Source organism: Argiope bruennichi, chromosome 3 (genome assembly GCF_947563725.1).
Source record: "Argiope bruennichi chromosome 3, qqArgBrue1.1, whole genome shotgun sequence".
In the NCBI taxonomy this organism is placed as follows: domain Eukaryota; kingdom Metazoa; phylum Arthropoda; class Arachnida; order Araneae; family Araneidae; genus Argiope; species Argiope bruennichi.
Genome location: NC_079153.1, coordinates 93,882,508 through 93,942,835, shown reverse-complemented (window position 1 = coordinate 93,942,835; position 60,328 = coordinate 93,882,508). Strand labels below are relative to the sequence as shown.

Below are 60,328 nucleotides of genomic sequence, written 5' to 3'. Positions count from 1 at the left end.
TTTTAACAGTAGTTAATGAATCTGAATGCTTGTGATACCAGAATTTAAAAGGCTGTTTTTTCCCCCCTTCTCAAAATTAGAAATTTTCACATATCAGTTGAAAGAGTCCAATCTTAATATAGTTTGGATTTAGCTCACCATTACTCAAAATTTTGTAAGATATGAAGTGAACTAGTTTCTCAAGTTAGTGCATGAAATGTTTTTGAATTATTATACTTGATCTTAAGCTAATTTTTCAAAAGAGAAAGAAAATGTAGGGTAGAAAACAGAATGGATCAGTTTTTATAAATACTAATGACGTTCAAGGGATTTTTTCATGTTCATCCGAAGTATTCTATCCATAGAATAAGTAGTATTTGTGCAATGAATGTACTATTAAAAATTAGTACCCCATTTAATTTTAGTTTAGATATTTCATTAAAGATCGAAAAACGTAAAATATAAACTGATCAGTTGTAAACGTAATTTTTTTTTCTTGACTCGTGAAAAGTTCCTCAATATTATTTCTGTTTTAGTATGTTCTTACAAAAGCTTATTAATGAAAAGAAAGAAAAATTTTATTTGTAATATTTTATATGCTAATGTTTACAAAAACATTATTATGGTAAAATTAAGTTCTTTAAAATATTATAGTCATAAAATTGTCAGCTATAATATATATCCATCCATACATATATAAGTGTAGTGAAATATCAAAAGCTATATCATATATATGTATATATAAAAGGGGGAAATTTCTTAATCTGTTAACACCATGTCTACTGAAACAGGTATATTTCTAGAATTATTAAAAATACATCTAAAAAATTGACCACACAGAATTTACATTTATGTTGATTAACTGCTGTTATCATTATTGTGAAAGTAGATATAATGTAGAGTTCAATTAGTCCTATGGCATTTTAACACTTAAGTGTCACAAGAAGTTATCAAATGCAAAATATATTATTTTTTAAGAGCCATCAAATTAGATATTTCAAACAAAATTTTATTAAAATAAAAATCACCAAGAAATTTAAAAAAATTTTAATATTAAAACACAAACAAGAGCAAAATTAAGTAGGAAAATGGTGCTTTTAGATAAATTTTATAACAATGTCTATGTGTGAATAAAAAAAAATAATGCATAAAACAAATCAACAGAACAAACAGTTCAGTAAATTAATCGCTTCAATTTATAAAAAAGAAATTAAAGGAACCAGTAGATATAAAAATAAATGCCAAACATAGTGGAAACAAAAAGATATAAAAAATGTAGTAAAAGCAACTTATGTATATTTAAGTATTTTATCACAGTACACTATAAAATAATCTCAACAAAAACCACTTCTAATAATAAAAGACAAATGTGGCAAAATAATAAGCTCGAAAAATTTATGTATACTTTTTGCAGTAATGCTATATATGTACAATATTTATTTCTATAAACATTAGAATTATACAAGACAGCTATATATATATGTATATATATTATCTTAGGAATGTATTCAACAGTGAATTAGGAATAAAGATTTAAACATATACATTATGAAAACAGTCCGCTAGTTCATGTTCACAATATACAAATAATTTAACAATTTTCACACACAAATATTTATAAGAATTAAGTAATCAAGCTTTACAATTGAAGTAACAATTACTTATTTTATACAAAGCCAAAACTTCATATTTACAGCTACTTCAATATGTATATTCACATGGGTAGCACCAAGTTTTTACAGCTACAACAACAGCATCTTATAACACAAAGCATTGTCTTTTTCAAAACAGCTAAAAGGAGAATACATTTGTGGCCATTTGTAAAAATTACATAAAGAAGCCTTCCAACAATTATGGTTTAAAAAAAATTACATACATTAACACATAACTCTATATTTTACATTCACTGATACATTTTTTCAGATACTCTACATTAAGTACAAAAAAAAAATCTTAAAAATGAAAAGTAGGAATTGCTTTTAATACTGAAAAAATAAAGGTATTAAAATAACCTTTAAAAAATTTACAACTAAATGAATTATTTACAGAATTTTAAATCAAAATGAATCAAATTTTAGAAAAATATACAGTTATCAAGCAAATAAAAGTAAGAAAAGCAGTATTTTTAATACATTAGTGAGAAAGTAGTGTATAAAAAATAAATTTTAATACCATTATCGTTACATATTTAAAACTAATCATTCACTAGGATCAAAACCATATTTTTCCTACATACATAGAAGACGAATTTAACTTCATCATGTAGCAAATAAAACATAAGGAAATTTCATGGCTTAAGCATAATATGTATACCCTCTGCATTTAAAAAGATGAAAAAAATTCAGCAGTTGAAATTAGCAGTAAAAGATAATTATTAAATTTCTTTAATAAATAGCAAAAATAAAAATAAAAATAATTAAAAAATTAAAAATAATGTATGTAGTTTAATTTTAAACAGAATTCAATATGACATTTCAAGAATCATTAAAATAAAAAATTGTACATGCAAATAATTCATTAGATAGGAATGAAAAAGATCAACAGAAAGAGAAATGCACATATAGATAAACAGAAAATTAAATATACACTAGCTACAATATAATGTGACCTAGATTACTAGACAACAATAACACAAATATAGTAACACTGAGCATGAAAATGTCATGCCTTAAACCTCAATGCATGCTAAATTTACAAAATTACTTTCAAAACTCACTTGGCTTTCAGAAGTACATCACCAAGTCTTGTTTTAAAAAGAAAAATCTGCACAGTCAAAAAATAATAATAATTTGACAGTTAATTGAATATAGATTTTCTTTTTCATTTCATATTCACATACAAATTCTTCAAACAAATTCAGAAATTTTTTTTATAAAATATAATTTTAATCCTTTCTACTTCTCATTATTATTTTCTATTTGTGATCCTTAAATATTTTTTCAAGGAATGTCTTAATTTAATCATCATTGTTAATATAAAAAAATGAAACAATAACAAACAAAAAAAAAAGAAAGAAAGAAAAATGATGGAGCATTTATATTTTAGAATGATAATGTATTACACCAGTCATTATTCATTCAGGAAACCATGTTTTTTTAAAACAATGATAATTAAAACTATTTGATAAGTTAATATTAAAGCCATCAATATTATACTATAATGCCCAGTACTTCATTCTAGAGATGAGAATAAATTTCTGCTATGAAACAGAACATTTCCAATATGGTAAAAGGCAACTTGGGACCTATATACCATTATATCATACGAATGAATTTCATAGTCCAAAAATTTATCAATATGAATGAGAGTTAGAAAAATTGTGGAACATCCGAAAGCCTTGTTATAGTTTGTACAAAATAAAAGCTCTTTAAACAAAGCTGTCCACTAACTGAAAACTTGAAAAGCCAATGATACATTGGCAAAAATATTTTTAAGAAAAGTTAACAAATGTGTTTCAAACACGAATAACTGAATGCAATAATATCAAAGACTGATCTTGAAACTGTTGAAAAAAAATGGCAACAAAATATTGCAGAGGGGGAAAAAAAGATGAAAAATGGAATGTTTTCATTTTAAATGATACTAAGAATGTTATAATATTGACAAAATATTAGTTAAAAACATCAACAATGTCTACTAAATAAAAGTGTTTTAAAAAAAGAATTTTTAAGTATAGAAAATAAATAACAAGATTTGATTTGCTCAAAGATTAGTTCACAGTTGCAAAATACTTCAGTGTAAAAATTCTAAAGCACTTAAAAAATTTTCCCTCAAAGATTTATATAAAATAAACCGCACAAATAAAATTATGCTTAATTTTGAGCAGCATTTGAGCAATCATTTCTTTCCCCACATGCACTTCAGATGCATATCATGTAGCACCAATACAAGAATAAAACAAAGCAAGCATCCCGATTTAAAAAACCAAACACATAAAATTACAAAAACTGTAAAAAAATGTAATCAATTTTAAAAAATATTAAAATTTATAAACAATGGAAAACAGATGATTCGTATACACCAAATTCACATTAAACATGGTTCAATAACATAGGTAAGTTCAGAAGGATTTAAAAGAATCGTACTGTTAAGTATAAAAGAAAACAAAATTCAAACAATAACTATTTGAGCAATTTCAAAAATTAACAACATAAGTAAAAGCTGCACAGGACACATTAAACCTGAGTCCACTGTTCTGATGGAGATTCTTTTGAATCAGCAGGAGACTGAAGAGTGAAATTTTGGTGCTTGTCTTTATCTTTCGGTTTTGAAGCTGTAAAATTATGAATAAAAAATTTTAATATTTTAAAGCATTTTTAAAATTTGTCAACTTTTAACTTTGGAAAACAGACAAGCACTAAAAATAATTAACCTACACAATACCAGTTCTTTATGCTAATTAATAACAAAATATATAAGATAAACAGTCATGTATATCTTAATTTACAGCACATAAAAATTTATTTTTAATAAAAAATAATAACACTAAATCAAACACATTAACATCAGCAATTACAATGTTCTTTAAAATTGGAAAAAAAAAAGAATAAAGTAAATCTTTTAAATAAATATATGAGAAAATAATTTACCTTTGGGGTTATTTCCGCTTTCAGCTATATTAACATTACTTGGCTGTGCATCTTTTACGTTGAACTAATAAAAAAGCACTCTTATTAACAAATGAATTTCATTTTTGTTTAGAAGCTCAACATTATATCATACAAAAAAATTTATGAAAATAATATTTCTAATATTAAATTTTAATAAATCTCAATTTACAATGGCAATGATTATAAAAAATTGATTCAAATATAAATAAACTGTCCTATTTATAAAACGTAAATGTAAGATTCAATCACATTTATATACCTTTGTCAATGACGTTAGCCTTCCAAATGCCTTTGACAAAGTTTCACCAAAACTTGTAGGTTCTTTATTATGTGAACAACCTTTTTTATGATGAAGCTCTAAAAATAACAAACATTTCATTAGTTATGTTAAAATACTTCAAAAGATTATACTATATATAAATGCTTTACAAAAAATTAATATTAAGATACTGCTGATTTTTAAAATATCTGAAACAGCATTTATTTTTAATAAAAGTGAAAAAATAAATCCTTGCACTGCCTATCTTTAATCTAAAATAAAGAAAGAAAGTAATGCATAAAAATGGTTGTGAGTAATGTTTAAATACAATATTTCAAAATTCAGTGTCAGAAATCCAAACAATGGAGTAGTGGGTTGAAAATGCTCAATTTGTACATTTTCATTTTAAAAATACAAGAATACATGTTGTATTATTATATTTCATATAAATCATAATAACATTTACAATTACGTTGACTGGCATTATTTTATGTTAATAATTTACCTTTTGTATTTTCAGAAGATCTACCAGCTGCTGCTTCAGCATAACGCTCATTTTTTGTACCAGACATCTGAAATAAAAAATAAATCTGTATATAATATAAAATTTCAAACAATATCAATAATGTGCATAAATAAAATTACTTGCTATAAAAATTTGTAAATCATATACACAGTATAAATAAAAATGTAAGCATTTATTAAAAATATTTTAATGACCTTCACTTTCAAAATTTACAAACTCAACGGAATGATTTGTTATATGTAAAACACAAAATTCCCAAATGAGAAATTTGCAGGTGAAATTCAAACTAATACAGTTTATCTTTATATATATAATTAAGTTATAGTTTGAAAATAATAGCATGATCATGTATTAAAAACTGACATTTTTATGTAAGTCATTTTATTTTATAAAAATAAAATAAAAAAATTTGTAGAACCATTATCTGGCCAAATATAGTCCAGTTTTCAGACCACCATCTTAAAATGGAGATATACATAATTTAATAAAAGGCAAAATTCTAAAACACAGTTCCCTACCCTTTTTCTTTCCACTTTTAGCTAATTACAAAATTAGCTATTTATAACAACATTGGTAAGTTCAACTAATAAGCAGATTTTAATCAAATATATATATATATAAAAAAAAGGAAAATGAAACATTCTACAAACATACTTTGTTCAATGGCTCTGGAGATGATATGGACCCTTCAGAAATGTTCTTTTCAGAATATCCTGTTAAATTTAAATAATTAATATTCAGAAAACAATAAGAATAGCTAATATTAGCATAAAGATATAGAAAAATAAGATGGGTGAATAATTAAACAATTAAAAATAATCAATATTCTTAACTTCTTTTTTTCCCATTTGTAATTATAATAATATTTTTTAAATGTAGACCAAAAACTTTATTTACTTTCAAATTAAACATGAAAATATGAAAATTAGAATTAGTATTTGTAACAGAGCAATATTTTTTTTAAATTTATATCACATAATTTGATAGCTATAAATGATTTTGAAAAAATTAATAAAAATATACAAAAGAGCAAGAATTCATACCATCATCAGATGCAACACTGATTTCTAAGTTATCCAGTTCCACCATACTCCGTCTTGCATGAATTTGCTCTCTCAAACGAGCAGATGGAGCAGGACGAATATCCATATCATCATGGGAACGTCTTTGCTCCCAGGAAACATGTTGTTTGTGCTTTCTTTGAAGGGTGTCAAAATACACTCTTTTAGGAGAAGAAACATTTCCTACATTTTCATCAGTATTTTGATAATCTGTCTTTCCTGGCAAATGAGCACTTTTACTTCTACTGTGTTTGGGTGGAGCTTGCATAACTCCATAAACATTTGCATCTGACTGGGAATATTGCAGATCCTGTATAGAATTTGGCATTGTACTTTGATGATGAGTCTGATAATCACTTCTGGCATGTGGGTTGGACATGGCTCGCAGATAATCAATTTGTGCATCATACACATTCTCATAATCTGCAAATGTATTTCTGTGCTTTACAGTCCCATAAATATCATGTTGCTGCTGTTGTGTGTGTCTTGGTTGTTCTTTAACAGTACTGTATATATTAGTATTTACACGAGTTACAGGCTGAACATTACGATAGGCAACAGATTCTGGATAAAACTGTTTACCATACGGTCTTGGATGAGAGTACAGATTATCATAATTTGTAAATGGATACGACCTAGACATATGTACTTCATTTACAGGCTGAGGAACATAAGCATATTGATGATGAGGATTTACATTAGAATGATCAGGTATTCGCCCATCTGCATATCTATACTCAACATTTGGACCACTTCTTGGTGATGTCACATATTGGTTGGAATGCTTAGGAGATGCAACAGTAACAATATAGCGACCACCATCTCTGTTAACACTTTGTTCTGTTTTATAGGCTTCAGAAGAAGGTGGACCTCTTTCTTGGTCATAATGAAAAGTTCTCGGAGGCTTGGGTGGACCTGGAGGGAAACAACCTTGCTGCCCACTGGAATGTCGATACGAAGAATTCTGATCAAAATGTGGTGATTTACCAAGTTCTTGCAAAGATTTATTTGGATCTGGGCCTTTCTGTCCAGCATCTGGCCCAGATGGCAAAATTTGAGGCCCAGATGTGGACCGTTGCAAACCGTATAAAGGTTCATTATCAGAAGAGGATTTGGAATTCTCTTGATTATACTTTGAGTCTTTAGGAAATATTTTTGAATTCATTCTGTCATAATTTTCTGGTTTGGACTTTTCATAAGCAGCAGGTAATTTTTGATAAACTGGCATATTGGCTTTCGCTGAGTACAGTGTTTCATATATATTACTACCAGGATGAGAGCTAGCAAGTCTTTCTCTTTCCCTTGTTAATGCCTTATGTTTTTCAGACTCATACCTGGCATCAGAAGCAGTTTGTCTATTCACTGGAAAATACCTGGGGTCTGATCGATCAACTGCAGTACTTGTACTTGTATTAGAAGTTGCTGTTGCTACATTTAAATTGGGAGGAGAACTAACAAGAGAAAAGTTAGCAGCTTGCAGTGTTTTAGTATTCACTTGTTTACTTTGTCCTGATTGACTAGAGGAAATTGTGTTGCTATTTGATGCAGTATCAATGGTAGAAGAGGTTGCAGTAGTGGATGGTGATATGGGAGATTTGGAGGCGGTTTTCGATAAATGACTTCGCTTCGACTTGGGAGGTGGACTATGCAGAAGCAAATTTTTAGAATTTGTAGGATCAGATTCATTCTTTACATTATCACTTTTAGATTCAGCAGTCTTCGAATTTTGTTTTGTTGAATTGTCAGTCCGGTTAACATTTATTTTTTCTTGTGGAGTAAGATCACGAGACTCTTGAGATTGTAAAATTTTAACAGGTTGCGAGGTATTGCGAAAAACAAAATGCTTTTCAGTACTTAAAGACATTTCATCAACATAAGATTTCCTGGAAGTTAAATCAATAATTGCTCCACGAGGATGATTCTTTAATTTATCTTCAATTTGTCGTATATTTTTTTGAGCAAGAGAATTAACATTCATATATGTAGATTCATAGGCAAAGGGAAGTTTATCATCTGAAGCAGTTTTGCCAGAAGAATAAGAAAATTTTGGATAAGTTTGATCAGTAAGACTTGATTTTGGTTTCAGTGCCTGTTTGTTCATTTCAAGATTTCGAGCACTACCTTGCTCTGGATCTGAAAAAGACTGATTTTTATGTAATACTTTCTTTTCAATTTCTTGGGAATGTCTTCGATATTCTCTAATAGATTCTTCAGAATTACTATCTTGGCTATTAGAAAACAGACTTTTTGACATTAGTGTGCTTTTATGCAATGTTTCAGTTTGATGCCGGCTTTTGTTAAAATCAACATCCTTTGGAGATGGGTTATTGTTTTTATTGATAACTTCAAAATATGCTTGGTTATTTTTACCCATATTAATTTGGAATCTTGGCACAGTATTCTCAGGAACACCTTTATCAGTAAGTTCAGATTGTGAAGGAGGTATAGGAAGCTTTTTCTTTACAGGAAGTTCTGGGGCTTTTTCTTTCTTTTGGTCAGATTTTCTTAATGTTCTAGAAGCATTTTCACCTCCATCAAAATTATGATAAGATTCAGAATTGAAGGATGTAGATTCATTTGGAATGCTATTACTGCTACCAGTTTGAAATCCATTATTTCTGTTAGTGTCAAAAGAGCTACCAGTTTTTTCAGGTAACCTTTGTTTATTTTCTATTACATCTGGACTATAACCTAATCTTAAATTTTCACTAGATTTTTCATGTATCGAGGAATTATTAGAAATCTGTACAGCACTAGATTTATTTCGTTCAAAATAAATTTTGCGTTCTGCAACATCTCTATTAACTAAATTTTCATCTCTACTTGTACTATATGAAGATTCAGTACTTTGATTGGAATTAGTGGGTTGATCAGAAACAGTAAAAGCACGACTAGATTGACTAACATAATGGCTGTGGCTACGAAAAAGTGTTCTCCTTTGTCTATTAGAGTCTGAAGATTCAACATTACCTTGAGAAGATTTTTCAAAAAGAGCTTTTAATTTTGCAATACTTGGTCTTCGTATAACTGTTGCTTTTCCAACAAGTTTCCCAGCTCGCATATCTTCAGGCGAACTAGTTTTGGGAGATTCTTCTTCTTTTTGATCATCAGTTTTCGAATCTGAAACATAAGGAATTTTTTCTTTTTGATTCAGTGTTTGTTCTAAAGTTGTGCTGTCAACATACTGGAATGCCTTTTGCTCAGATGAAAAATTTTCAGGGCACTTTTTTGATACAGGGGATTTAAAATTGTGACTTTCATTTATATTTTCTTTCCCTGCAGCTTTTATATCACTAGTTTGCTCAGCTGCCTTATTCCAACCAGATATAAGCCTTTTTACACTTTCTTCTCTGCACAACTTTTGAAGAGTTCTAGAATTTTTAGTATATGATAAATCGTCACTATCCGCATCCTTATTACTCTGCTCCATTCTATCACTTTCTAATTGACTTAATTTATACGCTTCAGAAGATATTTTTGCATCAACAGAGCTATTGTCCTTTCTCATTTCACTATGAGGTGTTTTCTTGGTATGGGATAAAAATTCCAAATACGATTCTTTTTTAGAAGCCAAGTGACAGGAATCTTTATCTTCATATGAACTTTCATGGTGAGATTTCAAAGATTGTTTCTTCATTTCAGCTGTAAAAGAAATCGAAGGAATTTTTTTAAAAATAAAGAAACAATCATAATAATGTATGGCTTACTACTATTTCAATTTTAAATGTATTGAGGATTTAAAAGAAACAGTCAAGTATATTCCACTCCAAACAAAATATGCAACATTAAAATTTAAAACATAACTGAATTAAACATGTATTAAAACTTTATCCCCCCTACCAGCTAATGAAAAAATGAGGGAAGTAATGTACCATTTCTCAAATATTAGCTAGAAGAAGCTATATACAAACTTAATATGAAAATGAGAATAAAGAGATACTGATACATACTGCTTTTATTTTTGCCAACTCATTTTCATTTTTAAATAGGTAACTTAAATGAATACATCAAACAATTAAAATATATATATATTTTAAAGAATTAAAAAACTTTTGCAGCAATGTTGTATCAAACATTTTGCTAATAAATTAATGCTTATTTATTTTAATTATATAAAAATATATATTACCTGGCTTTTCTTCTAATAAAGTAAAGCTATTATCTAATATAGTATAGCTATCATCATCATCATCATCCAGTGGAGGATTCATTATATCTTCATAAATATCTTCTTCCTAGAAAATAAAGATTTCATTATATAATATTTTGAACATTGTAGGATTATAAATAAAATATCAGATATGTAAAGAAGAACCTTCCACAACTTTTATTCTAGAACATAAAGGAACACATACATGCAAAATCAATGACAGAAAAATATTTTAAAACTACAATAAACTAAATTAACAGACAAGATATTTATCTTCTTGCACTAACCAAATAATAAAATTATTAATATATTTTTTTAATTTTTAATATACTACTGATGAAAGTTAAATGCACAGAAAACTTTTAAAAAAATCTAAACACTTAAAAAGAGTACAGAAAGTTTTCATTTCTTAAAACAGCATTTGAAGCAAATACCAGTGCTTATTTATCTTATCATTCAAAGCTAAATAAGAAAACAATATTGGAATTAGCTTATCTTTTTAATCCACTGATAAACACTGCTTTATTTTTAGAAGCAATTTAACAACAAAACTACCTTAAAACAATTCAATAAATCAAAATAAATTCTGAAATTTTGTCCAGAATTCATTATTAAAAAAGACAAAGTAAAAAGGAATTGCAATATACACATAATAATAGTACAATCAAGCAATGAAAGTTTTTTTTTAATTACTGTCTATGGTATTTGTACCATTATTAGAACTTTAAATTATTTTTGATAATACAATTTTTATGCTAAATATTTAAATGAATAATTAAAATAAATGCAAAATTATATCTCTTTTTATACTTATCATTCAGATAAATATAAATTTTTTTTCCTCACTTGAGCACATTGTTTGGTCATTTCAAAAATGTGATAAAACATATGTAATGTTTAGTTCTTAAAAAAGGAATATATATCCAACAAAATAATAAATTTCTTATTGCTTATCAATGCCTGGATCAAGGCCATATTATATCTTTGCAATTTTTTTTCCAAAATTTCCACTTATACCTACTATTAATTAAAAATAAAAATAGAATATTGAATGAAACTTGACCTTGTCCTAAACATAAAATCCAACATATCAAAATTGTCTAGAGTAAAACAGGTTTGATATTTTGGTTAATCCTCATCAAAAATAAGCCTTAATATTTACTATTTCAACTTCTACTATTTATTAGAATATATTATTCAATTATTTACACATATAAGTGCATAATATAAATTCTAATTTTTTTCTTTGATTATATACATTCCATCCTGCAAGTATTAATTTTTAATCTGAAAAATTTTTCATGGTATATATTTGATTTTTAAATGTAGGACACAAAATCTGAAAGGTTAGCGAACCCTTGATCTAAATTATATTCAATAATAAATTCAGCAAAAACAGTACTTACTTTGTGCAATTCTTTTAATATTAAGGGCTCTCCATCTTCATCTAAATTCTCATAAGTATGACTATCTATAACTCTTAGCTGTTGCTCAAATAATGATGATACTGCTTTGTGAACCAAAACATACTGTTCCTAAGGGCAAACAAAATGTTTAAGCAAACATAATGCTTAAATAAGTTCATGAAAGCAGAATTTTACTCTAAGAGGAAAAATTATATTTAAATGTCATTACAAACCAAATATAAAAAAATAAAAAGACAGCATACTCAAAACATTACTTATACATGATTTTGAATAAAATAAACAAATAAAAAAACATTAACTTTTCAAATAGGGAAAAACATATAGAAAGAGATAATAGGAGAAAATATATAGAAAGAGATAATAGGAACAAGTGACTTTTAAGAAATTCCTACAGATAAAACTTCAACAAGCATATAGCAAATATTTTAAAGTTATTTTCTGTAATAATCATTACAACAATAACTTTTTCATACTAAGAAAAATTGATTAACTTGATCTTAACTTTCAAGAACATGTCCAAAACCCTGTGAAGTCTAAGTTTTCTCATAGGCATCAATGTTGCTTTCTGGTCCCAGATTCTTTTTCTTCCTGAATCTATACTTGAACCTGTCATATCACTGCACGATTCTTACTGATTTTTTTTTTTTTGGTAGCATGTTCAGATGGATTAAAGAATGGCAAGATAGTAAGATAGAGGCATTAAGAAAAGTTAAAAATTAATAATAATTTTCTCTTACAAATGGATAATCAGGCCTCTTTAAAAAATTTATTTCATGGTCAAATTTTGAAAATGTATATTTAAAGACAGAAGGAAAATTAAATCATACAGATGTTTCTAGTATATTGATCATCTTATATGTGTTTTACACAGAACTCTGGAATTTCTTTTATATCGGATGATATAATAGCATACCCAATACATTATCAATTTCTAATAACTTAAAAACAATTTTTTTCTTATGTAAATAGGTCTACAATAAAGAAATATTTAAGTTGAAGAAAAAAAGGTTTTTAATGAAAAACTTACAAAAATGATTGTTAAAAACTAGCATTTATTTTCAAAGAACATTCTTCAAAATACTACATTCAAAATGATTTATTCTTCCTAATATAAATCAACTTCAACAAAAACATTTTTTAATATCATAAAAGCAATCACTATTTGTAAATTAATTAAAAATTTAAAATAAACACTGAATGCATACATACCTTTGTTTGTACCATTGCAATTCTTTGTCGCCGCATATCAGCAATGACATTAAAAAGGTTGAAGTTTTTAGTCAATTTCTAAAAGAAGCAGAAAACTATTATAATTTCTTATATTATTATTATAATACAAATATTAAATAGACATATTTTTAAAGTATTAACAAGTATAAATAGAATGATTTAGGGAGAAATCCATAGGTCCTTTGATTTAACAAAAGAAACTGAAATACTAGAATAAAGTAATTAATGAATACAGAATAAAGAAAAATTCTCTTAAGAAAATGAAGTCAGTTTTATGATTTTGAACAAAGAAGGAAAAAGAAATCTAGAATGACTCTACGTATATAAGTATAGAGCAAACATATATAACTATAGCAAACTATAGAGTTTTATGATCAAATTCAATGATCATGCTGTGTATGAGAAATTGCTACAAAAATTAAGCACCTTATTATATGCATGCAAATGTAATCTTGCAAGTTTTCTATGGGATGTTTTCTTTTTTTATAATAATACTTTGTTTTTATTGAAATTTATTAAAATTTCTTTTACATGCATATTTTTAAATTTCAATATTTATTTCTACTACACATCAATTTTAGTATTCATTTCTGCAATACTGAAGGAGCACAATATCTTTAAATGTAAAACAAATTATATCTTTCGAATTTTGACAAAAACATAAAAATTATCATAAAATGAAAAACTACTAATACCAAAAAATTAAGACAACTTTTATGAGATTAAAAATAAAAATCTGAGATTTTTTTACATTTCTTACATTTTAACATTTCTTTCTTTTACATTTTAACATTTCTTAAAATTAACAAATTAAAAATTAATTTGGATGGAAACATTATTTTTGAAAATGTCAACATTGTTGTAGAAGCACAGCACGGCCAATTTTGTATTTGATTTTTAGATATGCAGCATACAAGTAAGATTTAACATAGATGAGATGCAAAATATAAATTTCCTTCAGAGATAACTCACCATATCATCTACAACATTCTATTTGTAGCCTTGTAAAGCTAAGGTTTAAAACATTCTAGAATGGCTATCATCATAAGATTGGCAAAATTGCCATGAAATTGCCAATAGAATAATGCCACATTCTAGATGAATTTTGTTGATTTTTTAATAAGAAAGAATAGCAGCATTTCCAAATGGTTAGACAAAAAAAATTATTTTACTGCTTCTTATTTCTAAAGTTTAATATATATATATATATATATATATATATATATATATATATATATATATATATATATATATATATATATATATATATATATATATATATAAACTTTTTCACTATTTGAAAAAAATTTAATAAAAACCTCCTCTTTTTTTTTTTTTTTTTTTTTTTACCTGTATGCAAAAATAAATATAATTTTCTTACTTTAGCTTTATAAAAGATAACAAAAAAAAACATGATTATATATTTTATTAAAAAATAAAAATTTAACAACTCCAAGTTTTCATAAATAATGGACAAAAATTCACAAAGTTTAAAAGCTGCCAGCTCTATAGTTAAAAGCAAAAAGAAAATAAAAAAATGCCAGTTGATGCATTTTTAAAACCTTTTTTTTTTTAAATCAGCATAAGAAAATAAATTGTATTCCTCAAATTTTAACATATGCATCAAGTGAAGAATCTTATTCGGCGAAGTGTTTTAAAGTTTTAATTAAAACGAAGAGAGCATCTTGCATTGATTGTTGTATATATTAAATTCAAAAAGGCATTATATTTTTCTTATTAATTTTGTATGTAGGAAGAAAATAATTTTGGAAATACTTACTCCCATTCGCATTAAACCCCATACATAATCAATAGCACAAATTGTCCCAGTACGACCACAGCCAGCACTATAAAAAGAAGGAAATCATTTTTCTTTTTCTTCAACCATAAAGTTCATGGTAATAAAATTATTTCCAATAAGGGGTCAGTTTGCATTTTGATTTTTATTATTAATTTTTTTTCTTGCAAATAAAGAATAGCAAAATAAAATGTTAATCGTAAAAAGAAATTGTTACAAAAAAGAATTTTATATCATTAAATAAGAGTTTTATTAAAAAATTGAATCATGCATATAAAAGCTTAACAAGACCTTCTTCATAATTAAAATGAATTAAGAAGTGTAACAAAATTTACAATAATTAAATCAGTACAAGAAAAATCCTATAAAAGTTTCATATAATTTAAATGCCTTATTAATAAAAGTTTGTGATTTTAACATTTTTCCAGGAATCAAAACAATTAGACATATAAAGTTTAGATTTTTATTTTGAGAGAACATGTTAAGAGTGTAACAAAAATGAATTCTACTAATTAATATTGTGTTCAAAATTCTTTGGATTACACAAAATTCTAAATCACGATTGAACTACATAATGACAGAATATGAATTATTATGTATAAGTTACAGAAATGAATTAAAATTTTTAAATTAATAAATATAAGTTACCTGCAATGTATTAATACAGGCACAGCTTCAGATGCCTGACAGTCTCGTATCAGTCGTACAAGCTCTAATATAGGCTGAACTGAATTTGGCACTCCATGATCTGGCCAAGTAGTGTAATGAAATTGGCAAATAACTCTTTCTTCATTTTCCCAGCAAGCTTTCAGTGTGCGAACCAAAAAATCTGGGCATACTTGTCTCCATTTCACCTAATAATTAAAAAGAATTAAAATATGTACACTTTTTTTATTAATTATAGAAAGAAAGTTAAAATTATAAAAAATAATATCAATCATAAAATATGAGAAATGCTAATGAAATACTTGTATATCAGCTTCTTGGAGATATGAATATTTTTACAGAGAAATTCTAAAAATCAAGAAGTTTACTTTTAGTTTAATGAATGATAATCAAAATTTACTTACAAATTCAACATTGATGTTCCCATATTGTTTCTTTTCATCATCAGTTGGCCAATAACATTCACATTTATACTGAAATTTCAAGACAAAAAATAATGAAAGCTTTGTAATTGGTAAAATTACAATTCACTTTTGAAAATTATATAAAAATATATAAGTAAAATTTGTTGAAAATAAATAAATTCAACTCGTTACTTTAACAATATTATGTTATACAAAAACTAGCATAAACAAATTGAGAAATAATTCATTTCTTAATTTCTCAGCAAGTTTAAAGTGCGCAAATAAAGAATTTTACATAAAATGTTTAAAATTTAATTTATTTTTATTTGCTACCTTATGATTATAATACGACAAAATTTGTGAACATAAATCATTTGCAAATAATTAATAAATATGCAAGCCTCATATCAGTGAAAATTCTTCCAACGTAATGAAATACAATTACTAATATAATTCATGCTAATTATTATAAAATGATGAAATTAACTGATCTTCAAGCTGTATTATCAAATGTATTTATTTGAGAATGATATACAATTCGACAAGAGAAAAATGTTTTAAATAATTTTTACAAACGTAGACAAAATTAAACTTTATTATATTTCCTTAAAATTCCAACATCAGTTGAAAAGACATTTTAAATTTGCAATGATACTTAACTCTCTTTAAAATAATAATGTTGAAAATAATGATTAACACAAAATCTCAAATCATATTAATCCCTTTTCTTTTAATTTAACAAAAACATTTAATATAAAATTATTTTACCTTTCCGGATTCCTGTTCATTACAAGCCATTACAATGACTTGAACTTCACATTCCCAAATCATTCTCCAAAAATCCACAACGGTATTAGGTAATGGTCCCTGTGATGCTATATAAGCTAGCGATCCACTTGCTCCCTTTAGTAAATTAGAAACATGAATACAAATGAAAAAAATATGTTAATAGTTCTTGGAACTTAAAGAAATAATATCATAAAAATATAATCATAAGAATTTTAGAATTATTACTATATTTATTTGTTTGAAAGAGTTCAGTGAAATTGTAAACAGTGAAAAGAAAGTTGATATTAAAAAATGTATTAATTAAATTAAAAAAGCATAAAAGTTAAAAAGCACTATCCCCAACAAATGATGTGCTAACACAATAGAACAAAAGTATATTTTATGGCACAAAATTTTAATAATAAAGCATTTAAATATATTCATCTTAAGAGAAGGCATTAAACATTTAAAAAATGAACTATATATACAGAAATCAAACCAAATATATAATGACCAAAAAACTAATTAACTAATGAAAATTCTGATTATGACATTTCATAAAACATTAAGTAGATTCCTGTGCTTTACTGCTAAAAAACTGCTGCTGTTCAATAAGTATTCATTAATTAGTTAACTGTATATAACTGATATGATATATATCTAATTTATATAGTGGCACTTAATGAATTTTTATGAATTTAGATGATAAAAATGTGCAGAAAACTATGCAATTAAAGTTATTATTTTAACTTTTCAGATTGGATTGGAATTTTTTTTAAACCTAGAATGAACACTATGAAACAGTTTTAAAGTATTGGATTCCATTTAATGTTACACATCAAATAATCTTTTACATAATTTGAAGAGAATCATGTAAAGAAATAAATTTATATACATACCTTAATATAGTTTGCATTAATATAATCAGAACCAGGAACACCAGGATATTCTGATAGAATAACTCTGGTGTAATCATCTAAATATATATTAAAAGAAAAAACTCATATTAGTAATATCCTTATAAGAAGACAAATTAAAAAAAAAAAAAAAAAGTTATGAAGATATTTTCTGAAGGGGAATTTTGAACGTTCATAGACATATATCCCAATTAAAGCGTATCTCAAAATTATATGTTCAGGTAATTTTTTTTTTAAATAACAGTTCAAAAAATGATGCAATAATCTTGAAGGAAAATAATTAGTGATGGAATCATAATATAAAGTTATTAAAACACTGAAATATCATCTTTATATCATATATATATATATATATATATATATACATTTTAACTATTAGTGGATAGTATTAATCACATTTTTTTTTTTTCACTGTTGAAAGCCAAAGAAGAAAGATTTTGTTTATTATCTGTGTAGTTTACCAAGACAGATGAAACAGTGAAGTTACAATAATGCATAATTTAGAAGATGGATGAATTGTGCATTTATATTTTCTATAATGCTATAATATCATGGGACTTGTCTCTATTGGACATCTAGCTCTAAATACGCAATTAATAGAACATTAGAAAAACAATTAAAATAAATGGCTTTAATTTTAACAGAGAGAATTATAAGCATGAATTTCTATCTAAATGATTTAACTGAAATTAAATATAGTCAATATAAAATAAATCAGGCAAACAAGCTGATCACCAAAAGCAACTAATATTAAATAAATTTCAGTATATCTTGTATCTCATATAATAATTTAAATTCATTTGTAATCTTTTTTAACTACAAAAATATCTTTTTTTATATTATGACAAAAAAATATTTATATATATATATAATCAATATGATAAATAATACAACTGTTAACTTGTATAGTAAATAACTGGTCCCAAGATAAACAAGAAATGATAAAAAAAAAAAAAAAAAAAATGTCATGATTTTTTTATACTCAAACTTACAAGGTAAAATGTCCTTATATCTGTTTTTCCTCCTATTAACTTCTTTAAGACCTTCTGAAGTTGCATAATCTTTGTCATGTTTTAGTTCTTCCGTAAGTGCTTTCAATTTCTGAAAAAGAAAAACCTAATGTAACATATTGTAAACATATATCATAAACATATTGTAAAAGTTTCGTATACCGAGTAGAAAATGTGGATAGATATTTGTTATCACAACAGTTAAGCAAATTAAAAAACAATAAATTTAAACCATAGAATAATCTTTATGGTGTTTGATGTAAATTCACATTTGGCTGCAAAACATAGTTCTAACAAAAAATAATAATAATCTAAGTAAAACCTATCTTGTCATATACATTTCAACCTTTTTAGTAACATTCTTGATTACCTGCAAAAAAAGGCATTTTTGAAACCCATAAATATAGTGATAAGGGTCTACTTATACAAGAATTCATCTTTGATCATTTAAACAAGTTTTATAATTTAGGTAAGTCAACAATATCTATTTTTCCAAATTTCTGCCTGTTTAACAGAAGTAAAATTTTAATTCGCCAGATCTGAAAAACAAAACTGATAGAAGTATTTGCAATCAATCATCAAGGTAGTTGGCATATAATATTATTGAAAAAAATGGTCTAAAACTATAATTTAAAGCAATTATTTTGATGAATGTTACAATTTACAACCATTTGCATAAAAAAGTGACACTAAAAATAAAGCTCATGAATTAAAAAAAAAAATTAAAAATTATTCAATACCAAATATTATATGTCAAGAATTAATAGAACATAAAGAAATATTATATAAAGACACTTTCCCTCAGATCATGTTCCATAATCATATTGAAACATTCTTACTGTGTAAGAAAATTAAAAATTTCAATCAATTTGGATGTAAAAGTCATTTTGGATAATCTATACAGAAGTAAAGTAACTGCTGACATTTGTTAAACATAAAGTAAAGGTATTGGAGACTATGATTTTATTCCAGTACTTTTGGATTTCTCTGATATATTTCCACCAAAAAATCTGGTATTAGTAATAGTGTGTAATTAAGCGATACAAAAAAAGAAGAAAAAAACCTAGTGCCCTATAGTTTTAAATCAGTTCATGCAAAATAATTCAGTTTTTATCGACAGAAAATTAAATAGAGTCAATGCTTCTCATTGTATATGGAAGGGATTATATTTTGAATTCCAAGATTTAAAATGATTCATTGATTTCAATCATGAACATACCACAATCTTATACATTATAATAATTTTGTAAAAATGATGGTACCATCAGAATATCATATTGTGTGATATATGTAGTCCCATATGCTTTCTCTAATAACTAATCTAAAGTAATAATAAATATTCATCTTCCACAATTTTTCACTTAACTTGAATATCTTATTTTTGATACATTTAAAGATTTTAAGGGACTGACTCAAATATTGTACTAATATTTCTGATTTTCTGTGAAGCTTTTTTTATCTTCCAGAATTTTTCAACCAAACATTGTTTCTAAAATACATGCATTCACTTTCAGGTTTAAAAAAAAAAAAAAAAAAAATACTTACTATAAAAATTCGAAATCAACAGAAAAATTTATCCAAACTTCTTTAAAATAAATAATGCAAAATAACTACCAAAACTCTATCTTTTTGGTGTAAGAATTATTATTTTATTAAGAGAAACAGATTTGCTATATCCTTAATACTTCACTTTTTGTGAAAAAATATACTACTGAAAACTATCAATAAATAAATAATAATAGCAATAAAAATGGCAAAAACTCTCATAATAAGTAAGAATATTAGTTTTAAATGAACAAATCTAAATCTTTTGCACTATTTTTAACTAGAAAATGCAATACAAAGCTTGATATAAAGCAGATTTAAAAGCACTTTAAAGAAAAAGAAACAAACAAGCTTTGTTCATTTTATATTTTACAAAAAGCAAAAATGAATGAAATTTTTAATGCTTCTTCCAAATTGGTGTTATTAAAACCAATCCCAGGAGTGGATATCAAAGATAACAACAGTAATCAAAAGGTAACTCCAATCTTCTATAAGGCAATTACAACAAAGAAACATAAACAAGACAATGTTTCATATTTTCAAAAAATCTATTAGCACTAACTTAAATTTGAGTATCATTGTCAATCATTGTAGGTCTGAATATGCATTTAACATTAATCATTTATAATATAAGAAATGGCTGCAAACTCAGTATGCCATGTATATTCTAATATACTCTGAAAGTCTGATATCTGCCAATTTTTTGAAAGATTTTTTTTTCTTTTTCTTTTATGGAAACATTTTTTTTTTCTTTTATGGAAACATTTTTTTTAGATGTCTGCATTATATTCTTAAACATACAGTACACTTATCTACCAAATTCTCAAAGTAGATTCTTTAGTCCTATTTAAATCATAATTTTTTTTTTTTTTTTTTTTTTTTTTGAGAAAAACGGCAGAATATAATTAGCAAGGAAGGAAAAAAAAAAAAAAAAAAATAGTAATGCAAAATTAAATACATTAGAACTGTAGCTAAAAAAGATTTTTTACCAAAACATTTTTAAAACGAATTTATATAGTAATGTAATATCTACAGATGGTGCTTGCATATTAGTCACATGCCACTGATGATGAATTTCGATAAACCATTAGTTACACAATCAAAATTTAGTTACACAAGGACTGACTCGCATTCAATTTTTGCCAGGTTTTTATTACAAGTAATTTTTATTAATTTTTCAAACTACTGATTTGAATATATATATATATATATATATATATATATATATATATATATATATATATATATATATATATATATATATATATATATATATATATATAAATTTTATATAATTAATAATGATTAGCTTATTATTAGATAAAAATTTTTTGGACTCTTTTTATTCCCTGTGTTATAATAAACCACCTGCTTATATTATATTTCATGGTTACAACAAAAAAAAAAATCAAGAGAATATTGAAAAAAAAAATGAATACTTCTGACTTTTTCCAATAAAGATTTCTTCATACAAAAAGCAAATAAAAAAATTTTTATAGTTTTTACTAAATCAAAACTTTATCAGAAACATAATTCAATTTTTTGCCATGCCCAAAATCAAGAATGCAAATACATTTACAAAAAATTTTCATAGATTTGATATAATTTCTGTAATATAAATAAACATTTATCAAAAAACACTATTAGAAGAACAAAACATTTCATAACAGAACTCGGATAAATAATCAACATGCTTCATATTTCTATTATTTAAAAATTTATTCATTTGCACTATGAAAAAAATCACTGCTCTAATAAAAAATGATAGTTACATATCAGAAAACATACATTTTATTAATTATTATGATAGTTACACTAATGCAAGGATTTTTATACTGTACTTTTGTAGATTTGTATAATTTGATTACAAATACAAAAAAAAAAAATGAATTGTTTTTATCTGGAATATTTTACAAATTAGATTATTAATTTAAAGAGAAAAAAATATTCATGATTAACAATGTTGAATATAATCTATATTTGTCAAAATAATTTAAATATATAAAAGGCATTCAGCAAAATATTTTTAACTGTCTATTTCTTCAAAAAAAAAAAAAAAAAAAAATAGAATTCCATTCCTTAAATTAGTTTTACAAATAATTTTAAATAAAAAATTCCACCAAAATACAATGTAATTTTAAAATCTACACAAATCTGAACAACTAAATAGACATATTTCTCTTTCTTTCATCTAAAGTACAATGCAAAGAAAATTTTTATATCACTAACATGAAAAAAATATGTCTTTCAAAGTAGAGATGTCAGCACATACATTCGTTGACAGCACTCAAAAAAATATTTGGAAGTAAATGGATATTCCAAAAAATCAACAAGTGATTGATCATTAATAATTTTCACAATAATGAAATAATATAATTACTCTAGAAAACTACGCATTGCAAAAGAAACTCAACTGAAATCTTCAAACGCATATACTGCTACGGAAAACGATCATGCAAATTATAATTAATAAAAACATATTTTGTTTAAAACATTTGTAAGCTGAAAATAATTATATTGCAAAAGTTAATATTAAAGGAATTTCAGTCGATGTATATATAGCAAATATTCGTGCATAGAAAGAACAATTAAAAATTATTTTGCACAGAACATAGTATATTACCTGAAAATCTACTTCGTAAAGGTCCTTGCCTAATTTTTTCTGCGCTTCCAAAGTGTCGGCATAATTCAAAAAATTCTTTAGAATAGTTTTCAATGTCATTTTAGTTCGATCATATTTTAACAAATTATAATAAGTATATAAAAAGACTAACAAACATTCTTATAAACAATTGTCAAAAAACTAAAGCTCACATGGAAATCAACAAATACGCGCTACTATGTTATTGCCACATTTGTAGCATTTTAATTAAGAGACATTCCGTGTATTCGGTTACAGTAAAATACCTTGAATTTCATAGCAGAAAACTTGACCGCATTTTTGTGGTAATGCGTATTTGATCGATGACGAAATGAAGCTTATGTCCGTCAAGATTTCTCCAACCATATTTTTATGAAAAGAGGAAAGTGTAACATTGCAATTAACAATAACAATAAAAAAAGTACACTAAATTTACATTTCTTCAGTAACTGCACATTTTTTTCTTTCAAAAAGTTGATAATCAAATATAATTAGTATATGGTATATCTCAAGATAAGAGTCCAAAATTGTTAAATACGTTGTACAAATTTCGTACATGTTATTGTTATCATTTTGTTCTTGCTTATTTGTTTCGTTTTTTTCTCGTTTTCTTACAGAATTCATCAAGATATGGAGAGCAAAATGAAACAAAATTATTTAATAAAATTTTTTTAAAAAAAATCACAAAGTGTGTTTGATTTTAATTTCCTAAAACAACTTTTTACAATGCAATAAACAGCTTTCTAATTTTATCACACATTTATAAAATTTTATTTCACTCTATTGTAAATTATGTATGAGAAAAAATACTCATGCTATCGTCATTTGCGCATTCATGAGAAATCGCCCGCTAGAGGAATCTTGTTTTTTTGTTTATTTTTAGATGCTACTGTCATATAATCATATCTGTAACTATTGAAGTTCCTTCTTTTTTCGGCAAAATGGCGGAAGGTACGTCAAGTATTCCTGAATTAGAAGAGCAAAAAAATCAAATTACCCAAATTTCTAAAAAAGTTTTAGCACGACAAGATGCATGGTAAGTTATATCTGTTACGTTTGTAGTTTTTAACCATCATTTAGGTTGGAAATAACCTGATCTTTGATATATTCTGATTTCTGTGTTAATTATATTTTTTGCTTATGACGACATATATATTCTAAATGTCACATTTAATTTCAATTAAAATATATTTAAAATTATACTAAAGTAAATTTTTGCTTACGAAAATCATTTAAAGTCAAAACTATCCATCCATATCATAGTTGCTATGTCATCTGTTTTCGATACTCAAAACTATTTTAATTCCTTTTGAGGTGTTATTATTAATTTAAATGGAGACAAACTATTTCAATGCGTTTCCGTTGTTTATTTTCACTTTCATAGCTAGTAATGTTTGAACGTATATAGTAATTATCTTTAATTTTCTTCTTACCGATAAGAGCAAAGAACGCATGCAAATTGTAAATAAAAATTTAAATTTGTAGCCAATTTACTTGTTACTTCACTCTCCGATTTCTTTATTACAAATTCGGAATATTTATTTCTCTTCAAGCGTTGTTTCTAAATTTTTAAAAACAAAAAATTAACAATGAAATTTACAATTAAAAAAAATTTCTAGGATTTCAAATTATTCTTTTATTCTAAAATTGCGTTTTCTTTGTAAAATAATAACTGTGCTTAAATATCGGGGGGTGAGAACAATTACACTAATGTGTTAGTATTAATTTCCCTTTTGTTCTTCCTCTCTTTTAAATAATTTCGAGTTATGAAATATGCACATTGAAAAATGTTTCTTTAAGTTAGAAAGTAGTAAATCATATAAAAGATATATATAATTTTGCATATGAATATAATTTTAATTAGCTAATGTAAAGAAACAGCATTGTTGTGTTCTAAATTTTAAGTGAAGTGTTATTCTTTTAATTTTTTATGGTGTTTAGGAAACTATTATATCTAAATTATTAATCGAATTCAATTAAGTTTCTAAAACAATGTTAGCATAAATATGTTTCTCTGTTATGAATGTTAAATTGAGTAATAAAGCAACGTTTTTCAATATCTCTTTATATCACTCTCATTTTTATTTGAAGGTGTCTCATTGATAATAAATGGTTTAAACAATGGAAGAAATATGTTGGTTATGACAATTGGGAAACTGCCAATGTTGGAGATCGTGCAACACATCCTGGCCCCATTGACAACTCTCCTCTTCTTAGGGGTAAGTAGTTTTGTGCATGTGAATGGTATTTAAAAAGGTTCTTTTTGAATGTTTAAGAATTATTATTAGAATTTTAGATGATGATGCTAAATATGAGAACTTTGAATTTTCTAAATTCAAAGCATTAAATTAATGAAATTAAATAACTAGTAAAACTCTTTAAGTTGAATGTGAAATTATCTCATGCAGTACAATCAATATAAAGGAGTGGTAATGGTTTCAATGAAGTTTTAAAAAAATAAAATAAGAATGCCTGTAAAGATTTCAGACTTTTAAATTTTTATTAACAAATGCACTAATATGTTGCATACATTGCAGTAAATATAATAAAAAGATGCATACTGTTTTGAAAATCAATGCTTTTTTTTTTTTTTTTTTTTTTTTTTCCCCTCAACTGCTGAACTTTACATCTGATTTCATTTGTGTGTTACCTTTAAGACCTGAAATAAGAATGTGAACATACTGTGGTGAATATTGGCACTCTCATCCATTGGATGTCGAATGGCAATTATATAAGTGCTGACATTCACCGGAAAATGTCAACATCCTTATCTAGGTTATATATTTGTATATATGCTATTAAAACTCTTGATATGTAAAAAAAAAAAAAAAAAAAAAAAAAAAGCTAGAAAACTAGTTTTTAACTTTTTCCATTCATACTTACAGTCACTGGAAAATGTCAACATCTGTATCTGGATTATATATTAATATATATACTATTAAAACTCTTGATATGTAAAAAGAACAAGAAAACTGGTTTTTAGCTTTTCCCATTCATTGATTTTATTGTTATTATTACTCGAAGTATTATATTTTTGTTAAGAATTATGTTTATGTTAAAGAAAAGTTATTTGTTATGTTAAAGAAATTCCATCTTCAAAATTTCATTCTTCACAACCATCAAATACTTTTAAAAAATATCCTATTTTTGGAAATGTAAAGAATTTTTAATGTTAAAAAAATAGAATATGGATAAAATTGCCTCAAAAATCCACATTAATGCTAAAAATTGCTTTACTTGTTTATGAAATGTACAATATTTCTCATCTCTAAATTGATACCATATTGTAATTACATAGTCTTTATTTTTTGCTTGCATCTTTTTCATGCTACTATATAATGTGTAAGTTTGTTTGGTATTTAATTTTAATTAAATTGTTTTATTTGAAATAATTTTTTGAAATTAAACTATAAAGAGAATTTGTGTTGAATAGATGATGGAAGTGGTGAGATTAAAGACCACCTGATTGATGAATTGGATTATGTCCTTTTGCCTGAAGAAGCGTGGGATTTGTTGGTAAAGTGGTATGGATTAGTTGAAGGTCAACAAGCAATTGTACGTAAAGTTGTGGAATATGGCATGTTTGTCAAACACTGCAAGGTATGATTTTTCAGTTTTATACAAAAATTTAGATTAACAGAAAATTATTTATCTGTGTCAGATCTAAAAAAGTCATTACATTATTTTTCATTATTTTATTAAATCTCTTTGAAATATATTGAATTTAAAAATTCTTTTTGATACTTAATGTATAAATTTAAAGCTGAGTTCAAGGATTATTTTAATTTTTTAAGGTTTTATTTCATAATAATGCATATTAAATTATTTGTATCATATATTACAAATTCTTGATTTATTATTATTATTGTTTTCCCTTTAAGCCAGTGATAACTCTAGTTGACAGTATAAGAAAAGTCTTATGTAGCATGCTTCAGTGCAGTCTGAAATCTTGCTGTAATGACTGTGAAACCATTTCAAATCAATAAATTAATGATAATAATTGACATTTTGATTTAAAAAATTATGGTGCTTATATATTAACCGCTTTCTTATACTTTAAAATTCTATTAATTATATGCAGTTGAGCATAAATCCTGCTGATGGCATGTGGTTAAGCTAAAATTTTGCCAGTGTTATGTAGTTTAAGAATTTATATTTAAGAAAAGATTATTAAATTTTATTTAAGTGTTTCTGTAAATCTCGCGTAAGTATAAATGCATTGTATCGCACATCAATAATATAATCATATAACAACTTTCCTATGTATTCTTAACTTGAGTTTTCACTAAGCTTAATATTTATTTGCTAATTTTACAATTGTAGCCTAAAATTATTCTTGTTTGTAGGTTGAAGTATATTTGTTGGAATTCAAGTTGTGTTCAAATAGTGATCTAGAGCATGTTGTAACAAAAAAGTTCAGTAAATCAGACACAATAGGTAAAAAATTATAAATTCTGTAGTTCTGATTTATTTATCAAAATTATGAAAGTTTGTTTCTACCTTTCCCTTCATTACTTGGTATGAATTTCTAAAAATGTTTTTATCATTGGCTACTTTTAAAAATGACATGTTTCTAGTTTATCTGTGGTTAGTTCACTGCATAATTTCAATAAATAATGCTTTAGAAAATGTTCTTCTATACTTTTATCCCTTTCATTTTACATTAAACATTTATTTTCTTCTTTCTCTAAAAAAAAAATAGTGTTTACAAATACTTTCTGAATTATGTTTTATTTTTAAATTGAACTATTGCTTTTTATCTTGTATTAGTCTGTCTTTTTTATAGTGAAATTTTTAATATTCTAATTGTCTGTATGTGTATAATTCTTTATAGGGTACATTGAGCAAGAAATGCGGAGTATATTTAATATCCCTTCTGAAAAAGAGACTAGGCTTTGGAATCGCTATAGTCATAATACATATGAACATTTAAACAACAAAGACAGTACAGTTCAAGATGCAGGTCTCTATCATGGGCAGGTAAGAATTCTTGGATTATTTTGCTAAAATTTTAGGCTTTGGAATTGCTATAGTCAAATAGTGCACCTCTAAATTATCATATAAGAGGTGCAGTTTGAACTTGATTATTTTGTGTGTTTTAAATGCTGAGAATTTAGGTATCATTTTTAGTAATTATGCATTAATTTGTGGAACAGTTAAAACATTCATTAAATATGGTATTCAAAATCATCATCAATACTATTTATCTTGGGAAAGAGTATTGTTTACATTTTCTGGAAACTTACCAAAAATTAATCCAAATTCAGATAATGGGATGTGTGAATAATGATACAAGCCATCTGGCTATTTACATATTATCTTCTGTTCCCAGACAAAAATGATGAGAATGCATAATAACATACACGAGTTTACTACTTGCATGTTATCCCAATAATTCCTGGCATGGGGGGGACAGAATAATTATTTAAGTAAGAATATTTACCATTTTATTGCTTAATGTAAATACAAAATTTTAGAAATTTAATTCAAAGAATGTATTAATGTCTGCTGATTAATAAGTACAAAATAATAATGTTGAATATCACAATTAAATTGAAACATAATAACTTCTGATCTGAAGAACATGGGTGTAATTCTTCTGCTGACCTGCAGCTTTTCATTTTATTATTAATATTTATTTATTTTGCAAATTTTTCTACTTATTAAGAAAGCTGAAATTCTGTTATTGTTTGACAACAGATTCTAAAACCCTCTGCGTATTTGCGCATGCGTTATTATGGTTTTAATTCGTCAAAATATGGGTGAGAGGAGTGGGATGTTTACATTTAACAATAAAATAAACTCAGAATTACTTGCAGACTGGATTAAAATAATACAATCAGAAACAACCCCATATTCACATACATGTAAAAAATATTAACAAAAGATATCTAATAGGCTGAAAATCAGGGTCAAAGAATCATGAAGAATTCCAAGAACGTCTCTCCCCTTAATGTGTCAGAATTGTTGAAAAGTGGTTGTCTCGGAATACTGAAATGAACGGTATATAGTTACATGTTATTAATACTCCAGTTTAACATTTTTATACAGGATGGCCAATAAAATAGCTTTCCCTGTTTGACAGCATATGCAGCTAAAACGAATGAACGAAAGGAAACTAGATTTCATACACAGATTGTAAAATGCATGAGTAGATAAATTCTGCAGGGGGAAAAAATTACTACCAAATATTGCCAATGGGGAAAATACTGGCACTGTAGGAATACAGTTATAAATGAATCCATGAAACTGACAGAAAATAATCCTTTATTCATAATATTCATAAACATTAGGGTCCCCTGGACGCAGTGCAACGTTTTCAAAATGCTGACCTTCCCTGTGTACAACATATTGCATATGGTGTATGACATTCTCTATTGCTGCATGTAAACTGTCAGTTTTATTGTTCATAACAGCTCATCTTTTGTAACATTACCAGACACACTGGTTTGGAACACCACCAGCATGCACTGTGGATTTCAGTATTCTACATCCAAAGTCACATGGGTTGATGTCTGGGGAACTTGGCAGCTATTCCGTCTGAAAATATCGACTCTCAGTATTGAAATGCTATTGTAAAAGGCTCTGTACTGAACAATGAATATGTGGTCGTGCTTCATCTTGCATTAAAGTTGTTGCAGGTTATAAAGGATTGTTTTTGCTGCTGTTGTGGAATAACAAAAGTTTAAAGCATTTGCCTATATTTTTTACCATTAATTTTGTAAGTAATATGACCCATTAAAGTGAGGTTCTCAAAAAAAAAACAGTACCGACTGATTATGAAATTGGCCATAAAACTACACAACATGGTGACCTTTGGGGAATGCAGTGGCATTTCTTGGATTACTATAGGATGCTCACATGCCCAAATATGGCAGTTCTAAATATTGACAGCCCATTGAAATAAAAATTAGCCTCATCACCCCATAATATTCTCCAAGGCCAATCAACGCTGATCCCCATTTGGGCAAGAAACATTAAAATGAAAGTGAGATGCTTTTAATAATCTATGATTTGTAATGCTTGCACACAGCGTATCTTCTGCGATAGAAATGCGGCATTTTGCATAAGATTTTCCATACAGTAGCATGGTGCATATTCATTTTTTTGAGCAATTGTACAAGCTTTAGGACAACTGTTAGTCTATATATTGTCAAACACTGCTGTAGCAACATCTGTTAATTCTTCATCTGGTACTGCTTTTCGTCCTCTGCTGGCTCCTAAGTCCTGGTAAACCAGTTTCTTCGAATATTTTAATCGTTGCTTTCGGTGCTACAGCAGACGTACCTTTGCACAGGTTATGAAGATTCTGATATTGCTTAAGAACAGCCATGGCATTACACAGTCTATTGTAGATCAGCTTTACCATTAAAGCACACCGAGGTAAGGTAGCACATTTAAGTAGCATATTAAGCACAAATCAATAGTCTAAAATGATCTGCTAGTAAGTCGTTTGCTCTTTTCTTATTAGAAGAAATGCATTGAGCTGCTGTCACACACACACACTAGGAATTTTGTATAATCTGTCTTAATATGCAAATTTCCTCATTTGTACATGATAGCCAAACCAATATTTCTCACATGAGTAATCTTTGGTACTTTTTTTTTTTCCCTGTGGAATTTATCATTCCATGCCTTCTACAGTTTATGAAATGTGGCTTCATTTCGTTCATTCATTTTAGCTGTAGATGCTGCTAAACAGAGACATTTATTTTATGGACTTGTATTAAAGATGATATGGACAGAAATCTTTTATTGAAATAACCTCCTTTTTGTGCAAGTAATAGCAGTTTAAATAAATTAATGTTGAAACATTCAAGATGTGTAAAAATTTTAATTTTTTATTCTTGAGAGTGTAACATTAACCATGGTCCAATCTATTCTGATTGGTACGAGATGTGTATTCATGTTTCGTATATATAATATTTAAGAGAAGATGGTTTATAACTTCTGTGACTGTTAGGGCAGATTCTATTATTTTCAGCAGATATATTTGTAGCTATTTTTTAACTTCTGTTTTTAGTGAATTTCTACAATAACTTTCTGAAGGTAGCAAAGAAATGTTGCTGATCTTGGTTATACTTTATAGGAAATTAGTATGACACTAAGATTTCAAATGTTAATGGATAGAAATGCCTGTATTTGCATTTTTTTAAATCACTATGACTGGGTCATGCAATTTTACTTGATTTATAGATTTAAATCTTCATCATAAATAATGGTTGATAAAATTGTGAATGTTTAGAAGTTCTTATCGTGTTTTCCTTCTCTTATTTATAAGTGCCTGTGATAAGTTGCAAGACTTTTGTCTAAATATTTTGCAAATTTTTTTCCTTTTAAACAATTTTTTAGGTGTTGATAATTGAAGAAAGAAATGATGATGGTACTTGGCCTAGACAAGTTAAAAGGTACAACTGTTTATGTATAATAATTTTATTGTATCATGTATGAACTATATTGTTTTCTGTACTTGCAATTGAGATTTTAATGTTTTCTCTACATATGATTATCTGTCTAGTATTAGGTTTTTATTTATTTAAAACTTAATTATTTGTGAAGGAAAAAGAAAAATATTTGTTGTATTTTTACTTTCAGTACAAGTGCAGCATTATCATACACCAACTCATCAAGCACTGGTTCTGGTGATACAAGGGCTTACAACAACCAGTCAAGTACTATGTATGTAATTCCGTCAACATGCTTTCTTTGACATTCTTGTTGGATATGTGCACTTAGTCTTGCTTTACTGTTACTTGTTTTGCTATATAGTATGTTAAAAATGATCTTTATGAAGTAAAATGTGGCTTCTGAGAATTTCATTCGTAATGATTTTTTAATTGATAATGCTTAAGAAAACAGTGCATGATAAGTTGCAATTTGACAACCAGCTTTTTTATTGGTAATGCTAAACGAAATTCACATTTCTATATTATCCCTCTTTAAAATATTAATTTATTACCAATGGGGGGGGGTGTTGATTATGTATCATGAATGTTCTTACTTTTAACAAACTCTTGTTTCTGTGTTATTTTTCTTAATTTTTAGTTTTTATAAATGCTAGTTTATAACAATTAAAATAATTGTTAATTTTTATAATGTAAAGGTTTTTTGTAAAAAGAATATTTTTTCTTGTCATTCTTTTGAATATTTGTATTTTTAGTTTGTTTTAAATACACATATTTTAAGATAATTGGAAATTTAGTACAAATTTAATCTATTCAATAAACTATGGTTTAAAAAAATTGTCTTTTGGTTATTTTTTAGGGCTACAAGAAGTTATGGTAGTGTTGGCGGTGGCTATGGCAGCTCTAGCTATGCATATGAATATCATTCTGGAAGTACAGGAAATGTTCAACCAGGACTGTGTGGCTTGAGTAATTTGGGAAACACCTGCTTCATGAATGCAGCTTTGCAAGTTAGTATTATTATTATTTGTCTTTAGCTAAACTCTTAATACTTTTTATATCTTAGATTGGATATATGTACTTAGGTGTTATTTCTGTATATGTATAATATATCTGACAAATTATATGATATATTGGGGTTCAGTTATAAATATGGTAAAATGAGATAATTTTATGTTGGAGTAATAAGATCTTGACTCTTAATGTTTATTACAAATTCTTAAAACTTATTACATCGAAGAAAATTTCAAATCAGAGTTCATCTGAGTAATGATTATTGTAAAATGACAAGCGTTGGAAATAATTTTGCTCTTCCTCGCCTGCCTTGTGAATTGGAAGAAATGTAAGAAAAGGTGACTTTTATTATGTATGCAAAAAATTTTGTAGCCTATATTTTTGGCAGTTAAGTCTAATTATAAGCTTTTTGAAATAATTGCTGAGAAATTGCAACCTTCATTACCTCATCTACAGTGTATTGTTTATACACTAATTGTTTTCTTTAAAGATAGCATTTCATGCCATCTTGGCCTACAGCAACTCATTTTGGCAGTGTAATCTGCTAGATTAAAAGACTAAACTATTTTTAAGTTTGTTAATATATATATGTTTTAATTAAAAAAGAAAATTTGGCAATATTTTAAAAAGATGTCTTTTACATTTGCCAACAGAGTTTTAAATAATTTTTTAGTTGCTAGGATATCTTTTATTGAATTATTCATGTTTCTGCAATAAGTTTGAGACATTATCTTATATTAAAAAATTATTATGCCTCATCTTTCTATCAATGTTTTTTATGTCTTAATTGTTTGTAAATTCCGTTTGAATGGTAATTTTTTTCTTTATTTTTCTATTTTAGTGCATGAGCAATACACCGCCTCTGGTAGATTATTTTCTTCAAGATCGCTACTGGGATGAATTGAACAATGAGAATCCTCTTGGCATGCAAGGAGAAATTGCAAAGTCATTTGGTGAATTGATAAAAAATATGTGGTGTGGCCGATATTCTTATACTGTTCCACGAAATTTCAAGGTAACTTTTATAAATTATAAAATTTGAAAAAGGAATTTTTTACTGTCATTAATTAATAATTCTAGTGTTGATATAATTTTAATTATTTTTTATGGTTAAAGTATATAACACATTAAATTATTCCAGTTAAAAATATTTTTAATGGAATTTCTCTTTAGAGTTTCTAAAAGTATATGTTTATAAGGATTCACTTTCAAAATGTTTAAAGGTTCTTCTTGAAGGTTTCATATCAGAAATATTTCAAATGATTATGGGTTCTAAAAACAGTTGCTAATTGTTGAAAATATCAAACTGAAATTCTGGTTCTCCTGTTTCTTAGTTTATTGTTTCGTTGTGTGATTTGTTTAATGTTATATGTTAATGTTCCTCATTTTCAATTAATAGTTTAACTTTATTCAGTGTTTGTTTCAGTGTTTGTGTTTGCGATTGTTACTCGTAAAATTTCTTGCTCCACTGATAACATCTAGGAATCATTTTTCCTTTGGGTTAAAGCTTGATTTTTTTTTTTTTTTGTCTGGAATTAAGTAGTCTGCATTGATGTAAAATGAAATGCTACGCTGCCAGAATAAATCTGTAGAATAGTCATAAACTACTTTTCAGTGCATTCAAATTGAAAATAATTAATTTGAATGTTAAATATTATTAGATGTAAATTTGATAATTGCCAATTTATTGCTAATATTGGTTAAAATTCTTCACCTGTAGATGATTGTTGGTCGTTTTGCTCCTCAATTCTCTGGTTATCAACAACAAGATTGTCAAGAGTTAATGGCGTTTCTACTTGATGGATTACATGAAGATTTAAATAGAGTAAAGAAAAAACCATACATTGAGCAACAAGATGCAGATGGAAGGCCTGATGAAGTATGCAATGATTTTTTTTAGTATATTTGTTATGTTTTATTTTTATTTTTTAATTGCATATACAGTAATAATTTGAAGTTCCATGCCTGATAGTGATCATTTGATAATTCCTATTCTATAAGTTAAAATAATATTTTGGTTGTTCAAAAGAACACTACCTGCTTTTGGTGACCAGTTTGTTCGCTCAGATAATTGACTTTCTAGACTTCTTTGTAAATAATATGGAATGCATTTATATATATATGTAATATAACCTTGTTATGTAACTTATTGCAATTTAAAAAATTGCTGCAGAGTTAATGATTGGCAAAATCATGTGATTTAATGTGAGTTTGAATTTAACCATAACATTTTAAAACATTATTTACATTGTGCAAATAAAGAATATTATAATTAAAGTCAAAAATTGTAGGAAATGGAGTTGATATGATTAGAAAAATAATTTTCCAATCTTAAAAAATAAAAAATAAAAATTTGTAAAATAATGTAGTTATAGCAATTATCCATCTAGCTACAGTTAAACTTTTTTTTTTTTTTTTTTTTTTTTTTTTTTTTTTTTGCCCAATTAAACTTTTATTTGAAGCCTCCTCTCTTCCCCCCCCCCCTTATACCTGTATTTCTCTGACTGAATAGACTTTATAGTGACACAGGGCCAATTTAAAAAAATGTATATCTTAATCCAGAAAAATTCAAATAAAATTTTTCAGTACAAATCGAAGTGTTGGGTACTTTAAAAATATTAAATGAAGCAATTTGAAGTTCATACAATGGTTTATTCGCATTTGACCGTTGCCATGTGACAACAAATAATGAGAACATTGTCTTTGCCGGAAATGTTAGCATTTTATAATATAGATAGATTTTTAGTTTAGGAGGTAGTGAGTCAAGATCCTTTGAATGTAATTCTTTGAAATTTCATCCTCGTTATCATTATGTGGTAGGATGAAAAGTACTAGAGTTGGTATAAAACTTTCTCTTTAGTTAGCTATATGTAATTTATTTAGTTAAATTAAAAGTTACTTTAATTAAAAGTGAGCTAAGAAAAAAAATGGCATTGGAAAGAAAAGTATCTAATATACATACAAAATGGTTTTATTTTGATGCTTATGCCTTTTTCATTTACTTTTCTAGTGAATTTACTGACTATATTTCTTTACTGATTTATATATCTGTATTTCTTTCTAGCTTGTGGCTAAAGAAGCTTGGGAAAACTACTTAAAGAGGAATAACTCTGTGATTGTTGACATATTTCATGGTCTTTTAAAGTCAACTTTGGTGTGTCCTGAATGTACAAAAGTATCTATAACATTTGATCCTTTCTGTTACCTGTCATTACCTTTACCAATAAAGAAAGAAAGACAAATAGAAATTCTGTTAATATCTGCTGATCCTCTTGCTAGACCTTTAAAGGTAAGTAACTTTGTGTATAATTTATCTCGTGCTCTAATCTGTTTAATAAAACTTACTAGTTTTGTTACTTTGTAGATGAAAGTTTCTGCTCCTAAAATGGGAAATGTTCAGGATCTCTGTGAAGCTGTTTATAAAAGTGTTCACATTCCAGCATCTAATGTAAGTATTAGGAACATCAAAACATATTTTTTGTTTTTAGAATAGTACTGTTGATTTAATATTTTGATGAATATTAAAACTATTAAATGAAATATAACCTGTGACATATTTTGTGATCCAGTTGACCTGTATTAGGTAATTTTTATTAAGATATAAAAGTATAGAAAATAATAATTTTATGTAATGTTATTTTGCAGTTTCTATTACTTTTAAAGGAAACTTAAGAATTTATTTGGATAAAATTTTATGATTTATAATTTTTAAATGCTAAAATATTTATGACTGACAAAGTCTTCTGTGGAAATACTTGATCTGTTTCATTACAAAAGATTTTATTATACCAAATGCACATTGTAATATTAAATATAATATTAAGAATTATTTTATTTCATATAATGGATTAGAATTAGTCTGAATGTATGTATATGCATTAGAATGGATTGAAAAATGTAACGATTCAAAAGAGAAAAAAATTCTGTCAAATCATGCTAAGTTGTCTATTGGTTAGCTGTTTAATATTTTCTGGAATTTTTCACTTCGTTCTCCAGAAGTATTTCAAAAAAAATTTTGAAAAATAAATTTTAAAGTTTAAGAAACATTTATCATTGGAGTTTTTATGTCTATCGGCTGATTTATCTTCACAAAATTTATAATTCTGTTTCATTATAAACTATTAATTATAGTATAAGATACTAGGCCTTCTTATACCTATTAAAAATTTATTTAACTCTTTGCTGATCTCTAGAAACTTCTTCCAACTTGTCATATATAGATTATTGCATTTTAATTTTTTTCATGTACATCCCAATTACTCTACACTGTGCATCTCTCAGAAGATATTTTGACAGATTTTCCACATATATAATTAGAGATGTCATAATTGCTTTAATAACTGACTTTTTTTCTGCTCTCAGAGAGTGACAGAAATTGAATCAAATAAAAAAGAAGTATGCATTTAGCAAACATACAAATATTTTTTGGATGCCCTGTCTAGGTTATTATCAGCTTATAAGAACAAAATCACCTCCATTGCATTAGTTTTTTTTTTTTTTTTTTTTTTTTTTGAGACTTTAAAGATACATGATTGTTGTAATTTTCTTATCCTTGAAAAAGTATTCTACTTATACTAATAGACAGTATTTTATTAGGATCTGCAAGAAATATCCTATTTAGTTTTGCAAAGAAACTATATCTTTGAGTAATATCATCCATAGTTTGCTTCAATTGATTCTTTAGATATGCAAGAAATTTATGATTCAGTAAGAGAACAGGAAATTCCATGATGGTTACGTCCAAGTATAAGCTATTTATGTGTATAAATTTTTATAATGAACTTGGCAATATCCTTAAATATTTCATATGGCACTTTTGTGCTACTCTGAACTTAAAGCTGTTGAACAGTTGTAAGCTATTTGACATGTGATAATTACCCAAGGTTTGACTAAGATCTGTTGAACAGTGGTTTGGGTAACACCATATAAATGTCCCAGAAGTATTTTTAATCTGTACTAAAACTATAGTTGCCCCCCCCCCCCTTTTCAAATGTAAGAATGTGTTTTTTTAACATTGTGAAGTTTCATTAGTTGGTAAATGCTAAAAATTATTATTTTGCTTATTGTCTCAGAGAATCCTTAAAGATCAAGTATTGATCCATCTGAACATTGTGTCAAATACTTTAACAGAAATTCATTAGAATGAAACTAAGCAATGCTGAAATTTTAGTAATAAATTTTTGGAGTCTGTATATAACGGTTCTATTATTCCATGTATTAACAGCAAATTTGTTATGCTCAATTCTTTGAAATTTATATCAGTTTTGTATAGTAAAGAAATACTCCAGTTATGTTCCTCTTCAGTTTTATATTTGTGATCATCAAAGTAGATACTTCAAAAAGCTACTATTGTTTCCTTTCTGGTATGCTCATAAAAGATTTATTTGGACTTCAATTTTCAGCTTTCATTTCAGGCCTTTAGAAAAAAAGAAAAGGTGATGTCTAATTTTATCTGTCATATGTTCTTGCTAATACTATAAGCTTTATTCTTATTTGGAGAATAGAGCATATTGAGATATTTTTGTCTCTACCAAATCTTCATATTACTAATTTTAACATTCTTGTCTTCTTATGACTTTGAAATAGCTTGTATTTCTCCTCCCTTGCAGAAACTTTTTAGAGTGTCTTATAATGTCAGTGGCCATTCCCCACTCAGACATCTGGTGAATAATAAATTACTATTCTTGTAAATGCAGTTTCTCAATTTATCACATTGGTGCAATTTTAAGTCCATATATTTATATGTAATAATGTCAAGAAATACTTTTTTTTTTTTTTTTTGGAAGCCTTGGATTATATTTTGAAGTTTATCTAATTTACATCTAGGACATCTAGTTTATAGAACTTATAAAAAAAATTATGTCAGTTAACTGCCACCAAAATTTTAATGATGTAAATAATGTATAGAATTATTATTAATTTAATGTATAAAATTTTTGCTTTTGTGAAAAATAAAGAAGAAAGTTTGAAATGACAACATTTTTTTCAATCCATGAATTTTTTAATGTACAAAAAATTATTTTTATCTCTTTTTCAGTTGATTGTTACTGATGTCTATAATCATCGATTGCATAAAATTTTTGGCAAAGAGGAACTTTTGAGTAATATTATGGAAAGAGATGAAATATTTGTGTAAGTTGTTTTTATTGTTCTAATATATTTATATAAAAAAATGTTTTTGCTCATTATTGCTCCTTCCTTTTCACTTCTGTTTGCACTTCTCATGGTTGGATTTGATTTACTGCATTTTATTTAGAAATGCTGAATTTTTGTGAAATTTTAATTGAAAATTAATTAATATCAACAATTCTCACCCCCAATTCCTATGATAACCTTTTGAAATGTGATCTTGTAAAAATAATTGCTACAGCATTTTAAAATTCGCCAAATTTTCTGGTTAATGATTTTATTAATGTTAATTTAGATGGATAATGTTTTCACCTAGATTTTAAAATTTTATTTAGTTTGTTTTTAAATTTTTACAATAGGTTTTATTTTTTAATCAAATATTCAATATATGCTAGAGAGATTCTGTTTAATTATTGCATAGCTTACGAAAATAAAATGCTTCAAAAGTTAGAAAGTAGATTAATTACACAGTTGTGTAATTAATAGATTTGTGTCATGTGACATACTCGATTAAGATGATTCAGACTATTAAAATAGCATGGCTTTATTGATTATCACAATTTGATACTTACAAATATTTTATTGGAGGACTCCTGAACATTAGATGAACTGATTATGCTTAAGAAATTCAATACAAATTAAGTGCTTCCAATTTTCAGACTAAATCAGTTGCGCACTAAAAGTGAATTATGATTAATATAGTAAAGAGTGTAGCAAAACGTGGAAGTTAATTTCATACTATAGTAAGATTGGTTAAGGGATTCCAATTTTAGAATATCACTAATTGAACTTAAAATATATCTTCCAGTTATTTTCTCTCTCTAATATTGATATCTAATGTATCAGTATTCAGCAAGTTTACTTTTTAAACTGCAATATGGTACTATGGATTTAATCATATATTTATGTGTAAAATTTTATTACTTTAGAAATTTGTGTTGCAAGTGCATAGTTTTTCATATCTCTTCACAGTCCATTTTAAAACTTTAAAATTGTATGGATATAATATATCACAGTGCTTGGGAAGGTGGAAGAGATTCTTGATACTTAATTATATTTAACTGCTAATACATTAATATGAGTATATTTATTGAATTAAAGTCATTGCAATTACAAAAATATACATCTTTCCTACCTTGATATAAAATACAATGGAATCTCACATAACCAGCATAATTTGTTCACAAATCTTATTAGTAATACAAAACACTTGTTAAACTATTTTTTCCTTGCCCTTTGGATATGGGATATGCTGCAAATTATGATGAAAATGAGACACAGCATTATTGTTAAATGAATTTGTAGCATGTATAATTACTGTCTTATTGGTGTGATTCCTCTCAACATATGACACAATCATTTCAGCACCCTCTTTATTTCGCCAACAAGTTGTTGCGTTTATTATTTCTTCTTCTCCTTACCAAATATCTACCACAGCTTTTTATTATGCAACTCCATAAGTTCTGTGGTAGTTCCGACAATGTTCTTCTACCAGCTTGTCAGTGTTTTTGCCATCCACCAAAATATTGGCCAGAGACAAAATCTAATGAATTAACGCTTCACAAGCACTTGCTCAAACCCTTGAGACATGTTCAACCATGCTATCTGGCCAAATGTTTTACTATGTGGATATAAGGATTCTTATCAAACATGTGCTTAATACAGATTGATACATGTCAATCGACAATGTGTAATATATGAAAACAAATAGTGCCTTTAAATAGTCTTGAATTGAAACAAATGATTTTAAATCATGAACATTTTAAAAGGCAACTCTTTAGGAAGTATCACTCATCAAGCAAGTTACTTTTTTATATTTAGCTTTCCTTGTTATGTGAGATGCTCATTAACTTAGATTTGTCTGTAATAAATAAGAAATATAGAGAGATCTGTGTACATTATAAATTCTTTTCAAAAATAAATGTGTACAATCAGTTCAAAAATATATACTGTATTTTATTTTCACTTTTTTTTTTTTTTTTTTTTTTGCTGAAAATATGCTGTTACATTGAAGTTAAACTGGATGTAACAAATTACACTTAGATAGGATGCATATCCTCATTAAAAGTCCTTTAAAACTGCTTTTTTTTTTTTTTTTTTTTTCGCTGGCCCTTTTATATGGGCCTTAAAAATGTTTTATTGCACATGTTTATTTTTTCTCCTTTTTTTTTTTTTTTTTTTTTTTTTTTTTTTTTTGGCAGAAAAATCCACCCCATTATAGATTTATGCTAGATCTGCCTGATTTTATATAGGTATTTTCTTTGATATTCCAGTGCTTTATGGATCTCAGTGAACCCAGAGATCAATGGAAAATACTTTTATCTTAGTTAAGGAAAATATTAATAGTATGGGGGAATATGTCTTTTCATTTACTTGACTCCTTTTACTTGTTTAAATGTGAGAAATTCCTTTTTAGTGATAATTTGATGTATTAATCTAAGACCACTTTTTATCTTCTTACTGTGTTATCTGTGGCTTAAGCTCGCCATTCTTTTTCTGCTCATGATTACTTGTTTGCTGAGCATTTGCTAGCAAACAAGATTTGAATGAATTGGCAAAGTATTTAGAAAATATCTAAAAAGAAATAAACTTTTATTTTTATATTTAATAAAAATAAATAGCATACTTTTTATATTCTAAATTCGTTTACCCAAGTTCTTACTTTTTTTTTCCCCTCGAGCAATTGGAATGTTAATGAAGTAGAAGTATAAATATCCTTTTCTAGTATAGAATAATTAAATAGTAGCAGTCAATAATAATGTAATTAAATAAGTCTAGCCATGCAATGAAAATCCTTTAATAAGATTTTCAAGCGAAACTTGCATAAAATATTTAAAACAACCTATTTTCATTATTTATATATATATATATATATATATATATATATATATATATATATATATATATATATAGTAATTACTGGTGATATTTTATGTTTAAATTATATTGTGTAAGTGTGTATGTTTATATTTGTAATTAATTGGTTAAATAATTAATACCGATTGATGAAAGTAGCTTTTTTATATTATTCTGTTGAATTATTATTTCTTTGTAACAATAAATTTGAAATTGAACTGTTTGTAATATATAATTTTGTAGCTATGAAATTCCTGCTAATTTAGAAGAAAATGGACCTGCTTGTATGCTTCCTGTTTATTTAAAGCACAAAAAGTAAGTAATAATATTTTTAATCATTTCATAAACAATTCTTTATGTATTTTATGCAAATATTTCAAAATTATGCAGTAATTTAGATTTCAAAGTTAAGTGATTTCTGATGGGTTTTTTTTTTTTAATCACCTTCATCACATATTTTCTAAGAATATACAGACTTTGTAAGCAAATCACTACTATAGAAGTCAACACCCCAGTCCCAGATCCACCACAAAAAGGACAATTTCAAACTTGACACAAAATCAGGATTGGTTAAAAGATTTTGATGACAGTATATTAATAAAAAGACATATTTTGATTAATATTCTTTTATTTCTTCCCTTATTATAATGTCACAAAGAATTTTCAGAAAGAGGAAGTCCAATTGTTAGATAAATTTGTTATTGAAGCAATTGTTATAAATTTGACATTGAAGCAATTTAATTTATATGCTTTAATAAATATATAATTTTTTAATAATATGTTTGCAAACTGCAATCTCGATTGCATATTTTTCTTCCATATGACTGTTTTTCTTACAATTATCTCCCAGTTAATTAAAATTCATGCATGTGCGAATGTTGACTGACTTATATGTTTTTTTTTATTTGTTCGCACCTATACTATAACATCAAAATATAACTGTATATAATATTGTTTAAGCATATGTGTAAATAGAATAACTTTTATTCACCTTGCATAGTGCCACTATGTTTCAGTAGATATTTTGAAAAAGTTAGGTAAATTTCAAATTGATAATATGTCATGTTAACTTTATCTTAACTATGCTTGGATACAATAATATTACACTTCTGCCATTTTCCCACTTAAGTTAGTCATCTTGTTTTTAAATAACATTATTTATTCTTAATAATGCTTGAATTTTTTTTTCATCGTAAAATGAAAAGCAGCACTATAATTTATGAAATATGAGACTTTATATAAGACATGTATATTGTTTCAGAATGTCTATCTTTAAAAAAATATGTCCTAAAAATTTAATTCATGATTGTAACTATTTTATACTATATATTAGATCTAAATCTTCAAATACTGGTACATCTTCTACTCTTTTTGGTCATCCTATTTTCATCCCAGTCACAGGAAAGAACTGTTCCTTTGTTCAACTGTATGGTATTTTGCTGCAACAAATGTCGTAAGTAGAGTTTTTACTTTCTGTTGCTTGAAATGTAATTTAGTTAATGAATGATAAAAAGGATTTATGCAAATGCTATTGCATGTTTTTGTTATAAAGCTCTAAAAAGCATATATGAAAAATTTCCAGAATATTTTGCTTAAGCAAGGTACTTTGGAAATTTCTTATCTAATTTATGCTTTTCTGCTAATTTATTTGATTACTGATAATTTTCTTGGCAACCTTGTTGTCTTGATTTTAAGTCCAAATGATCTCAAGTTTTATATGAGATTCCATTGAAGACTCATCTTTTGTATATGATATCTGAAGTGGTATCAAATTTATCATTTAACCATTATTTAAAGTTGTGCCATCAATCCTGAAATAGCCCTTGTGTAATCTCAAAGTAAGGGCATTAATCTAATTAAACTGATATTTTTCGTAAGAGTATTTATCAATAAGGACTACTGAAATTTTTAACAAAATTTGAACTCATTTATATCAATAGAAAATTATGCAAATTAAAGTTATATTATAACTTTCTAAAATGTATTATATTGAAATGTCAGTTGACCTCTCTTTCTTGGCTTTAGCTATAGAAGCTATCATCTTTCCCTAATTTCAAAGCCCATATCAGGGGGTATATAAAATATTTAGATATGAAAAAGTGCACACTTTGGTGTTGACATGATTACTAAGATTTGCATTGTAGATTTTTCCCTCCCTTACATCAAAGTTATGTTTCATAAAATCTGAATTTCTATATGTTTCAAATTATGGAATTATTTTTTGATTCATAACTCTATTTAAAAATTCATGTGCAAATGTTTTGAAAACTAATTTTCCTAATCAAATTTTGTAACATTATAAAAGTCCTTAAAAACTTTTTTTATGGTCCTTATATAAAGTGCTTATATTTTTCTTTTGATGGGAAAAAGAAAATCATTTCATAGATTTTCTGCTGTTGGATCATTCATTGAATCTGGTAGTCAGTGAAAAAGGTTTTATCTCAGTTTCAGAACATGCTGATAGAATGAGGAAAATTTATCTTTTTCATTAATTTGGCTCCTTTTTCACTACATTTTGCTTGTTTTAGATAAGGAAAAATCTTTTTTAGAAATAATTTTATGTGTTCATATTATGTTTTTGACAATAATTTCCGCTCCTCCTTTCTTTTCTGCATATGATTACATGTTTGTACAGCAATTGTAATATTTCTACATCATTTAGTAGTTTTCCATTTGTTAATTATTTAAGTATTTTTATTTCACTTAATTTTTGTAAAAAGAAAAAAAGAAAAAAAATTAATAAGCCAGAAAATGTGCATTTGATTCATTGTGGACTTTTATAAGTGAATACACTGAATGATTCAGGGCTTTCAAAAATATATATAAAGCAAAATATTCATATGCTTCAAAGTTACTTGTAAGTCATTCATTCCTGTTGCCAAATGATGTCAAAACTAAATTAATGCCAATAAAGTTCTTTATTTTTTTCGTATGTGAAGTATTTGAAGAAAAAAATTAGTAATCGCCAAAAAATTTGATCTCAAAATTTTGCATCATTATAATTTATGTTCAGTATCTCAAAACATGCTCTAAACTGGAATTTTTAACATTAAATTTGCAGATTGAAACCAAATTTTGAATGGAATCCATTTTTATGAAGATTTTTGTTGGTTTGTTTGTCCAAGTACAAGTGAAAAGCATATCTTCAAAATGTTATATTCGTATAAAGTATTGATCCATATAAAATTTTTGAACCAAATTTGATAATGAGTTGACCATTTATTGGTCTTTATATTTGCATATATGTAGATATTGTAACAAGCATACTCAGATACAATTTAAATAAATGAAATTTTTGTGTGTTATCTTGTTTCTAAAATTTGTAGTTCTGTCATAAATTTTGGATTCAACTTGCCAGCTGAAAAGTTTTGTAGCATATTCAGTTTTTTTTTTTTTTTTTTTTTTTTTTTAATCTTCTTTCTTTCTATACTGAGATTCTGGAAATAAAAGTTTGTCTACTCGTAGCATTCATGGCCTTGCTTAAGGTCTCCAATTTTTACTTGGTTTCCCATGTATTAATGGGAGAACACATTAAGCCATTTCTTCGGATGTATCAGAGTGATAATCCACTTTTGTTTAGTAACAACTAATATGCATTTTAGAAGTTTTCTAAGAAAATTTCTCAGTTTAAATTATATCCTTAGTAACAATGAATGTCATTCTGCAATTGATAAAGTAATGCAGGCATAAGTAGGGACAAATTATTGATTTGCATTCCATAAGAGTAATATATTCGACAACATTATATGTTTTTCAAGTATTATCAGTAGCTTGTTTAAAAAATGTTGGAGTGCATAATGAATTCAGTAAATTTTGCATCTTTAAGAAATGTTTGGTTTTGAACAGTAAATGTGAAAATGAATCAGATTATGTGTTGTACTTTCACCATAAGGCCTGAAAAATGGTATTAAGATGTTATTCTCATGGAGCTTATAGATTTCCTACTCAAATCACCTTTACTTGATTTTGATAATTTTCATGTCAAGAAAATGAGATTGGGTTAACTTTTTGTAAATTGAAATATTGAAGTGGGAAATGTGAATGAAAAATATCATGTTTCTCAACATGCAGTCTATGACCAAATAAAACAGTTTAGCAGAATCCTCTCAGTAAACTTTATTAAAGAATTGAGAATGTTAGCAATATCAGCCCATTCAAAATATTGCCTACTTTTGGCGAAACAGATGGTGGAAGAAATAGTTTTCAGTGATATAAAGAAAAATAGACTCTGATTTCTTGATCTTTTAACAGAAAAGAAATGAGTCTTGGAAAAGGGAATTGCTGAATATAAAGCTAATGTATTTACTTGTTCGACAAACAAAAAAAACTTTTCATTCCTAACAAAAGTAATTAGTTGGAAAAAGTTATGAATAAAAAAATTGAACAAAATGAAAGTGTTTAGAAAAATCTCTAAGGAGAAGCAATCTTATTCATATATTTCATAAAAAAAGCATTATTTTTATATTTGTTTACTTATGTCCTTAATTTTATTCCCCCCCCCCCCTTTATACTACTAACTACAGTGTAATTAAATAATTTAGGATATGCAATGAAAGTCTTTTAGTATGAGATGAAACTAGCTTTTAAAAAATAACTTAGTTTCAACGTTGGTAAAAAAATATTCAGTGAATCCTGGAAGTATTTTATGTTTATATTTTTGTAAAATTAATACTTACTTAGTTATTACAAAGATCATTTATTTCATCAAATTTATAGTTCTGTAATGAAAAAAAAAAAGATTTGGTTAAGATTATTCTTATTTTTTTCTCTTAAAGATGTTTAAAAAGTACTCATAAAGTGCTTTAAAAAAAAATAAGTCTACCTTGTAACTGATAAATAGAATCCCAAAAATTGCAATATAACAGTGATAACAAAATTAATAATAATAATAATGAATTTAAATGATTATTATATTTTAAAGTTTTATATATATATAATATATTTAATCCATGAGCTCCATGTATGATGCAGTTACTGAACTGTGAAATCAGTTTACTCCTGAAGTAAATAAAATATTTATATTTCATTGATAATTTAACTGCATTTGTTTGGATAATTTTGAGATTTTTTTATTTTTTGCTTTTAGACGGTTCCTTAAACCTCCACAGACAGATGAAGAATGGGAAGCATTGGCTTCATCAGAGGCTGAAAAACAAAATGGAGGTTAGTGATGTAAAATACCTGGGTATTTATTGTGAAGTTTAAATAATCAAAATGGATATCTGTTGATGTATTCGTTTTTTATTTAATTCTATTAATATAAAATCCCATCCATCATATGTAATATAATATCTGTATTAAGTGTAAGATAAGATAAAGAAAAATTGGTAATATGTGAATCTTTACTACTTTTTTGTTTTATTAAAAAAACAGAATGTGGAGTTTAGTTTTAGAAGTACCTGGGTGACCAAACTTTTGCTCAACTGAAATCAAATTGCGAATGAATCATATAAATGATTGAATTGTATAAATTACGTTTCTATAAATCATTCTTCACTTGCAAATTATTGTGCATTTCTTGTGAAGTTTTTTATTTATTAATTTTAAATCCCTGCCATTTTGTTCTTCATTACAGTGTTGAAACTTTTAATTATATGGTATATTTGTAACCTTAGCTTCAATTTCAAATGTTTAGTGGGGGAATCCCCTCTTGTGAATCCAACAGAATTTATTAAAAAATGTTGCTGTTGCAGGAGAGATAACTGATTTGCTTAAAATGCATGAAGCCACTGCAATTAAAATATTAGGAATAGAATATCAATAAAACTTATATTTAAATCCTCTTGCTTGTAGAAGGAAGGGTGCATTAAAGTATATAACTGGCTATGTTTAAATTTTTAAGTACAGATTGAAGTTTAAAAAGAATTTTTAAATAGTTGTGATTCTAGGTAAGATGAAATATATTGATTATTTGGACTTCAAAACTGCTGAATAATCTGCATACTACGTAGTGGAATAAAAATGCAATGGAGCCTCCTTATATCAAAGGTCTTTGTATGTTTAACTTTTCTCAGGAATCTTGCATTTCATTCATTTCTGTATATCGTAATAAGTTTTTTATATACTGAATGAAAAATTTCAAGTTAAAGATGTAAATCTATTGCATTTAAAAGGTTATCGTTGATTTTGCCCATGAGATGTATTTTAAAGATAAGTGGGGGAGCTATTTCATCTATTCTTAATGCAGTCGAAATTCTCAGGAAACTAAATTACTTAGATAAATAATATCATTCATCTGTTTGCATGATTTTATATCTATTGTAAGAATACAAAATGGTAAAAGCTAAATGGGGGGGGGGGGATCTTCATGCCTTACATGCATCATTCATAAAAGTAGTAAAATTTTGAATATGTTTCTCCTTCAAATTCTGAAATAAGACATTTTATTTAATCAGATAATTTGCAAGAATTTCTAATTGTTACTTTTATCTAAATGCTATGGAGCAAGCATTGAAAAGAACTATATTCCATTTGTAATTATGTAACTAAAAAATTTTTAAAAAAAATTCATGCTTAGGTAGCCAGTTTTACACAACTTTAAAAATAAATTGCTAAGAAATTCACCCCAAATGTGAACTAATGATGTAAAATTAAGTACTTGTATTTTAAAATGTCTAGGATGACATATTTTCTTTTAAAAGGTATGTGTTGCATTGAACATAATTACATTAATCCGAAAGCTCCTGTAGAAATTGAAAGTGATCAACATATTTATGCTTATTGTCTGGATTCAGGAAATTAGATTGCCTTAAAGTTGCATATTTGGTAAAAGAAAAGGGGGGGGGGTAATTGCTTGAAGGAATTGTATTGTAGAAGTTTTGGTAAAATGTTTTTCATTCACATTGCCAAATGGAATTAAATATACTTAAATGAAGTTTCCATTTTCTATTGCCATTTCAAATAAATTCATTTTGGCACCATTTATGCTTGAATTATATATTGTTTTATTATATATTTATGCTTAAATTATATATTGTTTATTCTAGATGTAGATATGACTAATGGTGAAGATTATGATAGTGAGAAATCGGACTGTGAAAAAGAAAGTGAAGCAGACTATGATACTGATTGTGAAAACACTAAAGAAAAACCTCGATTGCTTTTTAATATAATTAGTGTAAATGCATCAGGTAACCTAGACGTTGATCAAATTTTGAATGATGGTCGACTTCTGAAACTTGAGCGAAAATCATCTTCACATATTGGTGAGCTTTGATCTCTCTATCTCTTTTTGCTTCTTAGTTTTATACATTTTTAATTATTAAAATATTCTAACATTAATAAATACTAAAACATTGTATTCTTTCTGTTTTATGTAGGAAAATTATATTTAGCTGTAGAGTTTGATGAACGGGTGAAAGAGAAATGTTTTAACGAGAAAGAATTGTTGGTAAGATTTTTATTGAGATTCTTTAAGTTTTTTCTCATTTATAATTTCAAAACGGGTAGGTGAAGGTAGATGCATATATATCTAATAAAAAATAATCTAAATGAAATAAATAATTATATTTTTATGTAATTTTAAATCAATAAATATTCCAATGAATTACTAATTAAAAATTTTTATACAAATCTTCTGTTCTGTTAGTCATATTTATCTAAATATTTTTGAGACATTAATATTTAAAAAATGAAAAATTCACTCTTTTGTGAGTAAAACTGTTTGAATTATGAAAAGCTGAAAATCTATTCTATGAAAATACTCCAATTAAAATTTCTATTGAACATCTTGAAGAAAATATGCCAATCAGCGTCCAGAGAATTACTGGAACTGATTGGTCTAAAATAATGATATTCAATTCAGGCAAATTTGGTTGCAAAAGATTGAAAATTAGATCAAGATTATTTTACCAGTATGATTCGTAGTTTGGAGAATTTAGTCATGGTTATTTTCAGGAGTATATTTATTGATTGAAATAAAATCTCCCTTACTGCATTTAAATCCTTTTGAAAGTTAAATTTAATTTTTGATGAATCAAAGAATTTCGTATTAAATAATTCTTTGAGCTATTGCATAAATTTTTAAAAATTATTCTATGGCTTACATATGACTTCAATGCTGAAGTACTGAATTTTCTATTGTCATATTTTTTAAAATGTTTAATTTCAGTAAACATTGTATTTATTTATTATTACTTCTACAGAGAATCAAATGTATACGTAGTAAATGAATATCATAAGGCTTCTATTATATGACTATCAAAATTTGAATCTTAAAAATATTTTGCTGAAGAAGCTTTGAAGATACCAAGTTTAATATTTAATTGAAAATTTTAAAGAGCATTAATCTTGGCTAACCATTTGATTGTCAAAGGTGGTTAGTAAGTAATTATACTTCCATACAATTTGAAATATTGAACAATACAGAAATAACAGCTGTTAGTTGGATATTAAGTATTGTAAAATTTCTTTCTCAGCTTTTCTAAATTCTATTTCCCAGTGAAGTTTCATGTATCGTTCTATTGTGCTTCCAAAATTTTTATTCCAAATTTCTGGAAATTAAATTTATTTTTAATTTTTTAGGCATACAATATACATGAATCTATGAACATGCGAATATCGCAAAAGAAGCAAGTTATTCAACTTAGTGAATGTCTAGAATTATTCACTACAGTTGAAAAATTAGGAGCTGATGATCCTTGGTATTGCCCATCTTGTAAAAAGCATCAGCAAGCTACTAAAAAATTTGATTTATGGTCACTGCCACAAGTATTAATAATCCATCTCAAGCGCTTTTCATACAACAGATACTGGAGAGATAAACTTGATACTCTTGTTGAATTCCCTGTGAAGTAAGTATCCATAAAAGATTTTTTTTTTTTTTCAATTAAAAGAAATGTGTTTGTTGGTAATACAGAAATTTTGCTTATTTTCCCTGTACAATGTTAAACAGAAATTCAGTGTTCTTTTCATTATTAGATTATTATAGTATACTTCCTAACGTTGTAGTTTAAAACATTTAATCAAATTATGAAAGCATATTCTTCTTGGATAATGCAGTTTGCATGCTCATTTGCTGTAAATTACACAATTGCTATTGCTATATGTTGAAACATTTTTCTTTGATTTCTTTTAGCATTTATAATTAATTACTACTTAAAAATCATTTGCTTTCATATGAAATATAATTCCATCAAGAATATAGTGCACTAAAAAAAATATTTATATTTAATCTTTTCATAGTCGTGGCTAAATAACTAGAAAAATGAAACATAATTTGCTTAAAAAGTGGATTTCCTTAATTTTCTTGTGCCCATTAGCATAAATATTTAGAAAACTGTTTTAACTTGCTTCAATTACTGATAACACAAAATCAATTAGTTATTTAGTAATGTGATTCTAATTTTATTGGTAGCTAAATTTTGTTAAGTAACAAAACATAACTAACATGATTCAGTAAGATAATTGATTATCTAAAAATTTAAAACCAAAAAAAAAAAATTGTTATTGAATGAAAAGGTCAAATTATCAGGAGGGGATGGTGGAAAATTAAAAATGGTCTTGTTAAATTTTAGAAGGAGTGTGATTGATTTTGTAATTGCAAAAGCAGTCTTGGAATGGTAGTGAAAAGTGTATGGCATCAAGATATGCAAAATTTCTTCAATTTGCTAAAAAAAATTACCTATTTTTTAGAAAGGAAAGTATGAAGTTGATATTTAAATGAAGGATTATGTGCAAGATGCTAGTATTTGATTTAAGTTTCTAATGAATTTGATTTCATTGAGAATAAAGTTTATTCACTAAGAGAATGGAAACAATAAAAAAGATCAGAGTAACACTAAAACAATTGTCTAAGTGTTAAGGATGTAGAAAAATGTCCTTTTACATTCATTGCATCTGCAGTAAAAAAAAAAAAAAAAACATTTACTATTATGATCTAATATTGTGCAATATGAAAAATCATCAGGGAATATTAATGCCTAGAAACACTCAAATGTTATTTATCGGTCCAAACTTAATATTTCCAAAATAATGAAGGATTTAAGCAAGGTAATAAAACTGGATTAACATAGCATCATGCTGTATTGTGAAAAAAAATTTCAAGTTTATAATTGAGACATAAAGAATCTCAGGAAATTTATGATGTTATTTCTTTAATAAATTTTTTTTCTCTGTCTCTTTAGCGGTTTGAACATGGCAAAATATGTACTTAATCCATCCCATGGCCCTGCTGTATATGATCTCATTGCTGTTGCAAATCACTATGGTGGGATGGGTGGTGGACATTGTAAGTATAGTAACTTTTTTTCTTGTTTAAGACTAACTAATTAGACCTTTAATCTTGTCTAAGACTAACTAACTAATTAACTTGTTAATTCTTATCTAAGAATATTTAAATTTCAAATAATTAAATCGTAATTATTTCATTTTCAGACACAGCTTATGGCAAGAACTCAGGTACAGATTGTTGGTATTACTTTGATGACAGTAGTGTTACACAATCTTCTGAAGACCATGTTGTTGTAAGTATTGTTATTATTTTCAAATACTGGTTTTGTGTTCATTGAAAGACAAATAATTGATTCCATGTCTTGTTTTAGTCCAAAGCTGCCTATGTGTTGGTCTACATGCGCCGGGATGCTGCTGCTCATAGTCATCACTCAAGTCGGCAAGCTATATCTGCAGCACTAGGGGCACCTAGAAATACTCATGTATCCAGTCCTGACGATGATGCAGGCTCGTCAAGTGACGAAGATTGTAGTATGGATGTAAATTAGGTTTATTTAATTTTAATTAGGAACTTTTTAAAAACCATGAGTGAGAAAAATAAATAAATAAAAAAAGAATCTTGCTAAGTCAGACACTTGAATCATGCTGATTGACTGGTTACACGCTTGTAAAGAAAACTAATATGAAATCAACTGACAGGTGTTTTGTACGTAGCTGTAGATATTTACTCACTGAGGGACACTTAGCAAGTACTTCATTTTTATAAAATGAGAGAGCTTGCAATTTGACTTGAATGTCTAAATCTGATCATGGAAGATATAATGCTGCTGTTCTGCTCTTATTTATTATTTCACCCTCGTATCTTGTGTTTGAAAACTCTGTAAAAAGCTAAATTGGAATGAATTATTTTTCCTGAGTACTGTGATTTTGTTTGGTTCATTTGCAGTTGTTTGATTCATTTGCTCGTATAAAATAAGTATTTTTTTGAATTGCAGGATTTGCATCCGTGTGATATTGATCACTTGTATTTAAAAAAACTTCAATTTCCCTGGAGTTGTAAAGGTAGAAATTGTACCCCAGAACATGGAGTGAGCATGATAGATATACTTGTAAATAATTAACTTTTGAATAAAACATTGCTTTATTTTTTCATACATTTTTTAAGACTAATGGTAATTACTGAATAACTAGTTCAACTCAATTTGCTTTTTGTCAAAATACTCATTTTGAATTAGATGCTTTGCTTCTTTGTAAATATTTACCTTTCAAATAATATTTCTTTAAAGCAAAATTTCTACTTTTACAGCCTCATTGTGGTCATTAGAATTCCATATTCAGTGAATTTTATTTTGTGTTTCTAAGTGAATCTTTCAGATTGGTTAATTGTTGTGTGCTTTTGGCATTTTGACATGATTACTTGTAATATATTGTGCTATACATTAAAAATTTTAATTTATTTAATTGAATAAATTTTATTAGGGTAAATTGTTTTTTTATTGAGTAAATATTTTTCTCATTCTGAATGACAGTAAGATTGTTGAGCTCTTTTAGATTGTCACGAAATTACATTTTCACATGCCTTTAATTCACAATTGAATCAAATAACATTCGATATACAACGATTCACTCTAAAACAGATCAAATTAAAAACATAGATGGGATTTATATGAATGGCTTATTGCATACCATTTCCTATACCCTATCACTTTATTTGATTTTATCCAATCTCAGTATAGAAGTTTTGAATAATTTGTGGCAGTTTATACATCATGCTAAATGAAATACTATTTAAAATTTGTAATGTTTCTGGGTTGCTTATTACTGTGATGAAACCTCTACACAAATATTTATGGAGGGGGTTGTATTGTAATCAACATTTTATTTAGTAAATTGAAGGAGGGTTTTTTTTTTTTTTACAAGAAAATATATTTTTACTAACATTAACACATTGCCACACACTTTTAATTTGAAAATTGTATTCAGAAACACTTTTTTTTCTCTCTCTCCAATTTTTTATATATGGGAAGAAGAAGGAAGAATTTGATTTGCAGACTGAAAAAAATATGTTGCAGTTCAATTTTAGATGTCTTGTAATAGTTGGTTTTCAGAAGGGGGGGGGGAGTAAAGTTAAATTTGAATTTACATTTTGTCTTAATACATTTTTCAATGACCACTATGCTTAGAAAACTACAATAAAAAAATTTTCGGAAATCAATCATCTTTAAATTAGATTTTTTTTTTTAAATTTTATTTTATTTTTACTACTTTTTTCTGATAACTATACCATCTGAAATCAAACACATTTTTTTTTTTTTTTATTGGGATTTATTTTTGGTCCGCAAATTCAGACAGATCGAAAAGTACTTAGTCTTTTTACGGGAACTTTGATTCCCTCCCCCAGCCAAAGATGAATTTTTTCGTAAGTTAATGCAGATATCAATTTTTGCTAGGCATTTCTGTTCAAATACTTTTTAATAGTATTTAAAAAATGCAGTTCAAATTGAAAAATAAATTTTTCCAAATTTGAGCCTTTTAAAAATTTACTCCAATATAATTAAACTATCTTAACATTTCAATGTTCATTTTATAGAATGCTTTAATATCTATAGCTTTTCAACTAAAACTTTTTCTTTGGGTGCAAAGTTAAAAGCCATGATTTCAAGAGCTAACTCATTATCTTAAATCAGTAAATTGACTGTTATGTATTTTTTTCGTATTTTGAATGCTTATAAGATTTCGACTAGACTACTGGTTTTCCCTTAAGAATTCCATCAATAGAAAAGGGGTGTTGGAAAAGTTGCCACTCTCCAAAAATTTCTCCCTGAGTGGTTTCAAGATGGGAGTGTAGCATGGCGGATCATTGCACAAGAAAGGAATTTTTAACAGACTTGGTAGCTGAAAATAATATTATGCCTTAGATGCAGGAAAAGGGTCTTATGAAGTTTGAGGCAAGTTATTAATTATACTGCTTTTGTAAGGATGCATTTGTATTTGCCATTGTTCCATACATTCAGTATTCTGTTTAAGAATGGGTGATCTTAATGTATATAATCTTAAGCTTCATGAACATTCACCCAATGCTTGGCACAAAGCAACAAATTTACGCTTAGTTTTAGAAAAAAAGATTAAAACTTGATAAGTGATTTCAGCTTTATTGGGACATTCCACAGCCAAAACTATTTTATGACATTTTTGTGTTCTTCAGGAAAGTTGATTTTGAGAAAGATTTTATCTTCATTTTAATGGATAGTCTATCAGCAATTGGAAATTTTTGATTATTAAAAGAATGAAATTGGAAAAGAATTTTGTTAATAAATGTGGATAATTGGGATTTTGAACCTCATTTATTCATACATAACCAGTGTCAATGAGAAAAGATTATTAATTTCTAGAAAATTGAAAACTTTTCTTCCGAAGAATGTTTGAAGAACTTGGTGTCTAAAGAATGCATGTTTCTGAATGAGCAATCAAAATTAGGGTCAATTTATTATATTCAAAAAGGGTAATAATATATAACACCAAAGTCTAGCAAAGGTTTTTCTCGTCATTAGTCAAAATTATTATATGTCAATTTATTATATTCAAAATATATTGAATATAATAAATTGACATATAATAATTTTGACTAATGACGAGAAAAACCTTTGCTAGACATATAGAAACTTAGTTCCACTCAAGACTTTGGTGTTAAATATTATATATTTATTATATATACTGTCAATTTATTATATTCAAAAAGGGTAATAATATATAACACCAAAGTCTTGAGTGGAACTAAGTTTCTATATGTCTAGCAAAGGTTTTTCTCGTCATTAGTCAAAATTATCCTACCAATTTTTTTTTTATTTTATTTTTTTACAGTCTTTTACACAGATTCCCCTTTTACCATTTTTAGGAGAACATATGAAAAGATGGTAACTGATTGTTTGAAAGCTTTCAGTGTCATAAAAATAATGTTCTTGAAGATCTGAAAAATTATGTGTTACATTTCTTTGATTTATCAAATGAAGATTCATATGTCAATATCAAAAAAATTTATACTGAATATTTTGAGAACAAAATTCTAGAAAGTAAATTCTAGTAGTAGAACATATTTGAAACATGAATGTCAGGACTTAGTATGTACTGTCATTCATAAAGTTTTGGATATTTCCTTCTCGACTAGATTCTTACCAGAAGTATAAGTGTTCAAATCTAAGGAGAATAGCTAAACAAGCTCTGCTGCAACATGATGCAAACAATTCTTGTGAATTGCAAGAAGAAGAATGCGATTCTGTTTTAATAGAATCGAATAACATTTTGAATGATGTAGCTTACAGTCCAGTAGAGTTTGAAATATCTAAAAATCGAATTGACAAGTTTTCAGCAAAATATTGAAGAATTCAAAAATCTTAACAGAAATTGTGGGAAGTAATTAAGATTAGTAATTAAATATAATCCCATGACCACACTATAGTTGTAAGGGATTTTTTTTCTAGGAAGTATTAAAATTGAAAGTCTTGTGGTGGAATTGATTGAAAGTGGAATAAAGAATTTTCAAATCACAAAACTTGTATATGCAGAAAAATTTCTGTTCTAAATATATCGAAAAAAATGGATAATCGAAAATCACAATCTCAAAATGAGGAAAAGCATGGAAAAAAAAACGAAGCATATTTCAGATAAACTAAAGGATTTAAAATCAAAATGGGCAAAAACTAAGGAGACGATTTTTAAATTGCAGAAATTCGAACAAATTCAAAAAGCAGTAGATAAATGTCTTTGATGCATTGTAGAATCAAATAATTTTAGAAGTTGATATTATGATATCCAAAATTTTAGAATAATCATTTACTTATAAATCTTTTATGAAATCAATGCACCATTTGGTTTTGTAAAATTCTAAGATTAATACATTTAAATTTTTTTATATCTATATATTGAATGAAGAAATAACTAGAAGTTAGCTGGTCTATTTAAAATGTCCCGTTTTCGAAATATCTGAAAAATGTGATGAATGCACTACTTTCTTTCATTAATATTGCTCATTTGAATTTATGCCGTATGGTAAGTGATTAAACCCAACAAAAGTTTTACTGGCATCTGCATCTTATTATTATCTAAAGGGGGATTGATTATGTTTTTTTTCCAATCCTTTTTTTCTTCAACAGTGTGCATTGCTGTATATTGAAATAGTGGCAAGGTTATCCCGACGGGCCAATACAAAACGCGTACTATGTCATACTTGTTAGGACTAGAAAAACATTCGAACTTCAGTGGAATTCAAATATAGCGAAGAATTAGTTTTAGCTATACCTGATGTTGTTGTTGTGTCTATGCATACAGTGCTAGTGCAAAAGATTAGAGTCCTCCAAAAGCCTTGTTGACAAGATCTGCAAGTTCTGGAGACCGATGGCTATGGAGGATTTCGATCATAGAAGAGGGGTGCCATTGCCTCCGGAAAGGTTGGACTTCTGCCTGTTGGTCTGCGGGAGCTATTTTATTCCACTCCTACCACCCAATGCTAAATCAAAGGAGGCATTCCCTATTCGCCGCCTGGGGACGCGCTCTCTAGGGGTTACAGGCTCCCCCGAGAGAGTTATACCTGATAAATGTATGTTTTATCTTTGTATGCATTGTTAAAGAAAAATACGCAGATTAAGAAGAACGGGAAATAAGAATACGCTTCTACAGCTGAATGAAGATTGATTGATTGAAGATAAAATACATTGAAGCTTTTTTTAGTCCGCTACGCATTTGAACATCCCGTTAATATTTCATTTTGGAGCAATTTCTTGAACAAACTATTAAATGGATTTTACTGTACTATGCTGAATTGTAATTCATTGTCGCGTGTTATTAAGTTAGTAAAATTTTATCATAAATTTTTAATGATCATGAATTCTTTCCTGTTTATTTTTTATAAATGCCCACATTCATTTGAAATTTGCTATTTGTTGGACCAATCTTGCCAAATTTTAGTTTTTATATATGTGGGAGCGAATGTGTCCATTCTCTGAAAGAACTCACTACAAAACGGTGTCTGTGTTGTAACTTATGGCACTTTACAAGCCCGCTGACAGTTATCTGTCAGCGATATATTTACAGTTTTGTTACATATTTATAGCTTGCGCACCTCATCCGTGCTACACGGCTCCCAGCCGTTAAATCCGAACAATACAACACCCGATCTTCAGATAGATTCACTAGAGTTAGCGTTCTCCCTGGCGCCATCTCGTGAGGTGTTTAGAGACTGTCACAACCGCTTTTACAGCTCAGCCATCCTTCGTGACCACCGTCCGCGGTGGTCCACAGAAACATCACCATACATGGAATGCAAGAATTCCGAAAAAGATTTTAAAAAAATACCAAACAGTACTTTGCACAGTAAAAGTTATATACAGTTTCTAGTTTAGTTTTGAATATGCAGCCAACAGTTTATGTTTAGGAGTTACTGCCCCATCTCGTCATGTGCCTTTGAAGTGAGATTTGCACACTTATAGTTCCCAACTTTGCGAACATCATAACGATCATGGGATTTGACAGCTACCACTTTTTAAACACAGTAAATGATTACACAAGCACTAAATTTACGTCGATAGCTCTCGCATTATTAAAAAATCACAACACAAGAATAAATTTGGACTCTTTTTCCTTTATTCTGGCCATCATTGCGTAGCAGGCGCAGCCTTGCTACCGCACACACACTTGCTCACGCTACACGATACACTGAAGTGTTTTCCCTTTTGCCGCAAAAGGGCAGCACAGTGACAGGTCGGAACATACCGCCCGCCTTGACATAATGTTGTCAACACACACACACAAGGAAAAACTATGAAATATCACAATTCAATGCACAATGCTGAATAAAAACACACAAATTCAGATTTTAAACACTACACATTACAAGGTAATAACATTAATCACACAATAAAGAACACTAATATAAGATTACACATCAATAGGTAAAATACAAATTTTTGAAATGGCTCTTTTATAAACTCCAGATTGAGTTTTAACTTTTACAACTCTGACCCTTTTATCTTCACCCAGATAACATTCAATTATTCTACCTAATGCCCATTTTTGAGGGGGTAGGTTTTCATCTTTAAGAAGCACTAACTCATTGATTTTTACATTATCTTTTTCTACCTTCCACTTGGATAAAGCTAGAGAATAGAAAATATTTAATAAAGTAAGTAATATGCATAACAAAATATTTTTTTCTATATATTACTAACAGATATTAATCTCATATTCAATTTTCACATGAGTTTGATATAAATAGCTACATTAATTTAAATCACAATTTCTTATGCAATACTATGAAGCAGTTTAAAAGTTAATATATAAAAATTTCACAAAATTGCTTATAACAGAATAATTTCCATAAAACAGCAGTTCTATCACATTACCATAATGGTGAAACAGAATCGAAAGTTGTACAATTTTCATCAATCCATAATAATATTAAATCTTTCATCCGATGACATACTTTTGCCAAGAAAAGGTTTATTTTTATTTAAACACCTTAACTCTTCTGAAAATTCCCTACTCTGGATTTCCTTTATTATGAAGGTTTCAGCCTTCCTAATTTCCTCTGTTTTCAAGGGACCCAGTCTCCTTTCAGTTGGACTCCTCAAGTTGTGGAGAAATCTGAAAACATAACTTATTACATGCAATATTTTAGTATAACTATTACTACAATTAAGAATATCAGTAACACATGAATTGTTCAATGTAGTAACTAAAACACTTTCACAGTAAACTTTTTTGAGTTCACAGTCTACATCGTCCTTTATCACAGAGTCAGAGATTTCTCTGCACGGATATTCACTGTTTTTTAGAAAGGCAGGGCCTTCCCACCACAAGTGACTCTCGAGCATTTTGGACGGATTTACACCACGACTGATAAGATCAGCTGGATTATCTCCTGACGAAACATGTCTCCACTGCTCCTGACACGAAAGGTCTTGAAGTGTGGCTACACGGTTTGCCACGAAGGTTTTTAACTGGGACGTCTCTTTTTTAATCCATGACAGCACAATCATACTATCGCTCCAGTAATAGATATTGGACACTTTCAGTCGAATAGCCGACTGGATACGCTGCATCAATTTCACCAGCAGCACAGCAGCGCAGAGCTCCAATCTCGGGATCGTGAGCTTCTTCAGTGGAGCCACTCTGGATTTACTGGCCACCATCTTGACAACAACCTCACCAGCAGGTGTTTGGGATTTGCAGTACACAACAGCTCCAAAGGCAGCTTCAGAAGCGTCGCTGAAACCATGAAGCTCTATAGCTTCGACGTCGGAAAATGGAAGAATACATCTGCTCACCTTGATGTTGTTAATGCACTGTAACTCGGTTGAAAACTTCTCCCATTCACTATGATTTTCAGGAGGAAGCTGATCATCCCATTGAAGATTTAGAAGCCACAATTTTTGTAGAAAGATTTTCGCTAGTGAAATCACAGGACCAAGGAGGCCCAGAGGGTCAAACAACTTGGCTATTGTGGATAGAACTGTTCGTTTAGTATGAACATCCGTTGAACTTATGGACACCTTAAAACAAAAACAGTCATTAGTATGGTCCCACGTGACACCTAAAGTTTTGTTATCACAGTCTGCAAAGTCGTAGTTGCATCCAGAAGTGGTAGACAACTGAGGATGATTGCCTCGCCATTTATGCAAGTTCATGCCAGCTCGTTTTAACATGGAAGTGAGCTGCTGTTGCATTTCTATGCATACGGGTAAAGTCTTAGCACCAGATAGCACATCGTCC

General features: G+C 27.2%; 2 protein-coding genes across 2 annotated transcripts; one reads left to right on the top strand and one right to left on the bottom strand.

The window, feature by feature from the left end:
• Positions 1-1,076: 1,076 nt before the first annotated feature.
• Positions 1,077-23,330, bottom strand: LOC129963221 (uncharacterized). Its single transcript, XM_056077416.1, has 16 exons — positions 22,974-23,330; positions 18,788-18,896; positions 17,778-17,854; positions 16,879-17,013; positions 16,111-16,179; positions 15,689-15,894; positions 15,023-15,089; positions 13,222-13,299; positions 11,992-12,120; positions 10,565-10,670; positions 6,418-10,077; positions 6,029-6,087; positions 5,354-5,420; positions 4,849-4,946; positions 4,569-4,632; positions 1,077-4,252 (listed from the first exon to the last, which is right to left on the bottom strand). Exons 1-16 carry the CDS (start codon positions 23,070-23,072, stop codon positions 4,155-4,157), a joined length of 5,121 nt encoding a protein of 1,706 aa, XP_055933391.1. The 5' UTR covers positions 23,073-23,330; the 3' UTR covers positions 1,077-4,154.
• Positions 23,331-23,868: 538 nt separating this feature from the next.
• On the top strand, positions 23,869-52,717 carry LOC129963148 (ubiquitin carboxyl-terminal hydrolase 4-like). The gene is made up of 22 exons (XM_056077251.1): positions 23,869-24,027; positions 25,083-25,210; positions 26,425-26,591; positions 27,338-27,428; positions 27,826-27,971; positions 31,344-31,399; positions 31,587-31,670; positions 32,256-32,406; positions 33,252-33,425; positions 34,131-34,289; positions 35,475-35,699; positions 35,775-35,858; positions 38,448-38,542; positions 41,639-41,710; positions 42,729-42,848; positions 46,482-46,558; positions 48,382-48,600; positions 48,715-48,785; positions 49,919-50,187; positions 51,520-51,623; positions 51,770-51,858; positions 51,937-52,717. Exons 1-22 carry the CDS (start codon positions 23,933-23,935, stop codon positions 52,111-52,113), a joined length of 2,853 nt encoding a protein of 950 aa, XP_055933226.1. The 5' UTR covers positions 23,869-23,932; the 3' UTR covers positions 52,114-52,717.
• Positions 52,718-60,328: the final 7,611 nt, after the last annotated feature.

Excerpts from the sequence above, each read along its gene's own strand:
- LOC129963148 (XM_056077251.1), top strand. The coding sequence starts at position 23,933 with ATGGCGGAAGGTACGTCAAGTATTCCTGAATTAGAAGAGCAAAAAAAT. Across the intron at positions 35,859-38,447 it reads TTCACATTCCAGCATCTAAT|TTGATTGTTACTGATGTCTA; the intron begins GTAAGTATTAGG and ends TCTCTTTTTCAG. Across the intron at positions 38,543-41,638 it reads GAAAGAGATGAAATATTTGT|CTATGAAATTCCTGCTAATT; the intron begins GTAAGTTGTTTT and ends ATAATTTTGTAG.
- LOC129963221 (XM_056077416.1), bottom strand. The coding sequence starts at position 23,072 with ATGACATTGAAAACTATTCTAAAGAATTTTTTGAATTATGCCGACACT. Across the intron at positions 16,180-16,878 it reads ATGAACAGGAATCCGGAAAG|TATAAATGTGAATGTTATTG; the intron begins GTAAAATAATTT and ends TTGAAATTTCAG. Across the intron at positions 6,088-6,417 it reads CAGTGTTGCATCTGATGATG|GATATTCTGAAAAGAACATT; the intron begins GTATGAATTCTT and ends TAAATTTAACAG.